The 72,089-nt window shown below is 35.9% G+C and overlaps 4 protein-coding genes across 5 annotated transcripts; 2 read left to right on the forward strand and 2 right to left on the reverse strand.

Moving 5' to 3' along the window:
* The first annotated feature begins 20,626 nt into the window (after window positions 1-20,626).
* On the forward strand, window positions 20,627-29,103 carry LOC130997478 (topless-related protein 3-like). The gene is made up of 25 exons (XM_057922792.1): window positions 20,627-20,993; window positions 21,663-21,842; window positions 21,966-22,079; window positions 22,658-22,816; window positions 22,994-23,168; window positions 23,283-23,421; window positions 23,582-23,697; window positions 23,864-23,999; window positions 24,101-24,210; window positions 24,418-24,487; window positions 24,570-24,643; window positions 24,721-24,816; window positions 24,906-24,998; window positions 25,791-25,918; window positions 26,070-26,304; window positions 26,431-26,598; window positions 26,684-26,758; window positions 26,907-27,059; window positions 27,133-27,243; window positions 27,352-27,531; window positions 27,610-27,738; window positions 27,825-27,920; window positions 28,123-28,305; window positions 28,379-28,554; window positions 28,685-29,103. Exons 1-25 carry the CDS (start codon window positions 20,914-20,916, stop codon window positions 28,899-28,901), a joined length of 3,393 nt encoding a protein of 1,130 aa, XP_057778775.1. The 5' UTR covers window positions 20,627-20,913; the 3' UTR covers window positions 28,902-29,103.
* Window positions 29,104-29,958: 855 nt separating this feature from the next.
* Window positions 29,959-33,080, reverse strand: LOC130997479 (probable protein phosphatase 2C 5). Of its 2 annotated transcripts, none has more exons than XM_057922795.1 (8): window positions 32,874-33,080; window positions 32,118-32,379; window positions 31,851-32,025; window positions 31,533-31,750; window positions 31,323-31,430; window positions 31,102-31,227; window positions 30,805-31,034; window positions 29,959-30,441 (listed from the first exon to the last, which is right to left on the reverse strand). In XM_057922795.1, exons 2-8 carry the CDS (start codon window positions 32,331-32,333, stop codon window positions 30,219-30,221), a joined length of 1,296 nt encoding a protein of 431 aa, XP_057778778.1. In that variant the 5' UTR covers window positions 32,334-32,379; window positions 32,874-33,080; the 3' UTR covers window positions 29,959-30,218. The 2 variants fall into 2 exon arrangements, with proteins under 2 accessions (XP_057778778.1, XP_057778779.1); XM_057922796.1 differs by lacking the exon at window positions 32,874-33,080 and adding an exon at window positions 32,717-32,822.
* Window positions 33,081-44,968: 11,888 nt separating this feature from the next.
* Window positions 44,969-49,518, reverse strand: LOC130998281 (kinesin-like protein KIN-14I). Its single transcript, XM_057923713.1, has 15 exons — window positions 49,327-49,518; window positions 49,114-49,231; window positions 48,783-48,949; window positions 48,560-48,703; window positions 48,235-48,477; window positions 48,086-48,157; window positions 47,943-48,011; window positions 47,830-47,907; window positions 47,694-47,753; window positions 47,524-47,619; window positions 47,262-47,439; window positions 47,002-47,175; window positions 46,815-46,921; window positions 45,986-46,753; window positions 44,969-45,913 (listed from the first exon to the last, which is right to left on the reverse strand). Exons 2-15 carry the CDS (start codon window positions 49,226-49,228, stop codon window positions 45,362-45,364), a joined length of 2,823 nt encoding a protein of 940 aa, XP_057779696.1. The 5' UTR covers window positions 49,229-49,231; window positions 49,327-49,518; the 3' UTR covers window positions 44,969-45,361.
* A 4,622-nt stretch (window positions 49,519-54,140) lies between these two features.
* LOC130998282 (uncharacterized) lies at window positions 54,141-55,598 on the forward strand. Its single transcript, XM_057923714.1, has one exon. The coding sequence runs from the start codon at window positions 54,141-54,143 to the stop codon at window positions 55,596-55,598; it is 1,458 nt and encodes a 485-aa protein (XP_057779697.1).
* The last annotated feature ends 16,491 nt before the right edge of the window (window positions 55,599-72,089 follow it).

Below are 72,089 nucleotides of genomic sequence, written 5' to 3' on the forward strand. Positions count from 1 at the left end.
ATATTATGTGAATATATACAATTGTACATGAATTTATAAATACCATCAAATGATACAAAAACAAATAAAATATAGTATATAGGTCACACAATAAAATAAAATTATTTATTTTGATATTATAGTATAGTTATAATATATAACTAAAATTATTGTTTTACAATAGAATACATCTAACTTATAATAGTTACATATATAATAGCATAGTTATAATATTAGTATTATATTATAAATAATATTACGTCTAACATATAAATTATATGTAACTTATAACATCTATATAATTTACTATATATTACATGAATGCATACTATATGCGAATATAAATATCATCAAATGATATAAAAGTGAATAAAATATAATATAGTATGTAAGTTATATAATTTCATATAACTAAATTATTTATATTGATATCATAACATGTACAGTTATAATATAATATTCTATATTATATAACTAAGATTATTGTTCTACAATAAATTATACATCTGATGTGTAACATCTATGTATATAATAGCATAGTTATAATTAATATTGATATTATATTATAACTTAGATTACATCTAACTTATAAATCTCATATAACTTATAACATCTATATAGTATATAGTATATAATTGAATTATTTATATTGATATTGTAACACAATTATAATATAATATTTGAATTTGCTTTTGTTGAAGTTTAATTGATGAGACTTGAGATGTAGACAATGTTAAATTTGTTATTTTGTATAGTATATGAATAATTTTCTTAAACAAATTACATCTAACTTACAACATTAATACAACTTATTATATAATATATGAATATGTAAGTACGAGATTATTGATATAATCAAATAATATAAGTATCTTATAATTATATGATAGTGTTGTTTATATATATATATATATATATATATATATATATAATAACATAGTTTTATTATCATAATCATGTGACGTGAGTTACATAGTTATATTGTACAGTATATATAATTATGATTATTTTTTTAAACTAAATTATACCCAACTTATAACATAAATATAATTTATGAATATATAAGTATGAGACTATAAATATGATAAAATTATATACTTCTATGAGTTATACAATTTGATATAACTATTATGTCATTATTATATTTGTTAAATATTAGTATTCATTATCTAAACATGTTTTAAATAAATAAGTTATCAATTTTTTACCGTATTGAATTTTTTCGATTTCGGTAATATCGATTATTTTTGTATACCGTTAAAGTGCGGTATACCGTGAAAGTACAGTATACCGAAATTCGGTAAGGTATACCGAAATAAAGGTACGGTAAATGTTTTGTATGTTCTCCATATCGTACTTAAGGTATACCGTATGTAAAGGTAAGGTAAATGTATGAATTTTCTCCATACCGGAGGTAAGGTAAGGTATAAGGTATGATCGATTTAATAAGGTATATCGTACCGTCCCACCCCTACATATCATCAATATATCAACTTATTTACATATTCTTTTTTTTTTTTTGAGGAAAAACTTATTTACATATTCTATCACACAGTGAACCATCTTTTCCACTCACAATATAATTAATTGTCATTATAACACTATCCTTAATAGAGATCTTTTATCAATCATAATATACTCAACCATTTTTATTAAAACTCGTTTTAATTACTATCTCTTAATTAGAACTATTTTTCTAAGACGAAGGAAGTAATATTACACAAAAATTTGTTAAAATTTATCTTTTCATTTTTATTATATTAAAATGGATAATTTCATAAATATATAGACATACATCAGTACATGCGTGATTAAATACTGCTAATGGTAAATCAATATATGCTGGATTTTTTTTTGAAAATAATATCTTCTGTAATTCACCAAAGATAGCATGCATGATATCAAATTTTATGGCGCATTAAAAAGTTGTATTATCCACTATATATGCATTCAATCTCTGGTGACTACTGACTACGACGGGTCAGATTATTTATACTATTTGTTAAGTCCGTGTTGGTAGTTTCCATAATAAAGTGATGCATGTTAATAATTAGTAATTTTAATTAGGGTTAATGGCGCCTAAATTACTTAACTATAGTCAAATTCTGATTTGGATACCAAACTTCAAAGTGTGTCATAGAAATTACTACACTATCAATTTAATTTGATTTAGGGATTTCGGCCAATTTCCGTTGAAGGTAATTTGGGAATTTTGCATACCTGTTAAATTAATGTTGCGTTGGCATTCATGTGTCGTCCAAGAATTACACGCAGCACACACGTGTCAAATTAATATCCCCTTTCTTCTTCAACATTACACACACACTCACACACACCACCCCCTCTCTCTCCCTTCTCATCTGGCGGCAGTAGCAGACGCCGGACACCGACCGCCGATCGCTACCGGTTCTCCCTCTGACCTCCCTTATCTATCTCTCTCTCTCTGTATATCATCTCTTCCCTGCTCCAGATGAAAAGACGATAGAGCCGCCGTCGAGCCCTAGATCCCCAATCAATCACCACAGCCTCGAGTCGCGTCATTCCGCCTCCAATCGCCTTTGTCTGCGCCACCTTGCTCCGATTCCATCTGCATTGACCGTGAGTGGTCAGCGGTTGCGGGCACACATAGAGTGTCGGCAGCAGCGGCCTCGTCAGCCCGAGTCGAAGCTCCGACAACCTTTCCCTCCCCCAATTATTTCCTCGACCCTCACACTCACCGAAGGCAACATAAAGAATTTCACAGATGTAAAAAGATTTTTGATTTGGGTGTTCTGTGTTTCTGAAATTTTTAATCAAAGCTATGCGATTGTTTTTGTTTTGAACTGTTCTTTCTTCCATCATTCTTTGGTTTAAAAAAGAATTGGTCTGTTAGTTATCATTTGGGGCAATGACTTGTGGACAGTTGGAGAGACGGCGGGGCGGAGTTGTCTGATAAAGTCGTCGGGCGCTACTGCGCCACGACGGCCAACGGAGAGAGGGCGACAACATCACCAGATCTGGAGAAAGGGAAAAGCAGCACCAGCAGTGGTCGTTAGGCTGCTTTCCGACCGAAGGAGGAGAGAGGCTGATTTTGTTCAAAACGACTACGTATCACAATTAACGAAACGACTGTGTTTCATTTAAGCGCCGGCGAGTCCACATCGGATTTTCTGTCATCCACGTAATCATTTAAGTCCCCGAAAATTGGACGGAGTTGCTCTTGCAGATTAAATTGAAAGTTTAGTATTTTCCTTTACAGAAATTGAAGTATGGTATCCAAACCAGAATTTGGAAATAGTTGAGTAATTTAGGTGCCATTAACCCTTTTAATTATGTATGGATTATTTAGGTATTTTGTTTGTTCGATTTATTCGTTCGAAAAAACTTCCTATTGTATTAGTCCCTTCGTTTCTAAAACTTCTTTGTAAGAAAGATCGACTCATATTTTACCAAAAAGTTAATTGTATATTTAATGAGGGGAGAATGAATCCTACAAAGTAATATAAAAAGTGGTGATAGTGATTATCTAATGAGCCAATTAAAATTTCATAAAATCTCTTGTGCACTGGTTTCAAAAAAAAAAATCTCTTGTGCACCCGGTTGACCCGTACCCAGATCCTGACCTGCATGTTAATCCAAACTCACATCTTAATTCAAATCGTGTAAATGACAGTATTCGATTATACAAATGATACTATTTATAAATGACACTATTCAATTATATAAATGTCACTATAAAAATGTTATAGTGTCATTTACAATCTTATAGTGTCAATTACAGAAAGTGCCATTTATATTTGGGTTAATAGCCGAAAAGTACACGAACTTTCACGAAATTTGCAAATTGCACATGACCTTCAAAAATAGCCTCAGAATACATCAGCTTTTAATTTTGCTGCAAATTGCACATGGCGAGATTTCCGGCGAGGAATAAGTTTGACCGGTGATTACGTGGACATTACATGGCATATTGCGTGGCTTTTTTACATGCTGGCAAGCCACGTGGGCAAAACGACGTCGTTTTGATAATTTGAAGAATTTTGCTAAAAAAAAAAATTGCCTCCCTGCTTCTCCGGCGAGGAGCAGCTACTCCTCCGGCGAGGAGCAGCTACGCCGTTCAACCGCTGCTTCCTCTCTTCCACCTCCACTCAACTACCACCTCCACCACCCATTCCTCATCGACGCTGCCACCTCCTGCTGCCTCACCTTCCTCTGCCAAACCCCGCTTCTCTGGATCTCGAGGCCGCAAGTGTCGAGGATCTCGTCCTCGGTGATGGAGAGGGTGAGCGGATCCAGGCGAACGAGGGGAGGAGGCGGCGGACGGTGAGGCGGGGGTGGAGGGAGACGAAATTGCTTCTGGAGGATGGAGAATGAGGAGAGCAAAGCCGATGTTGATGGAGGCGGAAGCCAGCAAGCTCTCTGCATTCATGTCAACATCAGTTTTTGTGGGTTTGGATTTAGGGAAAGAGAGATAGTGGAAATTGGGGAAGAAATTCGCCATGGCTCCCTAAATAGATGTTCTCCCACCCACACACACCACGCAACAACAAACACCAAACCCCCCCAGATCCTCTTCCACCTCGCCGCCGGCCCCAGATCTGGGATTTCCCCCTTGTTTTACATATTTGCGGCGGCCTACAAATTTACAGATTTCAGCCGCCTCCGGTCCATCAAAGCGTCGTTTGAGCAGCCGATTTCCTTGACGCGCTAGTCGTCGGAGCATTGTTTGAGGAAATCGGAGGAAGAAGGTGCGGCGGGAAGAAGGTGCAGACGGGAAGAGATGGAAATCGGAGGAAGAAGGTGCGGCGGGAAGAAGGTGCAGACGAGAAGAGATGGAAATCGGAGGAAGAAGATGGGGATTTTTCCTTTTTTTTAATTTATACTCATTCAAAACGACGTCGTTTTGAACTCCGGTGCGTCCACGTCTGAAAACTCTGGTGCCACGTCAACACCGATCAAGGTGATGGTCAACGCGTGTGCAATTTGCAACAAAATTAAAAGGTTATGTATCCTAAGGCTATTTTTAAAGGTCATGTGCAATTTGCAAATTTCGTGAAAGTTCGTGTATTTTTCGGCTATTAACCCTTTATATTTCTAAATAGTGTCAATTATACACAATGTCATTTACAATGTTATAGTGTCATTTATACGCAGTATCATTTGTACAATAGAATAGTGTCACTACAGGCAGTGTCATTTGTATAACCGAATAGTGTCATTTACACGATTTGAATCAGGATGCGGGTTTGGATCAGGATGCGAGTCAAGATCTGGGTACGGGTCAATATATCCTGGTGTACAGTACACCCGGGTGTACCCAAGACCATGTCTTAAAATTTAAAGATATTGGTCCATTAGTGGCAATGTGTATAAATATGTCAAAATTGTTAGGGTAATAGTTAGTGAAATTATTTTCAAAAATATATTAGGAAGGTGTTTTGGAAACGAACGAAAAAAGAAATAAAAGAAGATGTTTCCGGAATAGAGAGAGTACAAATTACTCTCTCCGTCCCTCAAACATGTTCCTCTCTTTCTATTTTGGGCCGTTCCCAAAACATCTTTCTAACCTATTTTTGGAAATAATTGCATTCACTATTACTCTTATAATCTTCATTTTGTGTGACTCAATTCTCCACTCATCAAATAAACAATTAATTTTTATTAAAACTCGTGTCATCCTTTCTTAGGAAGATGTTTGTGGGACGAGGATAATAATATTTATGTTTATACAAAATTTCTTTCTAAGTTCCTTTTTTTTCTTTTTTTTCTTTCAATATAACCACAATTTAAAAGATGTTTATGCAAAATTTCAATATGTAATGCTCCAGCAACTAGAGATAATCCTCTCTAACTTGAAAAGGCTATAATTTTAGATTTTGTTTTACTTTTTACTTCGGAAAGAAAGGAATGGAATTTAAACCATAAACTTTGCTGCTTACAATTTATTTTAAAAACAACTTGTTTCAACACCAGTAGCTTGAGCGAACAGAGGCCTTCATGCTGCACCAAGAAATCATACTAGTTCTTAAAGAAACAAACAAGAAGGAAATGCCTAAATAAATTCACCACTTAATATTGCTATTGTCGAATGGACTATAATTAATATCAATATCATTTTAATAATTGAAATTTTATTGAAAAATTTTAAAAAGAAAATCTCAATAAACATTGATAATAAAGAGATGTTAATCAAGAGGGTGTTTGGCTAAGCTTATTTTAAAAAGCTTATAAGCTCTTGAAGCTTATAAGATGTTTCAAAAACTTATAAGTTGTCAAAATGTTTGGATAATTTAGCTTATAGGTTAGAGAGAGAAATTTTAGCTAGAGAAATAAAATATTTGTTAGAGAGTGAAAATCGAAAAGAGATGAAATTAGAATGATATATGATCAAAATAAAAAATTAGAATCGAGTTATTTTTGGCAAATGAGTGTTGCTTATAAGATAATGTGAAAATAAGTTGGGGTAGATGAACTTATTTTTTTGGAAGCCAATTAGCTCTTAGAGCTTATTTTTACAACTTATAAGCTCATCAGGAGTTTATTTTGCCAAACATTGAGCTTATAAACTTCTAAATAGTTTATAAGTTGTTTTAAAAAGCTTATAATCTCAGTCAAACAGTTTTTAAAGGTCGAGTCTCATCAAAATCTTTTCGACAAAAATTTAATGAAAAAATTATCTGCAAAGAAAAAAGAATATCTACCTATTACAGGCATAAAATAGAAAAAAAAAAAAAAGTAACCGACGAAGACGAGAATGAGTAGCTGCAAAAAATTAATACCAATATCATAATGAACCTATACCAGTATATTAAGCAGTACATGGCTACACCGCATAAGTCATTAATGTCAATTTAATATGTAAATAATTACAAAAATAAAATAAAATCAAATAATACCATTTAATTTAGTTTACGAAACGAGTTACTTATTTATCGCCTTCGCCTACAGATTGAATATATCGTCCAGAAAATAAAGCATATAAAATTTAAGTACGTGAGGTGAGTCAAGGACGTGTATGTATTATAGCTACGAATTCGAATATTTCGTCTCTGGCCGTTCCCAGCTCCCACTTTGAATTTCCAACCACACATATTTTGAAATAATTTTTTTTTGACAATATTTTGAAATAATTAATTATTGTAGAATGCCCCTTTTTCCTTTTGTTGAATTTTATCTTACCTTTTCCGTCCCTAAAAATTGACTTTATTATTATATTTGGACGTTCCTGAAAATTATGATCTTTCCTTATTTAAAAATAATCCCATAAATTTTTCTTCTCATTATTTATAAAAAGATGTGAAACCTAATATTTACTTAAACACAACTATCACATTTTTTCTTAAAACTCGTGTCATCTCTTTTGATCCATAATTTTTAGGAACGAAGGGAGTACTTAGTAATAGAAACCCGTCACCATACCTGATGTTGCGTTAAAATAACCTACATGCTGACAATATAGGAGATTTAATCTCATCCCAATAACTAGTGCTACAAGTTTGATTTATAAGACGTTGATTAATAAAATAATTATTGGACATAAATACATTAATTTTGGATTAATTTTAATTTTTAACACAACTTTAAATAGTATCAAAATATACAGTAAGTCGTTGATCGAAGCAGTTTTAACATGAATTCTATTTTTGACCAAATTAAAGTTAACTTAGATGAATTAACTCTGAAACTTGAATGAATTAACTCTAAAATTAATTTCGGAATTACCGACATGAATTAAATTCAAACATAATTCTAAAATTTCATCTTTCGATTGACTTTAGCAATAAATAGAACGAAATTTCATGCCTTTCATATTGGACAATAATAATAGCGTCGTCCAGAATTCACAAATGACCTCAACGTCGACATCTTGGCTTGATATTTTTCCAATTTGAACAGAGATTTTTATTTTGGAAAAAAAGAATGATGACGTTGAGATGATGTGTCCACGATATTGTTTTTTTATAAACGTTTGATTTGTCCATAATCTGCATTCCATCGTGCCATGTCAATTTAATTTGAGTGAAAATCAAATCCATGCTAAAATTACTAAAATCAATAAATTATTAGATTTTTAATAATTTTTAAAATTCGTGCGAAAAATCAAAATTAATACGAAGTAATGCATTTGCGCCAATAAACTTTAAGGATGCGTAAATTTATCATGAGAAAATGAGGGATAATCAAAATTTCACCATTTAAATTCTTCCTTTCATTTCCCTCATTTTCTACTTGTCCCTTACCCATTCATTCTTTACACTACGAATGAGGGATAATATTATCACACTATTTTTGGAGGGATAATATTATTCCTCATTTGTAGTGAAAAATGAGGAATGAGTAAGGGTCAAGTAGGAAATGAGGGAAAATAAAAAATAAAAAATAAAAAATTAAAGAATAAAATTTTATTTATCTCTTTTTTTCTATGATAAATTTAAAATAAAAAAGAACACGGCACCCTAATAAAATTCAAATTCAGGACATTTTGATCAGATACAACTTCATTCCAGCAATAACTCATTCCCAGCAAAATTAGCTTTATCATACCACTACAGAAAAATGTTGCCGATGAATTTAGCGACATAAAATGTTTTCCATCACGTAAAATAGTGTGGTGTATTTTTGTATTACGCGTAAATACTATTCCCATCGTTCTATCAATATTCAATAATGTCTTCTTTTTTTTTTTTTGAGTTGAGGGAGTTGGGGAGGGGGAGCAGTGGGGTTTGAATCCGGAATCTCATTGTTCACACACAGGAGATCGCACCGCTTGGTGTCCCCTTAGGGACAATATTCAATAATGTCTTAATTACTATATTAGGATATTTCATTAGTAATATTTTTATATTTTTTAATAAAAAAATAATTATTTAAAATACTATTAACAGTGGACCTAATTTACTTTATACACCAACTCACTTAAAATAATTTTTAAATATCTTTCATAAATTTACTTTGTACACTAATTAGTAAATATAAATATAGTAAATTTTGGGTTGAGTCATAGAGCGAAGATTGATTGAAATATTCATGATATTGCATTGAAATTTCCCCCCCTTAAGTTGGATAGAGAGAGGATTAGATATCATACACCCACTTGTACAAAATTAGAACGTCCATTCGTGCGAGGCACGACGAACATCGAAATAAATGATATATTTAAATAATAAAAATATTAAATAAAATTAAAATATAAATAAATGAAAAATATGTTTTAATAACAAAATAACATAAAATAATTCACATCAATTACTCAATAAAATCTTGAATTTGAAACCAATATTTTTAACTTTGTATAAAGTATAATGATAATTATAGTTATTAAATAAATTTAAAATTACTTGATAATGAAAATTGACATTACACATTATTATTATCATTATTACTATTATTATAGAGTATTAAGCGTCATAATAAATGAATTAATATTTTCATACACAAATATAAATAAAAAGTTGTAAAATGTTAATGAAGAGAGAAAAAATAAAATATTTTTATTTTTAATTTTAAAGTCATTTTTGACGATTAGTTTAGATCTATTCACGAACTTAAATTTATTAAGTATTTTTTCATGAATTAAATTTGATGATGTTTAGAAAAAATATTAAAGAAAAAAAATAGAGAGAAAAATAGTGGAAAAATTAGGAAAGAAGAGAGAGAAAAATGGAGGGAAAAACCTCCTCTTTTATACTCCATCTTCCGAACTTAAATGGTGCACTTCTTTTCGCCACGAGATTTAAGAAGAATAATATTGTAGTGTAAAAGTGTGTGTGGGGCCACATTGTTTATAATGTAAAATTATTATAAAAAAATAGAAACGCATCATTTTAATTGTAATGGCTCAAAAAAGAATACACTCTATTTAAGTTGGGACGGGGAGAGAGTATATTATATAGATTGAGCAATTCAATGAATTATAAGGCTCGTGGAATGGACAAAAAAAATACTATGTCTTTACAAAAAAATTAACTTCCACATTATTTGACTTCTCAATTCTTGTGATTTTGATTGTTTTTTATTTTTTATTTATTTTGTAAATGCAAAACAAAGTCGTATTGATTAATTGGTGTCACGCCAACTTTAATTTTAACTAATGTTTAATTGTGAGAAAATTGCAATAAATATTATGTTTATGTAATTTTTGACAACTTTAATTTTAAAATTGTTGGAAAAAAACAAAATGACCCAAAATGATCGGGTTTAAAAATATGAAGTAATTTCACCTAATATTTCTTATTTCAGCATAGTTATTTGCAATTTATATTTTTTGGACCAGACTCGTGCGAAGTACTTGCAAGTTGCAACGTGGGCATCAAAAATCAAATTTATATTTTTTTTATGACAATAAATAATCTAACAAACGAGCATCTAAGTGGAGCCACCTATGACGTGATGTCAAATTCTAAATTAGTCCATATATAGGTTTAGTGTACGTCAATAGCATTCGTCTTTAATTTTATTCAATTTGGTGAGCCACATTATAGACCATTATTATTGTTAGAGTTATTTTAACTCTAATAATTATTTATTTATTTATTTTAAAATAAATTTTTGATTTTATTTTTTTATTTTAAATAAGAAATTCATATATATATATATATATATAGGGAAGGGCTAAAATAAGAGCATTTGTTAAGATATAAAATAAGAATAATTTTCAGCCCTTAGATCATCAAGATCTACGGTTGATTCGTAATCCTGTTAGATGGATTTATGGTCCAGAGTTCGAATCCCAAAGGCAATAAAAATTTATTTTTCACAATTCATACCTTTATACATCGAATTCATACGTGTTCTACATAAAATTCATACATTCAAAATTGCTCTTATTTCTTATTTTAAGATTTGCTCTCACGGTAGCCCACCCCTATATATATATATATATATATATATATATATATATATATATATATATATATATATTTTTCGGTGATATCAAAAAATAGAGGAGAAGATTTAAATCCACCAAAGACTTCATCAAAATACTCAAGGATGGCACAAGAGAAGAGAGAAGAAGAATTAAAGACTATTTTCGCTTCAAGAAAATCATAGAAGCTACGTCTGTTTTCAACGACTCCAGCCACGTTTTTCTTGTCCACCAAGGATAGATTGTATCTATAAATAGAGGCAAAACATCCTGCATTGGACACCAATTCATTCACGAAGAAACACAAGTGTAGGTGCTTGAAGCTATTGTTCCAACATCTTACTCAACATTTAGTTCAAATCACACCTTGAGTGGGAGACTCGTGTGTTTAACATACCTTGAGTGAGAGACTCGTATATTAAGGCTAGTTTGTAGGTTTGCATGTTTGTGATTCATAGAATAGCTTCATTAAAAGTCTAGTGCTAGCATTGTAAGATATTTCTTACAAAGGTGAGAAAACTATACCCACGCAGATAAAATTGAATCTAAGACCTCTTATAAAGGATAATCGTTCACGATCTCAGCTTTGTTATTTGAACTAGGCCTCATTGGCCACGTGGGATTGTGCTTTTACTATTTTTTTTTTTTAATCTCCTTAACCAGATCTGGCACGCCTTCTCTATTGATGTATAGATGTATATATGTTTTGGGAATCAAGAATAATCACAAGCTACTCTATGATTTTAAATTTATTGTTATACATATCAAAGTTTGGACCAATTCAGCAACTTACATTTTTTATTTGACATTAATATATTCTGTTTTTATTAATTAATTTAACTGCTTGCAACATTTTGTGCATATAGTGAATGAAAAATGCTAGCTGTGTTGGGACCGGAAGCTATGGCAGGATAATGGAAGATATTTTTGTTAAGTGTTAATAGTAAAAATGTCCACATTTATAATTTCTATTTAAAAATGTTTATTTTTATATATATAAAAAAAACTTAATCGTATGCTCAAATTAAAATGAAGGGTCTAAATTGCCTTTGAATGTTGATGACTTTATATCATTTTTGTAAAGTGTTACATTTTTCTTACACAAGTACAATTAAGAAAAAGTAAGTTGTCGGTCGGAAAAGTAGGTTGTTGTTCGGGCGGCAACCTCGTCAAAGACTGTTTTTTTTACCGACAACTTACTTTTTCGATTGAAAATTTTAATTTATTACAGGAACAAGTAGGTTGTTGGTCGAAAAAGTAGTCCCTAACGATGTTATTATCTACTTTTATTTTGCAAGTACATTGATTGAGACATTAAATACCATACTTTAGTTAATTTGAGCATAAATACAATAATTTTATAAAGTGAACATTTTTCATTACAACTTTAAAAAGTGGGCATTTTTAGTTTTACTGATTTTACTCAAAAGTTGTTGCACACTTCTTTGTATTGGTGTCCTTTTCTTATTTCACTTTTTTCCCCCTTGTTAAATTACATAAACAATAAAATGAGACAATTATATCAAAGACGACATCACATATTTAGAAACGATGACTTATATAGGATTAAGTAGTTTAATTAACTCCTTTTGATATTGATCATCATAGCCAATAAAGAGAAACTTTTTTGACTTTTCTTCTAGAACTTTTCACGGTTGAGGTTAAATAAGTATTGCATTGCTCCCAAAACAGGCAAAATCTTTCAAGTAGGGATTTGTTTCTAACATTTAATCTTATCCCATCATACAAGTGAGATCCTCTAATTTTGTGTGTCCCACTATCAATTTTAGTATTTCTTACCTATTTTTTTCAATCTTAGCATCAAATAAGCCCCTATCATAGTAGCCCTTATCACGTTTAGATCCTTATAGTTGAAATTGGGCCAACAAAACCCTCAAAGTGCCTATTTTTTAACAATCGGGTCCTCCGTCCTCACGGCGGTTTAACACCGTTAATATATATATTTTTAATTTCACCAGCTATGCTTGCAACCCATTCGACGAAATGCCGATGAAGTTCCTCACCGGAATTCTCCTGATCGCAATCCTCTCTGCCGCCGCCGATGCCAGCTGCCGCCGTGGCTACGACACGGCGTTGGCCTCCTACTACATGTGGTAGGAATCGACGCTGACCTAGCATTGCTCTTTATAAACCTCCTGCGGTCCAACGGGCTCAATAACCTGCAGATGGTGTCAGCCATGGCCTTGGAGAATCTATCCCAAGAATCCAAGAACTTGACACAGCTGCTCGAGTTCCCTGCACCGGGGCTATGCGCCTCGTTCTTCCCTTGCCTGAGCAAGCAGCCGATCATAACCAGGTTGTGCCCTATTCATCGCGGGATATGATCGTTAAAAGAGACGTTCTGCCTCTTGGAAAGGCAAGCTGTGGACAAGCTGGTGGCTCTGTTGGACCACACCAACGACAAGGTGGTGGAGGCGTCGCTTGCTGCACTGGCCATGTTGCTGGACGACAGTGTTGACATAGAACAGAGGGTTCAGGTGTTGCTGGACGCGGAAGGGGTGAAGCCCATACTCGACCTGTTGCTCGGGAAACGAATGGAGACGCTGAGAAGCTGGGCGGTTTGGGCAGTGGAGAGGTTGCTGAGATGTGAGGAGATTGCCTATGAAGTTGTAGGTGATCCTAATATAAGCACAACTTTGGTTGAAACCTTTCAGCATGGAGAATACAGAACAAGGCAGATTGTTGAGTAGGGGTGTGCATCGGTTCAAAACCGAACCGACCCGACCCAAAATATAAAAACCGAACCGAACCGACCTCTTAAGAATTGAAACCGAACCGAACCGCTAAAATGCTAAAAACCGATCAAAACCGAACCGGCCAAAACCGATCGGTTTCGGTTCAAAACCGAACCGAACCGCCTGTACCATTTTTTTTTATTTTTTTTTTCAAAAAACAGATTTTATCACTAAATTCAACCACAAAATACACTAATTCAGCCATATAATCTGAAAATATAGCAAACAAAAATTAGATAACAGTCTGAAACCCCTAAATTCATCCAACTAAAATCATACAACAAAAATCAAAGATCAGTGTGAACCTATATTCAAAGTCGAGCTTACCCCCAAAATTCATCCAACTAAATCAAGCAAAAGTGATTCAGATTTTAGAGCGAAGAGTGAAAGTGATTCAAATTGGAAGATTTCAGAATGAAGTGCAGCGGCGGGGGTTTACTTTAGAGTTTTGGGGTTTTCAAAATCAGCGAACAAGAACTCGTTGGTGGTGAAGGGTGGTCTGCTCGTGCTCGGAGGAGGGGAGAAGGGTGCTCCACCGCCCGGTCTGCTGCTGCTGCCGCGGCGAGAAAAGCGGCGTCGGCGGAAGAGAAGTGTTAGGGCAGAAGAGCGGCATCGTCGGGGACCTCGGGACGCAGCGTCGTGCTGCGTCGTGGGGGCGCGGCGTCGTGCTGCGTCGTCCGGAGTCCGGTGCGGCGTCACCGGGGGGAGCCTGGGTGGAGGCGGCGGGTGTGGTTAGAAGTGTTAGGGCAGAAACTTGAAAATCAGGTTTTATCTTAGGTGTAGGTTTCGAATTTTAAGTTTTTAACTAATAAAAATATATATAGTAAATAATATATTTATTAAAATATATATGTATCGGTTCGGTTCGGTTTTCGACCGAACCATGGCCGAAAAACCGAAACCGAACCGATTCCTGGTCGGTTTTTACTTTTCAAAACCGAACCGAAAACCGAACCAGAAAATCTAAAACCGAACCGAACAAAAAATGATCGGTTCGGTCGGTTTTTTCGGTTCGGTCGGTTCCATGCTCAGCCCTATTGTTGAGCGCGCCTTGAAACATTGCTGAGCGGCGGAGAGGATTGCGATCAGGAGAATTCCGGTGAGGAACTTCATCGGCATTACGTCGAATGGGTTGCGAGCATAGCTAGCGAGATTAAAAAAAATATACATTAACGGTGTTAAACTGCCGTTATGGCGGAGGGCCCGATTGTTAAAAATTAGGCACTTTGAGGGTTTAGTTGGTCCAACTTCGACTATAGGGATCTAAACGTGATAAGGGCCACTATGATAGGGGCTTATTTGATACTTTTCTCTTTAATCAATTACTAATTCGGTTCCTTATAATCAAATAGAGTTTATAGTTATCTTTAGTATTTATTTGTTAATAATTGTTGTTAGATTTTCGAACTGTTTTATTAAAGTTGTAATTCGATATAAGAATTGTTATTTTAATTTAATCAACACTAATTTTAACCAGGTGCATGTTTTTGCGAATCTAGTTAAATATACATTTTCACATATTTAATTAAACGGTGCGCTGCAATGAGGCCTAATTTAAGTGAAAAAATTGAGATACTCAAAGACCCTCTTTATATAATAGATACCTCTTGTAATTTAAAAAGAAAAAAATTAAAAAATAAAAATTAAACGGTGCGTTTTCGTTCACCTCATTTTTCAGAAAATTAAAATAAATAAGAGAGAAATGTGTGGGGGACAGAGAAAATGCTTATGTGAAAAAAGTTAGTTGACTCCCTTTTTTTGTCTTTTAAGTTTAAAATCTAGATACAAAATTCCTGCTTGACTACGAACAGTGAGAATGTGAGATCCCAAGGTTTGTTGATGTGTGCTTCAAAAAAAAAAAAATAGCTGATGTGGATAAACAGATTTACTACATATAGATAGCTAGTTGAGTACAATAATACTTACTACTATGGTGCGTTCTCTTTGATTTTAAATTTATTATGAAAAAAAGATGGATAAACAAAATTTCACTATTTAAATCCTTTTTTTCTTTTCCCTCATTTTCTACAAAATAGAATTTGACCCTTACTTATTTCTCTTTTTCAATACAAATGAGGGATAATATCATCACACCAAAAATGGAGGTGATGAATTCAGAAAAGTATGCCTAAATTCTATGGTGTATGATGGATTTAATCACATGTTCGTTGAAAACCGAGAGAGAGAGAGAGAGCAAAATATGAAAAGAGATAATTGTTGTATTAATTTCAAATCGCGTAACCGATGAATACAAATGGGGGAACTATATATAAAAGACTAAATCAAGGGTATTTCGGTCTTTTCCTCTACAAAGCATGTGTTTCCCATGTACTAGCTAACAACCCCTAGGTATATAGACGGCGATAAATGTCGAACTCTTGTCGTTTTCCTCCAGCGGTGGCGTGATCCACGGGTGACAATAAACAACGCTATCAATTATGGGTGCTCCAAGAACCATCTGGCGGATCTTAAAGGTATGTCATTCACAGAACCATCTGGCGGATCTTATCTTTGCGGATCATTTCTCCACCTCCAGCGCTGTGATGTTGATACCAAGGGACACAACTTTGTGTTGGTGCACGTGTCGCGATCATAGGACTTTCATAATCTGCTCCTCATCAACTACTCCTCCCCAATCTGATTGAGCACATCGTTGTTGGTGGTCAATCAATGCCCCATACTTGTTATCCCACAGGGCTGCAACCATCCTGCTGGCATCACTTGCATTAATTATTTGTCAGATTTTGACTTTCTGACTCGGATCCCTACGTCCCATCAGTTACTTTTCGAAGCGGCGGTTGTTCATATCCGTAATAATCTTTCCCATCGAATTCAAATTCTATGCCACATGGCATCATTTCATTCTTCCCGTGTCTCCTCGCTTTCGAGATTACTTAACATATATAAGGTTCATCTCATTCATCTTCTCCACTTTCCGCCATTCCTGTTCTCCAAATTTCTCCGACCTCTCTCGCTAACTCCGATTTCTCAAAGTGTTGTCCATGATTATCAACGTTATCTTTCCAGTTCCTCGACTTTGCACCTCTCCGTAGGTATTACCTATTTCCCTTATTTCTCTCTGTTTTTCGATTTGTGGACCTTATAGGCTATAACCATTAGTATAAATCACAAGACTTGGAAAAATATCTTCGCATGAGGTGTTATGTTCCATCATGATTATAAAGGAGATGGAGAAATTAGAAAAATGGCTTAAAGGTCCTATCCGCAATTTGAAATTTCACCTTCCCGATAATAAATCACAGGAGACTCCTAAAAACCTTAGGGAAAATAGTATTTCCCTTTGGGAGCAACAGGTAGTTGCTAGCCTACGCATTCCCCCTCCCGATTTTTTATTAGACGTTTGCAACTATTTCCGTATTCCGTTTTATCAAATAGCCCCGTCAGCCCTGCAGCGGCCTTTGCTTTCCACATCCTTCTCAAATATAACGGGGTTGGGGACATAACCCTATTATTTTTCCAGACTCGGATCCTCAGAAAGATCAATACTCACTACAGCTTATCTTCACACCCTAACTACAAAACACATTTCCTTTCTAGTCTCACCTCTCACGACAAAGGATTTGTAAATATATATTGTGTGGTATCCACTGTAAAGGGGACATGGTATGCCTTTTGTAAAGCAGCCATGATCTTATGGCACGGTGAAAGGCTTGAGAGAACCCCTCATCCCCCCACTTCCCCTTCTGACCATGATCTAGCCATAATAGCTAAGTTAAACACTGCCCAAGCTTTCAAAAAAATTGATTGCAAGAAGCTTGTTGAGAGCAGCTCTTCCTTGGCTACTAACGGGCTATTCTCCTGTTACCCTCCTTCTAACATATGTAATAATATGATGTTATTTGTCTTTTACCTATTGCATTATTCACTGTTTGGCTTATTGTTCATGATTTATGTCTTACAGTCATGTCTTGGATGGATGATTGCGAGGCCCTACTGCCTCCAGCAGGAGACGAATGAGCAGGGGTGGAAGCCATCGCTTCCACCGAGGTCGACACCTCCAGGACTGTCAGTGACAATCCTAACCATGGGGGCCCTGCGAAAGTGGCCGCCCTACAAAGCCCCCAACCTTTTGTGGGTACATCAGCCACTTCTGCTCTCACAATCTCTTTCAGTTTGGGACCACGTAGAGTCCCTGTGAATCTTGCTGACGTTCTCGAGACTCGTCCCTTCGATCTGCAATTAAGGGACGAGGAGGAACCAGTGGACGAGGAGATTAAGATTTTAAATATAATAATATAATTTCATTCGGCCATTTATAAATCCTTAGCTCCGCCCCTACAAATAATATGTTTAATTTTGAATCAAAATATATATTTGATTTATTATTCCAATCATCCGAAATTATAATCCAAATAATTACCCATTCGATTGGTTTATTTTGTAATTAATAATAGCATCGCCTACCTACTAAAAGCAAGAAAGCAACATGTAATTAATAATACGAAGGAAGTTTTATGTCTCCTTATAGATGAACAAATAAGTATTGATAAGGTCAAATATCTCATATTTAAATTTTATTAATATTTTTAAAGATTTTAGTTCATTAGATTTAAATTTTCAAGTGTTACTTGCCCGACTTGTATGATTTATGCACCGAAAATAACAAATAGTTGGGTTAGCTATTAAGAGAATCATCAACTTTCCATCGATTTTTAATTATAACACAAACTTGTAATTTCGATTAATGTATATAGTTATTCTATAAATCATAAGGTTAATAGTGTTTTATATTCCAAATTTACAGTGTTTTTTATGTAATGTTCCGATCTTTCATTTTTTCATAAAAAAAGTACTGAACTTTCAGCATTTTTCATAAAACATTCCACTATACAAAGTTTGGTAACTTGAATTTTCAACTTGATGGTGTATGATTAACAACTTGACTGGAATCAATTTGAGAATAGTCAATCTATTCTATATCACTCAAATTAAATACACATCCCCTAAATGGAATAAGAGTAAGGTGCTATTTTAAAAGACGTGACGGTTCATAAAGATCCACGCACCTTTAAAAGTCTCTACCACAAGACGACAAGAAAGTTAACATCATTTGTAACACGTGGAGATGTGGAACCTCGTACGTATTTGCCCTCGAAAGAATATGCTAACTCAATTTCGTTACAAAAATATCTTGAAGATACGATGTTAGTTGACGTCACCATCCGACGCAATACGCATGAAGTCTAGATTGACGAAACTACCCCTCAATACAAAATGTGACAGACTTCAATAGATGAATTTGTCCTTTCACCCGCTGAGTTGAAAAAACTATTATACCTTTAACTTGCAGATAATTTTATATCATTTTGAATACTTACTAAAATGCTGGCATTTTGTTCACAATTCAAATTCTTAGTTCAGTTGGAGTTCTTGTTATGTTTCCCTTTACTCACACTATTTCATCTTCCTTCAACACTTAAATTAATCTTTCATCTGCGTTCATAGGCGTGGAGTTCATCGAAATTCATCCCGGGAAACTTGGACATCTGTAGCTTTAGTGGCTCATAGATTTTATACATATATTTTGAGTTTGAGATATAAAAAAACACAATTTTCTTATGACTTAATTTAATAATGAGGTTTATTGTACAATAATTCATCCAAAATAACAATAATTTAATGATTTTTAATAAATAAAATATTATTTGATTTGGTGAGGGCTTAAGCCCCGGGCTATTATTCAGTTCGCCAACAATAGTTTTTTGATAATAGACTATATACTAGTGGAATGAGAATGTTTATGATTAAAAATCTTCAAATCGAATTTCACAATATTTAATATACTTATAATGCTTGTCTACAAAGTTTTCCTAATTGAGGTATTTGCACTACAATATTTTTTATTGTAATTTAGAAATTAAAATGTATCGTAATTATTATTTTTAGTTAAAGTACAACTTACATAAAGAGAAAAGTGCTCGGCCCTTAGCTAGTATCGTGTGCTTTCATGGATTTCTAAGTTCTTTTTCTTCTTTTTTCTCCATCAATAAATTTTTTATTTTAGTAGTATATAAAGAGAAGCGCAAAATATAATCCATGGTCGAAGAATCAAATTGCTGAAAAACCTAATTGAAATTAAGAGTTATTGGCGCTTAACTACATAAATTAACTTTGAGTTCATTTTGGTTTTTCCCATAAACTTTAAAAGTTGTTAAAACATATAGTATGAACTTTGACTCATTTTGTTTTTTCTCACAAACTTTGAGAATTATCAAAAAATTACACAAATTTTTGCTCATTTTTTTTTTCACGAAATATATTGTTATAAAATATTATCCAAATATTTCTTTCATTTTTTTTTCAAAGCAACGTCGTTTTAATTACAGAATATATATATTTATATTTTTTAAATCATGTCACTCATGAATAATTATCATCTATCATTAATTAAGCTAGCTAGTTAATTATACAATAATTATTTAAATATTTTTTTTATAATAATATATTTCGTGAAAAAAAATAAAATGAGTCAAAGTTCGTGTATTTTTTGACAGTTTTTAAAGTTCGTGAGAAAAAACAAAATAAGTCAAAATTGACGTGTTTTTTGATAATTTTCAAAGTTTATGAAAAAACTCAAAATAGACCCAAATTTCATATACCTTGAAATAAATACTACGATAATTACAGTGGACGAAATAAAAATACATTTTGATGACTCGATAATTCGATTTGTTAGACTTAGATAAAGTAAATAATCTCTTACACAAACCTTGTCCATGTTCAAAGCAGATCTAACGAGAAGAGTTGTCCGAATAAATCGCGATAACCGCGCGATGTCATTAAATAGGACAGCGACATCAGTACCGCCTGTAACCCAACCCGAATATTCAACTAGATTTGAACGCCCATTTCAAATCCGCCAACCCCTACAACTTTCCCCTCCACCTCACGCAATGATAACCTAGAAGATACGTACAATGAGATATCACATATAAGTACGTGAAGCTCTGATAAGTAAAATGGCTTATCGATGATAGGTCAGTGGAAAAAGATAGACTCCTGCCAAACGCATCGAAGATAGCGAGACCAAGTCTTTTTTTCCCCACCACCACCTCTAATTCTACTTTCTCTTTCTCTCTCTATATATACATCTCTCTCTCTCTCTCTCTCTTCATATACTTGTATATATATAACAAGTTCTATCTCTTTCTCTCTCTCTATACCTTTCTTTCTCGTCGCAGCCTGTGTTTTTAGAGAAACCCTAGAAAGAGGAAAATATCGGGAGGAGTTGTAGTGGTGAGCCATCAGAATTTGTTTTTCGGGGGTTCGATCTGGGGATTTTGGCTCTAGATTTTGCGAAATCTGAGGTCGGAAATGTCGTCTCTTAGCAGAGAATTGGTTTTCTTAATTCTTCAGTTCCTCGAGGAGGAGAAATTCAAGGAGTCCGTTCACAAGTATATTTCTGCAGCTTTTCACTCTCTGTTTCTATCGTTTCTTTGCTTTTCTAATTTAGTATTTATTTCCTGTTTTGAGTTATTTCTGGCTTATCCGTTGGATTGTTTTCTGTCGTTATGTGCGTGTGGTCGGTCGTATATTTGGGTTAAACGTGATTGAGAGCTGTTAATGGTGAATTGGATAGGAAAGTTTTGACCTTTTGGCTTGGTTATGTTTTCAGTTGGAAGAGTAGAGGAAAATGAAGGTTGCAATTGGCTAATTGATACGATTTAGTTTATTGAGGTTTTATTTTAGTGGTGAATTTGTTGATTGGGTTTTCGGGATTTTGGAAATGAGACTGCTAGCCTAGTATCTGATCGCTGCTATGCAATGATTTCTGGAAAAATCTCTGTTCTTACTGGATCTAAGAAGGTCACAGCTGCAGATTTTGGAAAAAGGAAAAATTAACCACTACATAAAACCAAGTTGACTTGAAGTTATGGGTTTTGCCATCTGTTTTAAAATCAGTTCAACTAAATATCGCATTGGCATCTTTTAAGGGTCCTCGCAGTCCACTCTCAGATGATTTTCGGTTTTGTCATACTTGAAGTGGGGCCACATTATTGGTCTTAACTGCTTTTCGCAGAGATGTTCTGCCTTGATCATCATGTTAAATTGTCTTTTTGTAGGCTTGAACAAGAATCAGGCTTTTTCTTTAACATGAAATACTTTGAGGAGAAGGTGCATGCTGGTGAATGGGATGAAGTCGAGAAGTACTTGTCTGGATTTACTAAAGTTGACGACAACAGATACTCAATGAAGATATTTTTTGAAATCCGAAAGCAGAAGTATCTTGAAGCTCTTGATCGGTATCTTATGACTTACCATTGTTGGAAAATTATGAATTCATTTCTACATGCTTGAAATGCATCGTCATTTGTTTGCTTCCCCCCCCCCTCTGCTTCTTACTTAGTCTTGACTGGTATCATCAGGCAAGACAAAGCAAAGGCCGTTGAGATTCTGGTGAATGACTTGAAGGTCTTCTCAACATTTAATGAAGATCTATACAAGGAAATTACTCAACTACTGACACTCGGCAATTTCAGGTACTAGGTATTCCATTCGTTCTGTTGAGGTTCTATATACTCATTGCATAGCTGTTCTTATTCATTGATAAATAGGATTACTCACCTGACCAATATTCTGCAATAATGAGCAAAAGGTCCATTTCAATGTTGATCACAGATTACTTGGGGTTGAGTTCATTCATTAACATATTAAATCTGGTTACGTTTTGATTGATTAGAATTGTGAAAAATCCACAGTGCCGTGTTATATCATAAATTGAAAAGTTCCCTACATTTGGTGGTTTTCTGTCTTTAGAAGATATCGACTTTGGTACTTAATATCTTGTTTCAAGAGCACGGGGCTACTTACTATTGCTTTTCTGAGTTTTTTTTTTGGATGTCTAATTGTCTGGATGTTTCTTGTGTTGTGCACTTTATATTTTGAGTTATATCTTGGATCCTTCCAACACTAAGTCATATCACAAAGGACTTTTCCTTCTTCTTCTTCTTCTTCTTCTTTTTTTTTTTTTTTTTTTTACTGCAGTTTACTTTTTCTTGGCATTTGTAGTGAAGATTTTTTGTATTCTTTAAATCTTATCCATGTGAATCATTGACAGGGAGAATGAGCAGCTCTCTAAATATGGTGACACTAAGACTGCCCGCAGCATAATGTTAATAGAGCTCAAAAAGCTAATTGAAGCGAATCCGCTTTTCCGTGAAAAGCTTGTTTTTCCTACTTTGAAGTCATCTAGATTGAGAACACTTATTAACCAAAGGTATAGTTCTTTGATTCGACATGCTTGCTGCTTTAGAATGTAATTTATTGATATACCAATAGTCTTCAGTATAATTCGTTTGGTTGTGCCAATCCCTTACTTTTACTTTTTACATTGTTCAAGCTTGTAAACTAGTTGTGCTGTTGACATTTTATTGGTCGCCTGTCATTCATGCAGTTTGAATTGGCAGCACCAACTCTGTAAGAATCCTAGGCCAAACCCAGATATTAAGACTTTATTCAATGACCATACATGCAGCCCCCCAAATGGGGCTCTTGCACCTACTCCTGTTAACCTTCCCACAGCTGCAGTTGCAAAGCCTGCTGCGTACACATCTCTTGGAGCACATGGGGTATAAGTGGTTACCTCTTTATAATACTCATTATCTGACCTTGTATTAGTATTTGATTAAGTATGTCTGCTATAGGGTATCTTAAATTGTAACATCTCTGTTTTTTGTTGGCAGCCGTTCCCACCTACTGCAGCTGCAGCTGCAGCCAATGCTAATGCCTTAGCTGGTTGGATGGTAAATGCAGCTGCTGCATCTTCATCTGTTCAAGCAGCTGTTGTTACAGCTTCTTCATTGCCTGTCCCACCCAATCAAGGTAATGATGCAGGATGCTTACCTTGATAATGATTTTCAAGAAGCTGAACTTCGCTGAGATGTTAGTCGAAGAATATGTTTTTGTCTTATGACTTTATTTCCTAAATGTGAGTTGTTTTCTGCAATATGCTGATATCCTTTGCAATTTTAATTTTAAATAGTTTCAATCTTAAAGCGCCCAATCACTCCCCCGGCGACCCTTGGTATGGTTGAGTATCCAAATGCTGATCACGAGCAACTTATGAAGCGTTTGCGTCCTGCACAGTCAGTTGAAGAGGTGATATTGCTAATTGATGGATGGAACTGATTCGATAAAATTAAGTCATGTTTTCGTCACATGCTAATTATTCTTTTATGTTAACATTGCTATTATGAATACTATCAATTTGACAAGAATAAGCCGTTTTCTTTCTATCACATGCTGATTGTTCTTTTATGTTCAGGTTACGTATCCTACAGTTCGTCAACAGGCATCTTGGTCCCTTGAGGACTTGCCAAGAACTGTGGCTTTTACGCTGCATCAAGGGTCTGGTGTAACCAGCATGGACTTTCATCCATCACATCAAACTTTACTTCTTGGTACTGCTTCTCTTCTGTTAGAATCTAAGCCATTTCCGATCTACCATCATATGTCAATGTCGCTGCTTATAATGTTCAATATGGGGGTTTTCTTTCAACAGTGGGCTGCAATAATGGTGAAATAACTCTTTGGGAAGCTGGAATAAGAGAAAAGTTATGTTCAAAGCCATTCAAGATTTGGGATATGCAAGCTTGTACATTAACTTTCCAGGTTTATATTTATCTTCCAGAGTTTTATTTACTGTTTTCATGTAGTGGTTCTTCGCCTTGCTTGTAGTTATTCACGTTATTTATCATGCAAACAGATTATACGGTAGAAATTGAAATACAAGTTTTCTAGTTTGTTAGAATTAGTCGATATTTGCTTTATGCTCTGTGAAGTTATTACTGTTCTCTTACATGCTGAACTTCTGAAAAGGCTTCTGCTGCCAAGGATGCACCATTTTCTGTTAGCCGTGTTACTTGGAGTCCAGATGGAACATTCTGTGGTATAATCTTGTGGATTATTATGTTCAGGTTCATGTTTGTAATTTTCATATCAAATCAAGTAAAATATATCTCATGTTTCAGGAGCTGCATTTTCCAAGCACTTGATCCATTTGTATGCATATGCGGGGCCAAATGATTTACGCCAGCATCTGGAGGTATGACGTGCTTTTGTACTTGGTAATTAGAGGTGAAAGTTGAAAAAGAAGGTCCTCATATTCAATTTGTTATGTAGATTGATGCTCATTCAGGAGGAGTCAATGACATTGCTTTTGCTCATCCAAATAAGCAACTCTGTGTAGTGACTTGTGGGGATGACAAGCTTATAAAGGTGAGTAGGGGAACTTCATTTTTTTCTTTTTCTGAAAGATATTTTTAGATGCTTGCTGCAGAATAACTGAAGGAGAGACACTGTTGCAGGTTTGGGATTTGACAGGAAGAAAGCTTTTCAACTTTGAGGGCCATGAAGCACCTGTTTATTCAATTTGTCCTCATCAGAAAGAGAACATTCAGGTACAATTGCAAATTGTGTATAAATGATGCTTATTTGGTGTAATGTACCTGCAAAAAATTTAGATAAATTGTAATTCTTAAAGCTCTTTAAGTTAGTATCTTAAGTACCTGCAAGGATAAATTGTGTATAAATTTATACAAATTGTGTATAAATTGTAATGCTTATTTGGTGTAATGTACCTGCAAGGATCTTCTTGAGAATTGGCGCTTGTTGGAACTCTGTACTTTACTACACTTCTTTTCCCCTGATTAGTCCAGAATGGGTGATCCTTGCAGCAGTTCCTGCTGATCTTTCCCCTCCTAATATTGGGGATCTGAAGGATTCAAACATATTCTTGCTATTGTTTTGTGCCCATCTTTTCTAGCAATACTTATCCTTCTGGTCTGGTTCAGTTTTCACGAGACTGTTAACATAATAAATTTCAACTGTACCCTATAAATTAAATTACTTTTTCTGCTCAAACTTGTTTTCTGCAGTATGTATCTCGTAATTCATACGGTTCTTTTCACTTGCATTTTGCTTTCAGTTTTGTCCCTCCATTGTCTCCTTCAGCTTTATTTTATGTCATGAGAACTTTTGGAAGACTCTTACCACTATGATGTTCTTTCACACTACCAAGAAGATCTTGTTGGGAAACAGCATAATTATGTCGCACAATAGTTATGTCGCACATAATAGCTATTTTTGCAATTATTCCGTGTCACTGGATCAGAGCACGACTTCTCTGATTTTACCAATTCTTAATGAGATGACATTCTTAAGTATCAACTATTTCTTCTCTATTCTTTCAGTTTATTTTCTCAACTGCTGTTGATGGGAAAATCAAAGCTTGGCTTTATGATAACATGGGATCTAGAGTTGACTATGATGCTCCTGGGCTTTGGTGTACCACTATGCTATATAGTGCAGATGGAAGCAGGTAATATTTAGTACCTCGTGCTGCTCAGCTATGCTCTGTTAAGTTATTCTAGGAGAGGGTTTTATAGATGCCATTTGTCACCAGGAAGTGTTTAGAGTTTTTGCTTTTCACTTTTTCTCAGTGAATTTAATGGAACATTACTCCTTTTCAGGTTGTTTTCTTGTGGAACCGGCAAAGATGGGGATGCTCATCTGGTGGAGTGGAATGAAAGTGAAGGGGCGATAAAAAGAACTTATACTGGATTTAGAAAGAAGTGTGCTGGTGTTCTGCAGTTTGATACTACACAAAATCATTTTCTCGCTGTAGGTGAAGATTGCCAGATAAAGTTCTGGGACATGGATAACATCAACGTACTTACAACTACAGATGCAGATGGTGGTATTCCGGTGAGTCTTTATGTGTTACCATGTCACTTGAATGCTGAAATTGTGTAGATTGCATATATTCACCTGGAAGTGCAATATTATTTGATAAGCCCATTAGTAATGTTGAAATAATTTTGATTCATGCAGAGTCTTCCACGCTTGAGATTTAATAAGGAAGGCAATCTGCTTGCTGTTACTACGGCTGACAACGGAATAAAAATACTAGCAAATGCTACTGGCATGAGATCCTTGAGAACAGTTGAAGCCCCACCTTTTGAAGCATTAAGGTCTCCACTGGAAGCTGCAGCTATTAAGGTGTTGTTCATGTGAATCCATATTCTTCCTGATCTCTGGCTCGGTGATGGGATTGTGTGACATATTCTTCCATTGAATTCTGCAGGCTTCAGGATCTGCTGTTCCAAATGTTGCTCCTAAAGTGGAAAGAAGCTCTCCTGCTAGGCCATCTCCCATCCTTGTATGTCATCTTCCTATTAAATTCTTGAATTCAATGCAGAATAAGATCAACTCCTTCATTTCAAAAGACATTACTATTATATATTCACTGCTGTGTATGGCTTATGCTCTATGGTTTTAATATTGCAACTTTTGGGCTTTTGTTTCAGAACGGTGTAGATTCCATGGCTAGAAGCATGGAAAAGCCTAGAGCTTTGGATGATGTTAATGATAAGATGAAACCCTGTCAGTTAACTGAAATCATGGATCCTGCTCATTGCCGCATGGTGACAATGCCGGATAGCGCTGATGCTACCAACAAGGTATCCTAGTAGACCCATACCTCTTCTTGTTTATTGTTCCAGCACATGATGCATTGACTGTATTTTTTTCTAGGTTGCTCGTCTCCTTTATACAAATTCTGGTGTTGGCATATTGGCCCTTGGGTCAAATGGCATCCAAAAGCTGTGGAAGTGGGTCCGCAATGAGCAAAACCCGAGTGGAAAGGTAACTTTATACAAATTCTTAAAACTTTGTTTTATTTTTTTCTATTTCATACTTATGCCTCTCGAACTATTTCATAGAATGATATCTGATTTTTTTTTTTGGTTTAAGGCCACAGCCAGTGTTGTCCCTCAACATTGGCAACCAAACAGTGGTCTTCTTATGACTAATGATATCTCAGGCGTTAACCTTGAGGAAGCTGTTCCATGCATTGCTCTCTCGAAGAATGACTCCTATGTAATGTCAGCTGCGGGTGGAAAAGTTTCATTGTTCAATATGATGACATTCAAAGTAAGTGATATTCATCCAGACCTGTTTATTTTGTGTAGGTCTCTAGTTGTGTGATAAACAATAAATATTCCTCAACAGGTGATGACAACATTTATGCCACCACCACCTGCTTCTACTTTCTTGGCGTTCCACCCACAAGATAACAACATTATAGCGATTGGAATGGAGGACTCAACTATCCACATCTACAATGTGAGGGTTGATGAGGTAATTATCCAACCCTCTTTAATCAAACTTTTAGGTCTACACTCCTAATTTACTATAACTAATTACATTGACTGTAAACTTAACAGGTGAAATCAAAATTGAAAGGCCACCAGAAGCGCATTACTGGATTAGCTTTTTCTACCACCCTAAACATATTGGTGTCGTCTGGTGCTGATGCTCAAGTAAGCCACCTTTTTATCATTTTGGATTCAATGGCTGGTAACATGTAAATGCTGAACGTGTTCTTAACAACCATTCTTTTTTCTAGAAATATTGATATTTGTGTTGTTATTGCAAGAGAGGAACATAAACATCTTTTGCTCGATTGGAGGGGGATTAAGTTGAGTTTCTGTCTTCTCTGATAAATCCCCTTGTTGTTTGCAGCTTTGCATATGGAGCATTGATACGTGGGAGAAGAGAAAGTCAGTTCCAATACAACTTCCTGCAGGTAAAGCACCTACTGGTGACACTCGAGTGCAGTTCCACAGCGACCAAGTTCGCTTGCTTGTAGCCCATGAAACTCAGTTAGCAATATATGATGCTTCCAAGATGGAACGCATACGCCAGGTAAATACCATGTCAGCTCGTTTATCTTTTTGATCACTCCTGATATGTAGCTGATGGCTTCTTTCTATTGTAGTGGGTCCCACAAGATGCCCTTCTGGCTCCTATATCATGTGCAGCATACTCATGTAACAGTCAGCTTGTTTTTGCTTCCTTTTGTGATGGGAATGTCGGAGTATTTGACGCCGATACACTGAGATTAAGATGCCGAGTTGCTCCCTCCGCATATATGTCCCAATCCGTAATAAATGGGTGAGAAGACCATATATTCCTTTACTCTGATTCTCATCATTTTGTTATTTGCAGTTGTCTATTCTGGTGTTACATTTCATATATTCTTGAGAAAAGTCGGTTGCTGACTATGTTTATTTCACGTTCCCAGAAGCCAAGCCGTATCTCCGGTGGTTGTTGCAGCACATCCTCAGGAAGCAAACCAGTTTGCAGTTGGATTGTCGGATGGGTCTGTAAAAGTGATAGAACCCACAGAATCCGATGGCAAGTGGGGAGTATCGCCTCCTGCTGACAATGGACTATTAAACGGCAGGACTGGTTCATCGTCCACAGCTAGCAACCATGCAGCCGATCAGGTCCAAAGATGATCATTTTTTTTTCTTTCTTTTTCCCCTTGTTCTCTACATTCATCATGTGTATGTTATTAGTGTAGTGTGTAGGTATTCAGTCACCCTTGTATCCCTCACTAAGGTAAAGAATTGACATGGTTAGAGATGATCATATTGTGTGCAATATCCGTGTATTCAGCATTATCAAATTAATTTATGTAATCAATTTTCATTACAAAAATTGTCATGTAAAAGAGCCACATTGCATTCAGTTGGGCCGAAGATGATTCAAGGGAACGTTGAAGCATAGGCCTATTCTCCCAAAGCCAGTTTATTGCCTTGAGCCTTTGGTGAGTGATTGAAACATTTCATTTCTAGTTTACTACACTTTAGAAGCTAACATTTTCAGCCTTGTAAGATTTTTACCAACATGTATTACAGTCTCTTCCTTGTTGGATCTTGCTTCTTTCAACCACCACGGCAACAAGATATTTACTTTATGTGATGGGATAAATAGAGTTAAATAAAATTTATTATTTATTTAGATGAATTGATTAAATTAAAATATTTCACATATTTAATCGTATGTTTTATAATCTATCTATGATGCGAAGTAAACTACGTACCCAAGCTGGACGACAGAAGAATTTTAATTAACTGACGTTATAATTCGTGATTCATTCATTCATATGTTGTTGCAATTTCACTACAATTTTCAATAACCTATCAGATTTCAAGTGTCCATAACTTGCCTTTAAATGAAGCAAAAATCAACTAGGAAAAGAAAATGACAGTGATAATTAATTGGACTCCAAATGAGCAGGATTGGGAAATTTGTAATTAAGATATGAATAGCAGTTGGAAATTTATATAGTCTTTTATGTAGTTGAGATGTTAAGGAGCTTTTTAGTGTGGACAGGTATTTAGAGTGTGAATTGAAGAAGCAGTTGAAAGTTGAGTAGCAGAAGACTAACAATATAAGAGAAGAGGAAACACCTATTTATAGGGTGTAAATATTAACACAGAATCTGCTTTATACGGATGTTTATTGCACAACTAACATTAATTCATCGCCTTTTTTTTCACAAGGAAGTCTAGCGATCAATAAAATCCATAGGTTAGAGAGAGAGAGAGTGGTGAAATATACATGAATCATCCTTTAATTACAATACTCAACCTGTGATGCTAATATATTAGTAGCATGTTTTGGGGGGTTTGATACAGATACGAAACACCACAACAAAAAATATTACTCCCTAAACTAAATTACTTCACACACACACCTATCAATATCACTACAGAGACGAAAATCAAGCGCGCTCACACACATAAAACAAGTATACATATATTTACTATCTAGTTTACTAGATTATGCAGTCTAGTTGGGTTTTTCCCTTCCATAGCATCTTTCTTCCTACGACAATTTGCGCAGAGGAAAGGACCTTCCCACGGCTTTGATGCAGGTGAGAAAAACAGGCCTGAGTTCACCGATAAACCCTCCCCAGCCGGCTGATTCACTTGGCAGATTGCACATCTAAATAGCCCACAATTTGAGTCTAGAGGGAACTCCTTACCCAGCCTGCATCCAGTCAAATCCTTACTATCCATAATTCGAGTTTTCTTTTCCCATTTTATAAGCACACCCCAAACCCAAAGTGAAAGGAAATGCCTAGATGCTACCTGAATTTCAAGAAAAGGGACTTCTACTTTGAGGAACATATGTAACGCCATATATTTACTCGATGCAAGGAAATTTAGTAATTCAAATCCAAAAGAAATTTGTAATCTATACAATTTTCTACATTAAGGTGGAACTATAGAAGTTTGACAGGAGTGCAATTTGATAATGTCGATTTTGAGAACATACCCCGTTGGATATTTCATCTTCATATTTAACTCTCAATAAAAAATAAAGAATAAAAAATATAGAAGGTAAGGGTACCTCTCAGCAAGCATTGCAGAACCCTCCTCAAATAATTCCTCCACAACTCCAACTGCAGATAGCCTATTAGTTCCTTTGGAAGAGTTGCGATACCTTTTCCCAAAGATAAGTGAACTCAACAAGTTTTGCTTCTTTTTGGGCGTTGGGGGCAAAACAAGATGCTCATAAGGAATAATATCAACAACCAAGCAGGTCGTATCATCCTTCAAACCTCGTGACCTAAGAGCCTCCTGCAATTAGAACAGGTGAGAATCAACACAATTTTGGGGCACCAGTTAGCTAAAGGGACGTAAATACCTTGACAACCAACTTTGCAGCAAGATCAGCAGGTAACCCCCGGCAAGATTGAGCGGCCATATCTGATGACAAAGCATCCCATATACCATCGGAGGCTATTATGAGCCTTCCTCCAGCATTTGAAAGCTAGCACAAGAAAAGAAGTTCATGAAATTTAACTTTTTGTAATGCAAATTTTGAGACACTTTTATGCCTTTTTATATTAATGTCATGTTAAAAACCTTGACTTGCTTCACATGAGGAACCGGGACAATATACTCGCCAACGTCAGTATCACCAATGGACCTAGAAAGACATAATCCACCAGGCCAGCAACGTAGTGGACCAACCTGTACATCCAAACCACGGACCACCTCATAATAAGCAGATGGATGGGAAATTTATAACATTAGGAGCTCTACTTAAAATGAAAATCAAAGTTAACAAATTACCTCGCTTCCTCCACAAAGATTGAGCCTCCCTACTTCCCCACCACTAGCAGTTACACGCTCACGTTCCTCAACATTCTCTTCCAGCCGATGGTCGACTGTCAAGAGTGAGACAACCCCACCTTGTGCGTCCAATATGCACCGAGAATCTCCAACAGATGCAACCGTCACAGTCCAGCCATCAATCACAACAAATGTAACTGTTGTTCCAGAAGTTTCACCTGTTATCAGCAACGAGCAGCCATATTAGATAATTGCCAAACAAGTAAGACAGCCAAAAAAGGGTAAAAGGGTAAAACTGCAACTGAAATCCGAACATGCCTCGCTGCTGAAACTCAATGTCGGTTTTCACAAACCCTGCTACTAACGCTCTCGGAAGGGCTTGAAGCCACTCTTCTCTACCAAGTGACTGATCAGGAATAGCACTAAGAACATTGTTCAGCAGATTCTCCTTAGCAAAGATAGCAGCTGATATACCATTATGTCCATCAAAAATCTGCCATTAAAACCAAAACCAGCCAGCATATGTGTAACCGCCAGAATTATAAATCAGACACCAACTTCATAAGTAGAGTTCAGCATGTATACCGCAAAAACTGAAAAGGACGTGGACGGGTTACCCGGAACTCTGTGAAATTCCGGCTTGATCAAAAAGTAGTCCTCTCCTTTCTTGGCCAGAGCAGCTTGCCCGTATTTCAGCGTGGGCTTCTCCACCTTCTCGTTTCTCAACTGGCGACCAATCAAAGTCCCGAGTGGCACAGGCTGTTGTTCCTGCCCCATTGTGGATACCTCAGCTTCGCTCATTCTACACTTTCCTTTTTCACCATTTCCGTCACCTCATTTCCAGCTCCTGATCCCCACGCAGAAACAAAATTAGCAACCCCCCTCGTTCACATTCAATTTGGAGCAATCGATCCAAAAGACTCGATCCCTTTTTTCAAAATTCCAGATAATCTCTACTTGAAGAAAAATAGAAGTAAAAGATTTTGTCCAAAACTCAATTGTTGAAGCGCAAGTCAAATTAGTTACAACCACTCCAATCGCAACACGGAATAGAAAAATGCAATCTGCCCCAATTATATCCCATAATTAACTTAAGATAATGCACATGAGATCAAGAAAACGCACACACACTCACACAGACCACTGTGTGTGTGTTTCCGCGCGTAAGTTCAGTTTCCACTAACCAAAAAAACACTGCATGTTTCTGCACTAAACTCAAAATTGAAGATAAATTTGCACATTCACTGACCAGAACCTACTAAAAACATGTATAAAAGAAGTGCATTGAGAGGGGGCAAAAAAAAACAAAATCTCGATTGAGGAAGAAATGCAGAAACTTACAGCAAAGACATTGAGGGAGAACTGAAAGCAGATCGAGAGGGCTAAGAGCTGGAAACGCTGAGAAGTTTTGGAGCTTTGTGTAGTTTTCTGAGTGGAATTTGATTGGGAGAGGAAATTCTTGAGCTTGAGGAGGAAGACGCGGAGAGAGAGAGAGAGAGAGAGAGAGAGAGAGAGAATAAAAACGGGGTTAGGGACAAAATGCCTACCGTTTGGGGTTGATTAAGACATGTATTTGTACAGTAATATTTAATCAATTTCCTTTTTGTCTGAAACCATATTTAATTAATTTCCTAAACTAAAGAGTTTCTTGTATAATCCCCCCGTTTTGGATAATGGTTTTTTCTTTATCTACAATTACCATAAAGCCCCCTTTATAATTGCCTCCCCAACTTTTATTTTTCAATCATTTCATTCCCAACAATTAGGAATTTAGGACAAAAATCTATTAAGCTCAATTGACAAATAATTGAATTCGAAACAAAAGTTTTCTTAGAGGCATTGTCGAGTGGGTTTTTTAAGACCAATAATCTCGAGTTTAAATTTTATCGATATTTTTATAAATTCGAGTTTATCACATTTTATTTTTTTCATGTATAATTTACAGTTTGTAGATTAGTTGTGAGTTTGCATAAACACACACACATATATATACTCTTTCCGTTTTTTTATAAGTGTCCCATTTAGTTCATTTTTTTGTTTCTCAATAAGTGTCCCATTTCAAAATTTGAGAGTATATTTATGACATTTTTCTTATTTTATCCTTATTTAATATCTGTATGAATGTAATAATTAGTTGTATATATACATTTATTATGACAATTATTAAAGTTACTAATATTGACACTTAATAAAAAAGGGAGAGAGTATATTCGAAACAAATATCTTACTAATATTGATTTGTTGGTTTAAATTTACACTTGAATTGGGATTGCCAAGATTCATTTTTCCAAGGTGCTATTTGAGATGATAGTAATAACTCCGACAAAATTAGACAATAACGTCAGCAAATAGACAAATAGACAATGCAATAACGAAATTCAATAACATTTTCTCCAAATAGTCATGTTTGTCTTATTAAAGAAAAAAGAAAAAGAAAAGAGCATGACTGAAATATTGATTTACTTAATTGAAATTGTATATATTTTAAGTAATCGTCGTTCAGGACATAACTCAATTCTATAAATTAAGAAGGTATTTCATTTCCATTTTATTTTTCCTTGAAGTTTTATTTTTGAAATTTTAAATAAATGGAATCGTGCAAATCAAGTATATATATTCATTTCATTTGGCAATCTTAATTGAGGGGGTTACCTATTTGCTCGAAAAGAAAAGGACATTTTAGTGAAGGATCGTTTATTAGTTGGTGATGTGTAGCGATGAGGCATATAAATATACAATCAAAGAGAATTTATAGTTCAGATTCTAATATTTGTACCCACCCACAAGATATCTTAATACATTAATTAAAAAAAGAAAACGATGAATCTGGTTGGATGCTACTGGCTTTTACAATTGAAAACTGTATTTTTGTGTATTTTAATTTAAAATGCTACGAATGATATACGTCCATAAAACTTTTGGTAATTATCGATTTATGTTTTAAATGTATTCTCCATAAAACTTTTGGGCAGTATCGATTTATTTTTTTAATTTATGACTATTTTTCAAAAATATTACTCCCTCCGTCCCGGCTTTTGGTATCCAGTTAAGAACGGCACGGGTTTTAATAAAGTGATTGATGTGTTGTGAGTGGAATAAAGGTCCCACATTTTATATGAGAGTTAAAATAATTAAAGTGGAATAAGGGCCCCACCTATTTTTACTAAAAATAGAAGTGGATACAAAAATGTGGGACAGCCAAGAAAGGAAAGTTGGATACTAAAAGCTGGGACGGAGGGAGTATGATCTTCAAAAATATATATAGACTATTATTGTGGATGGACATATAGTGGCCTGGTTTTCAACAAATTAAATCGAACTAGTAATTTGGTTTAAAGCAAATCAAATAGTAGTAATACTTATTATTCGTTTCGAATCTTTGATATACATCAATACATGGGAAGGATTAAATAGAGTTAAGTTCTATTGAGAATTTTTTTTGTGAGAAATGTGAACAATTAATAAATCAATAAATCTATATAATATATAAAAGAGGAGTTTTTCCCTCCATCTTTTTCCTCTCTTTTTCTCTCTCTTCTTCCATCAATTTTTTCATTCTTTTTTCTTTTAGTTTTTCATAATTTAATTCTTTTTTAAATATTGTCAAATTTAATTCATGATTTTTTTTAATATGCATCTTAAATTTAATACTATTGTATAAAAACATCAAAAATAAATTTAAAATGAATAAGTCATGAAAATTTTAAAATATTTTATTTTCTCTCTTTTCATTAAAATTTTATATCTTTTTATTTATGTTGTATATGATAATATTTATTATGACGTGTAACTCTATAATAATAATGTGTAAATGCTAATTTTTGTTATTGAATAATTTTTATTACACTTTATACAAAGTTGTTAATATAATTTTTAAATTCAAGATTTTATTGAATAATTGACGTGAATTATTTTATTTTATTTTTAAAATATATTTTATATTTATTTATATTTATTTAAATATATCGTTAATTTTGATTTTCGTCGTGCATCGCACGAATGGACGTTCTAGTTCTACATAATAAACTAATATAATTGATTAATAGACGTATTTATTTAATATGTTAAAAATTTCGGACCATTCAGAATTCGAACCCCAAACCAACATCTTTATTCATAAAAACGATTGACTTATTCATAATAATTATTGATCTGTTTAGGCCTTCTCAATTTTACAAAAATATTTGCTTTCAAAACTGATCCTTTATCGAATCAAATATATTTATTTATATTCATGTGTACATATTGAAAACTTTTTCGTCTTTTACAAATCAGACGTGTCGATGATGTCCTACGCCGATTTGAAAGAAACTAGATAGAAGCTATGATGCACGGATTCTTCAAAAATTAGCATGTACGGCGAATCAGATTCTTTTAGGGTGCGATTCTCTCGGAATCTCGTCGGATTCACACCCGATTCGCCACATGGTGTATCTTTTAAAACAATTTATAAAAATAAATCGGATTCGCAAATTCCACAGGCGAGATTCACGTATCTCATGCACGAAAGGCTTACACAAAGTTATTTTGATAATTTTATTTTCAATTATGACTTATATATTGGACTAATAATATTTGAATCGTTATATTGTTGCTCAATTAACTTATATAATTGAAAATGCTTAACTTTTGGGTAAAATAAAATGTAAATTACATATAATTAATTTAAGAAAATTTAAATTGTATATATTTTATAAGCATTATATATCATAAAATTTTAATAATTAGATGTATCCTTGCCGAATCGCACCCTATAATTTTTAAAAACTCGTATCCCCGTACTCGTATCGTATCGCCCCCGCATCCGCACCTCCGTACTTATGCAGCATAGGAGAGAAGCCAAAGCAAACAATCTTATCTGGAAAACATACAACAGATAAGGATATTGGCGTCATCATTGCTATTTAAAAAGAATAAGATTTATCACTATTTATAAAATATAAAATCCTAATTATTCGTATAGTATATCAAAGGTGCGATTATCTGGCAAAAATGAAATTCTCAAAGCTAATCTGGTCATTTATTTAATGGGTTGAACTAATTAAAGTTAGAAACTTGGAAAGGGAGATGCCTAGATAAACTTATGTATGAACCACGTACCTAATTACCTAAGAGAGATTTGTAATTTAAATCCTAATTTTCGGACGTTGTTGCAAATTATAGTAAAATTGTAAATGTTTTAATAATGTTTCACTCTTTTGATTTTGTTGCAAATTCTCTCATATATTGTTTTGCACAAATTTGAAATTCAAATTTAAACATTTAGCTAGCTAACATCAAAATTCAATATTAATTAAAGGCTTAAGTATCAAATAAGTCCATATCATAGTGGCCCTTATCACGTTTAGCTCCCTATAGTCAAAGTTGGGCCAACTAAACCCTCATACTACCTAAAATTAAATAATCGGGCCCTCTACCCTAACGGGAAGTTAACACCGTCTGTTTAAAAAAAAAAAACTTTAATTTTAATCCTGTCTCCCTACTGACCCTAACTAGCAGCTTCAGCACCCAAAACAGCCCCTGCACGAGAATGCACAATCCGGCGAACGCCGACCCTCTCCTCCAGCGTGGTCGCCGCCTTGGGCTGGAGTTCCTCTATCCCATCTCAGTCTTTCGCGGAGCACCCAATCGAGCCCTAATTTCTCTCTCCCTTATTCCCTTTCTCAATTTCAGATTTCAGGGAACATGCATTTTAAACCGAGCCCTAGCCCCATTTTTGGAATCGTCGCAGCCGCCGCTGAGCTTTGGGTCTCAGTTGTCGCCGTTCTTATGACTCAGCGGCGAGACGCCGTCTAACCTTTTTGATTCGACAGAGGAATCATCTTGCATCTGCTAGGGGCTTGGCCGTCAGAGGACAGAGGGAGCGGCGACAACGGCTAGGGTTTTTCAGGTGTGACCTAGGCTGTTGGGCGAACGGTGGTCGGAGGCCATGCCTTTCGCCGGTTATTCGAGGGAGGAGAAGTAGGGGTTGGTCTGATTTGGGTTTTGTTCGAGAGATCTGAGCAAGTATGGCGATGGCTTCGCCGCCACCACGGAAGGGGACGGCGCTGCGTGGGGCAGCGGCACAACCTAGAACTGAGAAATGAGGCGATTTGGGAGATATGGCTTTGCAGAGGGCCGCGCCGCTGCTTGAGAAGCGGTCGGCGGTTGGCTGCAGAAGTGGGAGTTCTACTTCATCCCCACGCATTATTGAAGGTTGCTGGCGAGTTTCTGGCGAAAAATTAACTGTGTTAAAACCCACGGTGTGTTTCCGGCGAAAAATTAACTATGTTAAAAAAAAAAATAGAGTCGCCATTAGAGCAGAGGGCCTGATTGTTCGATTTTAGGTAGTATGAGGGTTTAGTTGGTCCAACTTCAACTATAGGGAGCTAAACGTGATAAGGACCACTATAATAGGGGCTTATTTGATAGTACTTAATTCTTAATTAAAAAAAAATTAAATCTCATTGTCTAATTTATTTTTCATATTATCATTTTTTATCGTTGAACGTTCGAAATCGCGACTTGAACCATCAATAAGTTAACTATTGAATTGTTTAGGAAAACTTAATTCATGTATGTTTATTTTAGGGTGTAATACAAAAGTTAGATAATTGTGTAGGATACGGATTTAGCATTAATGCTTCCGAATCTATGGTGCGTGAATTAATGCAACAAATCATCAAGATTTAACACTTTTCAACACGCTTAAAAGATCCCCTAATACAATGTCATATAATTATAGTATATACTATATTAGTTACCAACTCTACTATATTTAACGTCAGCTCCTTTACAGATATTGAAGCCATCAAACGAAATTGGAAAAACGCATTTTCGATTATTAAATTCTTTCTTGACTTTTGGATTATCTATTTGATTCCATGTCCATCGGTGTTCTTTTCTTTCTTATTTTTCACTTTGTTTTATTTTATGTTTTTATATAGATTACTAGGACAAATAAAACTTAGAGGAAACATTCCAACGAAGATTAAAAAGTCGTATATTTTATAATATTAGAATAATTGTATTAATATAAATATACCTATATTAATAAACAGTAATATAGTAAGGCCGAAGAACATAGTAGTACTTGGTGAAGAAAATTTGTTAATTAATTGATTTTTGATATAATAGAATTAGTATAAATATCATTTTATAAAAGAATATAGTATAAATACACGGTTGCTATATAGTATCAATTTTCGAATACAGTAATGTGTTTTTGGCAGAAAAATATATATCTTCTATAATATTAGAATAATTGTATTAATATAAAAAGTAAAATAGTTATAAATTGCATAAAATTTGTTATAAAAAAATATTTTGATAATAATTTAGATATAGAAAAGGATGAGGTTCGACAAGACACGCTCTCGTCCATCCATAGTGAATTAGGGAACTTTTGAGAAATATATGAAGTACTCCCTCCGTCCCATAATAAGTGGCCACATTTCCTTTTTCGTCTGTCCCACTATAAGTGGCTGCTTTCTAAAAATGGCAAAAGTTTACTTTAATTAAGTCAACAATTACTCACTAATTTGGTCAACAATTGTAGGCCACTTTCTAAAAATGCCAAAATTACTTTAATTAAGTCAATAATTACTCACTAATTTGGTCAACAATTGTAAGCCACACTTTATTAAAACATATAACACTCAATTTCTTAATCTCCGTGCCGAAAAGAATGTGGCCACTTATTATGGGACGGAGGGAGTAGTATTTATTTAAATTGTTGACTGAGATTGTTGTTTGTATGAAATGGTAGTTAATACAGAATTTATGTATTCGTCCTTTTGTCCTTTAAAACATATTCGTATAGTTATAGCCGCTAGCCCATCACATAATACACTACATCCGTCCATTAAAAGTGTAACATAATTATTCGTTTGGTCATTCACAAAAAATATTTCACTTTTCTTTTTGGGACATGACCCACTATCTCTCTTTTACTACAATTATTCATTTTAAACTTTTAATATAACCACACATTCAATTCAACCACAATCGTTCATTGATACTAATTAGCACATATCTACTAACTATTTTCTTAAAACTTATGTCCATCAAAAGTGATACACTCTTGATGAACAAAGATAATAAATACTTCTTCTATCACCTTGATAATGATTCAAAACTATTCATCACATTTATTAAGAATAGTGATTAAAAGATAAATGTGATAAAAAGTAGTAAATTTTATAAATTTTGACGAGAAAATGTAATACTATTTTTTCTTTGAAACGTGTCATTATTAATGGAACATATTAAAAAGAAAAATGATTCATTATCAAAGTGAGGTGGAAATAATATGCACTGGACAAAAAGAAGTGGAAAATATTTCAAATTCATTTCCGAAATTAAAGGATTGGAATAAAGATGCGCACAAACTAGTAGTACCATACAAGTACACTTTTTTCTTTTGAGCACACCAACAGCTTAATGGGTCACAACTAGACAATTTGATTAAAATTGAGAGAGAAATATACTACTAGTCGAGCACAAATTTTATCAAATAATAATATATTTTCACATTATTTAATTTCCAGAGAGAAAGCCATACCAAACTCATTTTTATTGAAATATCGAAATGTCAAAACTTAAAATGAACTTGAACAACCACAAAGTGTCATGCTTGAAGAAAATTGAAAAAGAAGACGAAGGAGAAGAAGCTAAAACTATAGGGGATATAAAACATAAACTGATACTAATAGGTAGGGGTGTAAACAAACCAAGCCGCTCGCGAACTATTCGGAGCTGGGCTCGAAAAAAGCTCGTTCAAGTTCGTTTAGAGAAGCTCGATAAATAAACAAACCAAACTTGAGCTTAGTAGTATTCGGCTCGTTAGCTCGTGAACATGTTCGTCAAGTGATTCACCTTGAAAAATATAAATTATTAGTATATACTCCCTCCGTCCCACTCCAATAGGCTCACTTCTTTTGAGCACGGAGATTAAGAAAACTTACTTTTTAGTAGGAAAGTGGTAGTACAGTAGTGTGGCCCACACCAATTAAGTACAACTTTTTTACCCAAAAAGGAAAATGAGCCTATTGGAGTGGGACGGAGGGAGTACAACTTATATTTATCCACTAAAATTAATAATAATTGTATTAAATCTCTAATTAATATTATTTGTCATAAGAAAAAAATTAATATATTTATTATTTTAAATAAAATAATTTATTTTTAAAATAAAATAATCAATATTTTGAATATAAATATAAATTTAGAAAGTTCGTATAGGCTCGATTAGGCTCGTGAGCTGCTCGCGAGCCTCAAAGTATTCACTAAGTAAAGTTCGGGATTTGATTCGATACTAAACAAATCAAACTTGAGCACACCACTATTCGGTTCGATTCGATTCGACTACCTCCCTACTAATAGGCAAGATAGTCCTTTTAGATAATATATACTACTCTGTTTTATATCCATTTTGATAAAGTCATGCTTTATTGCCATTTTTTACCCTTTTGATTTAAAATAAAAATGCATGGTTCACATTGAAAATGATATGTTCAATCGTAAAATATATTTTTATAAATAAATTTAAAATTGTAGGTACGATTGAGCTTCATTACATAGTTGGAACTGTAGGCACATATAATCTAGAGTGCATTCGTGCACAAAGTGCAACTGTATCAACCACATATACCGTGCATCCATATTAATCATATCTACAAAATAATCGTTTTCACAGTGCAATCATATCTGCAGTGCCTACAAAATAACTGCATTAACAACTATACCTATAAGTCACTATACCAACAACGCATTCATGTTAACTGTAACTATAAAGTAATCGTGTTTACAATATAACCGTGCTAACTGTTCAATAGTACTTTATTCATGTGCATGTCAGTATTTGTTAATTTATATATATTTTAAAACAAATAATGGCTACAAAATATATATTTTTATAAAATGCGACTCTAAAACATGTAGAATTATGAAAAATGGCTATTTATGAATTTGCGCCTAACATAAATTGTTGACTGCATACACTGGCGGAGCTAGGGGTGGGGCAGGGGGTCACTGGGCCCCCCTGAGATTTTAAAAAATATTAGGATATTTTTGTAATTTTATATTAAAAATAAAAAATATATAATTTTATCAATATCATTATCTTGTTGAGCTATTTTATAATGTAATTGATATGTAAGCTTTCGAGTTAAGACATTTAGAATAAGTAAACATATAATTAATTTATACATATCATGTTTGGATTGGATTCTAAAGATTTATTTTTTGAATTTTATATTGAAAGTTACTTTGCCTTACAAAGTTTCATGGAATTTTGGAAAATAAAATCACGGACTATTTTGAATTTATAATTTTAATGTCTTTTTAGTTTGGCGAATTAAATCATTATTTTTTTCAAGTTTTGCAATTTTGTCCCCCAATTTTTTTCGATCGCTAGAGCGTCGAATTGGAGCTTACATGGATTAGTAAAGACGATGACATTTTTGTGAGGCCTAAACGACATCGTTTCGTACCATTTCAATTAAAAATTTCTCCAAATTAGAAAGAGATTGTATCTTGTATTTGCACTCTATATAATATTCAATATTTAGTAATTTTATTGCAAAATACATCGTAAAATGAATATGAGCTTGAAAATCTGTTAAAATGTGTTTTTTGTAATTTAAATAATATTATAATTGTGTTATTGATTCATTTATTTTTAATTTAATTTAATTTAATTTTTATTTTTTAATTTAATTATTAATTTTCTTTTAAAAAAATTTTTGGACCCCCCTGAATCGAAAGTCTGGCTCCGCCCCTGACTGCATATATAGAATAATGAATAAATATAAATAAAAATAAGATGGCAAATTGTGAGTCAACTATGGATTTCGCAACGTGGCCATGTGGTCGTGATTAGGTTAGCCACTCATATTCCTCTTGCAAGCTGGAGAGCTCACCATAAATTAATGGATCATCCAATTTTCAAACTTTATCCATTATTTCTAATTCTTTTACATTGCTTATCGAGGGTGTTTGACTGAGCTTATAAGCTCTTTAAAACAACTTATAAGTGTTTGACAAAATAAATTCTTAAAAAGCTTATAAGCTGTAAAATTAAGTTATAAGCTCCCCAAAAAATAAATTCTTCTACTCCAACTTATTTTCTCATTTTCTTATAAGCAATACTTATTTTACAAAAATAATTCAATTATAATTTTTTATTTTCATCATATATCATTCTAATTTCATTTTTTTTTAATTTTCTCTCTCTAACAAAGATTTTCTCTCACTAACTAAAAATTCTCTCTCTAGCTTATAAGCTCAATTACCTAAACACTTTGACAACTTATAATTACATCTTATAAGCTCCAAGAGTTTATAAGCTCTTTGAAATAAGTTTAGCCAAACACCCACTAAGGAAAAAGTGTAATCTCCTCTCAGAATCTCTCTCTTTCTCGAATAAAAATATATTTATGTCAACTTAAATAGTTTAGTGAGAAGTAATACAAAAGCCAAGTCTGAGGAAATTCTGGCTGAAAAATAGGACGAAAGAAAAAAAAAAAAGATCACAAAATATATGACCTTTTATCATTTTAATAAAATAGTAATTAATACTCCTCCGACCACAAAATATATGACCTTTTATCATTTTAAACTGTCTTTATTGTAGTATTTTTATTTTGATACACATATCTTTATATTTTCAATTCCATCCACACTAAATATCTTTAAAAATTTAATCTTACAAATCATTTAATTATCAAACAAATCAATTTTGATAAATTTATTTTTCTATTTTATACATATTCTCAATCATTTATTAAAACTTTTACACTTTAAATCATATCCTATATACTTTTAATGGAGAGGAAATAATAGGTGAATAACTAGGAAAGCAAAAGCAAGTTATCACATAGGAGAGGAATGGGTCCAAAATACATGCAAATATGCAAAAGTGAAAAGCAAGCTAAAGTTTAAACAATATAATAATACCCCGTCAATCAAGCACCTAAATTTTCTATTGATATACATGGACATTTTTCTCTCCATATTTTATGTTCAATTAACAAGAAATTTTGATAATCTAAATACACAGTAATAGCACAGAGACGCTAACTAAGATCCGAATCTTCTTTCTGATAAAAATTCAGTGAGAAAAATACCGATAAAAGAAAAAGAATACTCATCTTACATGTATGAAATAAGAAAAGAAATCTAAAATCGGCATAAAATATTATAGAGTTCATCATCATAGGGCCTCATGCAATAAAGATCATTATAAATAGGCATAAACTCAAAGCTTTCTCAAGTTAGGGAAAGCCACTCATTTGAGATATTAATACGAGAATGATGACTTCTTTCAATACGTCTATTTTTGGACATTTGATTTTACTTTCTTTTTTTGAAAACAGATTTGATTTTACTTTTAGATCTAGGATTCTAGATACATTATTTTCGACAAAAGATTGTGACTAATTAACCCTAAGTTTATGTGGTAGTGTCTTGCATAGATCATTCTAGTCACATCGTAGTCTATAACTTTTTCCCTTTAGTTGATCGGACCTTACGTAGTTGTTAATTTTGGTCAATTGCCTTTTATTATGCAAAGATTGAAATTATAAGCTCGAAATGATTGAAATAATTAGTTGTATGGTGGAGCTAGGCCTATCAAGGTGAGGGGCAGGATTTAGTTTTATCTTTACCTTTATTTTTAGTGAAAAAATATTTAAAATATATAGCTCAAGAAAATCAAGGGGGTATTCGATCAACGTGACTCCGCCACTGGTATCAACCAACAAAACTCGAAATGCAAAGAAGAAACAAAACTCCCCTTCTGCTGACTGCTTCTTCGACCACCCACTATCTTAGCTTCGGTTGTGAAGCAAACGACCACATTGGCCGGAGGAGCCTCTGAGCCGAGGGACTGCCCAGCGACCATCTCAACCATTGACGGGGTCTGGTAGGCTTGAACCATCCATTGGATCGCCTCTAGTTGTCGCTCTGAAAGGAACTTCCTAAAAGGAAAAGGTCAGCTTGTCGGCGGCGACATCGCTGGTCGGCGGAGGGGCTATGAAAGCAAATGGCAAATGGGGGCTACCAAGTATGAACCCAAATGGGGGGCTATCAATATAAAGATAGAAAATATACTTGAAGTGATGAATTAATATAAAATTTAATAAAATTTGGGGCTATACAACATAGGGTAAATTAGTAAATTTTTAATTAATTATTATTAATATTTTAAAAGAAGGACTATAAGGAGTAAAATAGGGGCTATGAATATAATCACCCAAAAAAATACTAAGCCTATCTGGCTCGACCCATACAGCCCGTTAGGTCAAGTGGGCCTCGGGCTGGCATGTTTAATTAAAATTAAAGTTTAGGGAGGCCAACTGCACCTTTAATTAAAATTAATTAGGATTTTAATTAGAGTTGATGAATTCACAATTAAAGTTGTAAACACACGCCACACACCAATGCAAAATAAGAAATAGTATTCAAAATTGTTGTGTATTATTATTACATTAGCATATATAAAAGTATACATATAGTGCACAATAAACAGTAGTTACAAGAAAAGTTTAATCAGTTATGTGCAACAACATTGATATATAATCATCAGCTATATTCTCACTATGAAAATCTCCTAATCAAAGTTTTACAAGCTGAAAATGGGCGTGGAAGTATAGATTTGTTGATGCCCCGCCTTTTTCCCAAAATGTAAAAAGGAATAGAAAACTTCATCTTCTTCGCCTCTCGGATCGTATATATATGTATTCTAGACAACTAAATGCATGTATAGTGAAAATGAGAAGATCCAAAAACGGCCATAATTAACGATAGCAAGAAAGCGTTGACACATCATAACGCCTCTTCAATTCCTCTCACTTCCCACTGCCAGTCTTTCGCCTCACCAGAGACGAAGCAGTTGCTGCTATTGGTCGCGCACCTTTGTTCACCGGAATCTGACTCCTCGTGTCCTGGCTCTTGACCGCTGGCTTGGCGGCAGCGGTGGGGCGTTTGAGCTTTGACGCGGCTGTGGCGGATTTCTGAATGTTGTTGAGGCATTGGTAATCTTGCTCGGAAGATTCACTAGTTTCATCCGAGTCATCGTTCTTGTCTAGGCTGTGCCTTCTGACGTTGCTTGGGGCTTTACTAATCTTGGGGCTGCGCTTGTTGTCGAAGAACACCTCCGGCGACTGCCTGCGGCTACTGCGACCACTCAAGCTACTGCTCGACACCACTTTCACCGCCTCCTGAATTGTCGGCCACGAGTCCTGGCTATCCAAGCTTTGCCTTCTCGACGAACAGTTGCTCTGGTCCTCCGTCTTGCACGAGTGGGACGGAGAAGACGCGCTCGACGTAGGGCTCTCCAAACTGGAATGATGGAGCCCGCCCCCTTCCTTCCGCGCCAACGCCGCTTTCAGCGACGCAATCTGCATGCATGCATGGGATTAGATCAGATCAGATGAGTAAATGTGGAAATTCAGTTAGGACGAGACACGAACTTGCTCCTTAAGCTCTTTGACGTCAGGACCAAAAGCCGCCTCCCTATTGGTCTTGGCAGCACCGAGCTCGACGGTGGAGACGCGCTCGGCGAACTTGAGAGTGCTGAGCGTCTCCCCGAGAGCGTCGGGCTCGGGGCTAATGTGGACGAACATGAGCGTCTTGGCTTGGCCTCCGAGTGAGTCCTGTAGCAGCTGGGTGAGCTTGCTGTTGCGGTAGGGGACGTGAGCATTCTTCTGAGCCAGAGCAGCGATCACGTCTCCTAGAGCAGACAGGGAGCGGTTGATGTGCTGAGCCTCCTTCAACCTGTCGCCGACGGCGTCTGTCTTGTCGCATCGCTCGCTCCCGGCGAGGTCCACCAGATGCATGCAGCCGCGTAGGGTAGCCCCAGACGTCAAGTCCTTGCCTAGGACGTGAACCGTGAGGCAACTGTGGGAGCGGCTGGAGCGGTCGTTCATGGAAGTGGAGCCGACTGCGCGGTTCTTGTGGCCAAGGTTCATGAGGTCGATGACGTCGGAAGTTGAGGTTACGTTAACAAGATTGGCGTTGGGGACGTTGATGCCGTTGGAGGAGTTGTTGCGGATTTCCAATCTCTTGTTGCCGCCGTCGGTGACGAGGAGATCTCGGACCTGCTCGTTGTAGATTTCCATCATTTGAACAGAGATGTTGTAAGCAATGGTGTCTTTTCTCTGCTCTGAGATTTCGAACAAGTCGCTCAGTGCTCTGTAGTTCACACCTAGGCTTTCTTTTGTTAGCTCTTTCGGCCCCGTCTGCAGATAAACAGAGTTAGACAAAAATATGGGCACAGATGAGTTGACTCGAGTTTCTCACCATTGTGTACGTCTTTCCTGATCCGGTTTGGCCATAGGCGAATATGCAGACGTTGTATCCATCGAGGACTGATCGGATCAATGGCTGAGTATCTGCAAATACTTCATCTGCAGAGATAGATGGACAGACAAACTTGTTCAACATGTTTTCGTTGTAAGAAAAGATATTATTACATTACATTACACACCTTGAGTTGAATTAGGACCAAAGGCCTTGTTGAAAGTGAATGTTTTCTTCCCTTTTCCATGCTTCGCACTTGTTTGGATTGTGAGCGAGTTGTCAACTATTTCGTCCAGCACGTTCAAGCCATTGGCCTGCCCCGGCAGGAAAGGGCGCACACGGCAGTACACTCTGATGTTTCCTGTTACACTCATGCCTCATCAACACAACACCTATATTCAATGAAGAAATGAACAATGAAGATATGGGTTTGCTTCAATTCTTCACCTTTGAGGTCTTGCACTTGATTGTACAGTTTTCGGTTCTCTTCTAGAACCTTCTGGTATCCAGAAGCTTGGCTAGCTAGGCGCACGACTTGTTTACCTAGAGTGTCAACATCTTCTTCATACTTGAGCTGCATCACGTGCATGCCTTGTTTTGTCGAGTTGAGGAGGTTCTTGAGTTCCTACGAGGTGTTGAGATAGGTTTCGTGTGAGCTATTAATCCGGAGATGATGATGATGAATACTAGTTTTTGAGAGATGAGCTACCTCTACAGTCCTGTTCTGGAGATGAATGAATTCTTGGTGCTTCAAGGGAAGGATGCTCAAATCTTTTTCGTTTGCTTTTCTTATATTTGGCGTCGCCTGACATCAAGAAGTAGAACAAGTCATGAAGATGGATCACTATATAATCAGGTTTAAGCCAAATGCTATCATACCTCAATCTCCAAACTCATGCACGAGTTCGAGTCGCTCTCATCCTGTGAAGCTGTTCCAATCTGTCAAACCAACTAAAATCATTCAAATCTGAAATATGTAACATGATTTCAGAAGCTTGCTGAAAAGTAATGTAACCTCTGTCGTGTAGGCGCCCTTATCCTGCGATGTGCTAATCTGTTGTGCCATAAATGAACCCTTCAAAATTCTTTCAATCTGTGATGAACAAAGCATTAGGCTTAATTACTTACCAGTTTAGTCTGCCTTTCCAGCTTGCGCTCGAACTCTTCCTTAACCTTATTTATTATACTCTCCACAATCTGGAACACAACAACACATCAGAAAAAGAATATCGTAACACGCTGCAAAAGGATATCAAATTCTCATCACTCACAATAGGGATCTCTTCTGGACTCTTATCAGAAAGAAGGTCGCGCACAAGCCTTTGCAACGAGGGAGACGCGCACTGCAGTTTTTTAAAAATTGTGAAAAATATGTGATGTTGAAGCAAATGGTTTCACAAAGAGTAAGAGGAGAAGAAACCATTTCATGAAGATCATCAGTGATGCAACTATCAGGAGACTTGTCACCAGCTGAAGAAGAGGTCCTTGAGAGAAAATTGAGGAACAGATCAGAGCTTCTTCTGGCATGATGAGGCTTGGGTGCAGCAGTGCACGGCCTCGGGTTTCCACTGAACTTCCAGACCCCGTTCCCACCGGACTGCTTCCAGTCATGGTATGATTTGAGGGCCATGATGCAGTTCACGATCCGGGAAGACTTCCCTCCCTAACAATTTGATCACTACTCATTACCACCATCTATTCAAATTGAATTGTATAAGTTAAGGTTTGATGGAATCTTAACATACTTGTTCCAAATCAGAGACTTCAAAAGTGGGAATCCCCATTTCCTCTATGGCTACAAGGAAGTTCCTCACATTTTCAAAGTATTGGAATGCAGTGAGGGCAGCACCATCAGGAATGATGACAGTGTCAACAGGTGCTTCAACTACCTATATATATTCGAATTGATTAAATAGTGGAACATAAAAGATCATAGTAAAATAAAATGAAAAGAGAAATGAGGTATACTTTTGGAACAGAGCCAGGCTGAACCTTGTTAAGAACAGTGCAAAGAATAATGCCACTTCTCAATCCAATCCTGAAGTCTTCTTCAGAAGGCTCAGCAGGCAAATCTTTTCCCAAAACTACCCCTACCATCTTCCTTAGCCACCCCGCCACCTCATATCTTCTCAATGCTGCATTTGCATACAACAAAATGCCTATGTTATGCAAACAAAATTATGGTTTCAAGAGAAATTGAAGAAAAAAAAATGCATTTGATCATATCAAGAAATTCAAGATCAATCCTTTTTCAGAATGGAATCATAAAGAAAAGTCATGCAAGGTTAATGGATCGTACAAGTTTCCTGAGCTCTTCTTGAGGCGAAATCTGTTTCACCGAGTCTCTTTCCGTGCTGCTGGAGCACATCTTCCACCATTGACGCCACATTGAATTGCAGCACCCCTTCCGCCATTTGCTGTAAATATATGAAACTTGACTACATCAAAATTTGCATGGTTTTTTTTTCTTCATGCATTTGGCATTTGGAAAAATAAATTTAAATGTGCATACCGGTTGTAGATGAGATTAAAGTGTAACAATCTCAAAATGAATGTGAAAAAAGTGTGCTGCCTAATGTGACATATGGTGAGAGAGATATTATTGTGTGTGTTGAATGTGTATCTCTCTCTCTCTCTTTCTCTTGGAAAGGAGAAGAAAGGGAGAGAAAGATAGGGAATGCAGGGTGAGTTATATATATTACAGAAAGTTGAAGGAAAAGGTGTAGATATATGTTGGTAATGAAAATGAGAAAATGGATGACGATTGCAGAATATTTGTGGTCATCCATGGATTCTTCTTCTACTCCTCTCCTTTTTTCATTCAGTTATTACATGTCGCTCTTTCTAAGCCGAAAACCTCGCTTTCCTCGGCTTCCTCTTCTTTTTTTGTCTATATATATTCTCAGAGCCCACTATACATATACAACGTTATCATTCCAAAACTAGCCTTTTTTTAACACGTTATTTTATTATAAAAGATGAAAGTATTAGTTTGGCTTAACTATAGATGTACTATTTATTACTCCTGAAACAATGAATATCAGTTAAAAATAATATGACACCAGCAATAAATATGTTCTTAACAACAATGTCTATGTCGCTAGATACTTTATTATATAAAAAATGATTAATTTTCTATAAATATATACAAATTATATATACTCAAATTTTGGTTTTTAACCAAATTTAATTTTTAATAAAAATACACAAATTTTTATTTTTTTTAAAATTTGACTTAAATTCAAAAGTTCATTGGTCAATAACTTGATTATCTAAATTTTGATGGGCAATCCGAAGGTGCTGTTGAAAAGTTCTTGACGTTATTTTTTTAATGATACTTATGTTGTTGGGTTTTGGTCACTAAAAGCGGTCGAAAAAAAGAAAAAATATAGAATATCGTGAAATCAATTTTCATGCTAGTTTTTTTACCACTTTCAATGATCAAAATTCAACAATATAAATATAATTAGAAAAATCATGTGAAAATCTTTTCAATTGTACCTTCAGGTTGCACATCGGAATTCAAACAATCAAGTTATTAGCCGATGAATTTTCGACTCAAGTCAAATTCCCAAAAAATAAAAGTTTATGCATTTTTTGAACAAAAAAAAAATAGAATTGGCTAAATAACCAAAATTTGAGTATAGTTTATTTATGTATTTATAGGAAGTTAACCCTATAACAAGCATATACTTTCTGATATAAATATTAGTAATACTTTTCTATATAAATACTAATCTCTTCGTCCCGCGAAGTTTGAGCAATATTCCTTTTCGCGTTATCCGGCGAATCTTGAGCACTTTCCTTATATGGCAAAAGTTTTTTCTTTTATTTCACTTCTTCATTTACTACACTTGACACACAAAATACGAATTCCTTAAAACTAGTGTCGAAAAGAAATTGCTCAAGCTTCACGGGATGGAAGGAGTAAAATTTTCTAGATTAAAAAATTTGAAATAATAGGCAATGAGGCCTAACTCAAGTGACAAAGTTGAGACATCTAAAAACTCTCATTTGTGAGAGATCTTGAGTTCAATCCCGCTTGCGTGCGGTGTAGTTTTCCTACTTTTGTGTGGGTAGTGGTTCCGCTTGTGTGCGATTATTTTTCTACCTTTGTATGGTATAGAGGTCACGCCTACATGCGGGTTGTTTATTTGATTATATTTAGATGCCTCTTATAATTGTAATAATAATAATAATAATAATAATAATAATAATAATAATAATAATAATAATAATAATAATAATAATAATAGCTTTTATTTTTTTTTTAAATTTATTACAACTAAACTAAACAAAGGAAAAAACTCACTCACACTCTAGCTCTAGCTCCTAAGGTGACTCGAACCATCGACCTATTGATTGGAGGAGAAGCGTCTTACCAACAGACTGCACTTTATCGTCAATAATAATAATAGCTTTATTAAAATATTAACAGGGGGCAAAATGATCAAGAGAAAAGGGGGAAAAGGGGTGGAATGGGGCACTAATAAAATTAAGAGGGCGTCGTAATTAAGAACTAGTGTTTTACCCGTGCGATGCACGGGATTACATAAGTTGTTAAAGTTTTATTGTAACATATTCTCGAAGACATTTTTGTATAATCTCTAAAATAAATGAGTTTAAAAAATATTTTATTATACAATTGTTATACCAATTATATTACTACTAAAATATATTTAAGACTATCATTTTTAATTACATAAAAATCAATGTAAAAATAATAATACATGAAAAGACAATTGGAAACTTCTCATCTTATTATTATAAATTTTGGAAAATTTCTTTATATACAACATTTGTAGTAGACGAACATTCTACTTTGTCTTCATTATATATCAAGATTTCAGACCCCTTCAACTTGTCTTCCATCATTGCAAAGTACTCCCTCCGTCCCTGAAATGGCTTCCTCTTTGGGGACGACACGGGTTTTAATAAAAAGTTGTAAAGTGTATTGATAGTGGAGAAAAAGTGATATAATTATTATTGGAAGTTGTGAAAAGTGTTATAATTAGTATTGAGAGTGGTGAAAAGTGAAAAGTAAGAATAAATAAAGTATTATTAGTGGTGGGGTAGGTTTCCAAAAATGGAAAGAAAGAAAGAGGAAGTTATTTGGGGGACGTCCCAAAATGAAAAAAGAGGAAGTTATTTTAGGGACGGAGGGAGTACAGTTTAACTACTTTGTGATAAACCACACCAATTATATCTACATATATAAATGCATACCAATAATGTAGATATATCAAAATGTTGAGTTTATAAAAATATGAATTTTGAGTTTATCAATTGAATATGCATGTATAAGGAAATAATGAAATAAACACATTACCAAATAACATATTGTCATTGCAATGGAGGCCACTTCTTCAAAACTTTTAAAGTTAAATAGTTGGCGTGGAAAACCTTCTTCATAAATTTCAACTATATGACTACTATTAATAAATTTAATATAGTAGACATTTGTCGTTATTCTATACTTTTTGTTGGAATCATGCATCACTAAAAAAAAATTTATGGCATAAACACTATCTTCTTTCAAGATATGTTTGAACTTGGGGATCAACGTGCGATCAAGTGTAGCATGGATGTGGTCACCCTATATTAAAAAAATAACTAAATTAGAAAAACATAATAATGTTGCAAAAATGCTTAAATACGTAATAGTTTAGTGAATAGAGAATTTTTACCTCACGATCATGAAAAATACACTCATAGCTGATAACATTGTTGGTGCTTTGAGATGAGCGGTTGTATGCACGCACAAGTCTCATTTTAATTGTAGATCTGACATTATTTGGTTGCAAATTTTTTACTAAAGACCACATGGTCGGCATGCTTGTGATTAGAGAAATGATGAATATCAAAATGAGAAGGGAGTGTAAGTAAAATTTTAACACGAAAAGTTAGTTTATATAGGCCATGAGGATGCACATTTCATGGGAGATATATATGAAACTTATATATTTAATATATTATATTAAATGAGATGCTTTGACAATGGAGTTGATTTTGGTTTGATATAATAGAAAGTTGCTGCATTTTTGGAGATATATAAGGAATGTTGTCAAATTACACATTTCACTCTATCACCCTCTTTATCTCTCTCTCTCTCTCTCCCACAAATTTGACGTCATGCATACCTTGAAATAAGGCTTCTTCATCGTCTAGCTGTGAAGATCATACAGAAAATCCCATTGATCATGCATACCAATCCCTTTGTTTAGCGTGTAAATCAGTAAGAATTAATCTGAGATATTGCTAGAGTTCGTAAATAAGTTTTTATTCTCTTGAATTGAAAAACAATCTATAGTCAAAAATTGCGTGTAAATGAAAAATAATATTCACTTTTACAAATGACTTCAAGATCCCATGCAATTTATATGTATTTATATTATGAATTTTAAATATTAGATGTTTTTTCACAAAAGATTTAATTGAAATTGATAATTTTCCACAAAACTATAAATTTATATTGGATATTTCAATATAAATTTATCTAAAGATATATAAATTCACAAGAAAAGAATATTTTTCAAAAAATATAAATTCTAAGTATAAATTCATAAATTTACTATTGGTGATTTTAAATTTTAAATATTGGATATTTAAATTCACACGGGTAAATTCACACAATATATATATATATATTTCAAAATTTATATAAATTCACACTGAAAAATATTGGTGACTTTAAATTTTAAATATTGGATATTTATATAAATTTATCTAAAAAATATATAAATTCACAAAAATAAAGGATATTTTTCACAAAATTATAAATTACATGATATAAAAGAGCACTGTATAGATTGTAGCAAGTGGGCCCCGCAACTTATATATATCATCCTATGAATTAGTGAACTTTTTAAATATAAATCAACTTTCCAAAAATAGATTGAGTAAAAGAGCGGGAATTTTTTTTTGCTAGATGGACCAGCTTTTATATATGTATAGATTAGAAGATTATTAATGCCTATTAATTCGGCTCCCATCATGCAAGTATCATTAAAGAGGTACAGAAAAGAGGGCAACACTGAGATAATAAGCGCCTGAGGGCTTTGTTCTCTTTGGAGTTCCCTAGTTCCGTCTAGGGTTTAGGTTCTCTAGTTCCGTCTAGGGCTTTGTTCTCTTTGGAGTTTCTGGTTCAAGCTTTCGCCTTGATCTGTTGCTGTCTCAGTCCCCTTCCCCCCCCTCTTCCACCCCTTTTTTCTTTGTTTTTCCTTCTTCCCTCGTCTGCCTGCTTCCTTTGCTCTGTGATTTTTCTAACGTTTTGTTGGGTTTGGTGTGGTTTGTTTGTCCTCTTTTTTCTGTCACCGTTGCGCAGGTATGGAGCGCGGAGGTCCGTCCAGTGATTCAGATTTGGTGAACGGCCCGGAAGAACGCACTGATCGTGAAGCGACTTTGATTGACATCTCTTCGGATTTTGATAATCAATCGGACAAGGGGATCTGTCTGGTGGGAAGTCTGATTTCTATGAAAGCCCCTAATGGATTCCATCTAATGGAAATTATGAGGAAGTCGTGGAAAACAGAGCAGAACTTTGAAGCCAGGGAATGGCGGAAAAATCTTTTCCTCTTCACCTTTGAATCTGCAGCTGATCGGGAATGGGTTCTTCAGAGACAACCGTGGCATTTTGATAATCACCTTTTTGCGATTAAAGGTCTTGATGACACAGCACAGCCTTCAACTATCAGGGTGGACAGGGGAAGTTTTTGGATTAGGGCGTATAATCTTCCGATCAAATGCATGACCCCAGCCATCATTCGCAATATTGGCAAACAGATTGGTATCGTCGAGGAAGTAGATGAGAAGACAAACTACACCGGATGTTTCGCCCGTTTTAAGGTGAATCTGGATATCACTGTCCCTCTGCTACGAGGAATCACAATCTTTTTTGAGGCTCGACAGCTATGGATTCCCCTAAAATATGAAAGTTTGCCAATCTACTGTTACAAATGTGGTATAATGAACCACCATACGCGCGCCTGCGAGAAAGAAACTGAGGCGGAGGAGAGTGGAAAACACTTCGATGATATTGAGTACGGTCCCATACTCAAAGCCTCACCTTTGAAACGGCTGCGCACAAAGAAACAGCACCAGCCCATGGCCCCCAAACCCAACCCTCTACGAGACCTCCAAAGTCATGCCTCTACTCACCCACCCGTCCCATCTGCAAAACCCCAGCCACCACCTCTTGCGTACAACCCACCCCCACACACAACTGCTCACGCACTAACAAATACCCAGCCCATCTCTCATCAAACCCACTCTACCCCAAATGCCATCCACACCCCAAGTGAGGAAAACTCTATCCCCATACTCAAAAAGCAAATAAATAACCTGCAAACAAAACCTTTACCCCAAGCTTCCACCACATCATCCCCCATTATCACTCCCAAAACAGAGCCTGAAACAAAAAAAGTACCCTCCAACACAGCTCCCTTCAACCCAAACAAAGACATAACCCCAATTACCGACCTTGCAAAACTCCTGAATTTAAAGCTCCCTGACCATTCCACAAAAAAACCTCAGCCAAAAAAAGAAAAAACATGGACCCGCTTCAACCGATCCCCAACCCCAAAGACCCCAAAAGTGCACCACCTTACTGCAAATCACAAGAAGCGACATTTTATGGAGGAGGAAAATGTTGTTCTTGGACCCAGGAAAGATGAGGTCGAAGCTATGCAAAAGAGACTCAAAGGAACCAAACTGGATGATGATTCTTCTTCCACCACTGCGCTATCGGCGGAGATTGCTATGGAGCAATCCCGCCGGGCACAATGATTTGCCTTCTTTGGAATTGTCGGGGGCTTGGGAACCAACCGACAATTCGTCAATTTGCTTGGTTAGTCAAGCAGAAGAAACCCTCGTTGGTGTTCATCTCGGAATCCAAACTTTTAAATGAGGAATGGACACCAATTCTGTTGAAATCAGGTTTTGATAACTCTTTTGTAGTGGATTGTGATAATGAGGTGGGTGGAAGAAAAGGAGGTTTGGGTTTGTTTTGGGCTGATGATATCACAGTTACTATTAAATCTAGCTCACAACACCACATTCTGGCGAAGATTGATAATCAAACAGATCCGGTATGGGACTTTTGTGGTATTTACGGTTGGAGCAAGACGGAAGACCATCATCTTACGTGGGATCTCATGCTCTCCTTGCTTCCTCAGGTGAGCGAGAGATGGATTTGTGGGGGGGATTTCAACGAAACTTTATATCATTTTGAGAAGAAGGGAGGGAGCACAAAGGCTGATTCACGTTTATGTGCTTTTAGAGAAACGATAGATAGGTGCGGTCTCTTTGATCTGGGTTTTACGGGAGAACCTTACACATGGACCAACAACCAGAAGGGTGAAGATAACATCCTCGAGAGGATAGACCGGGTTCTTGGAAATGAGGCCTGGACAGATTCTTTCCCTGGGAATGAGGTTTCTCACTTATGTCGAAAGTCTAGTGATCACTGCCCTCTACTCCTAACTCTGGAGCAAAAGGAAGAGGACACTCGCCCCCGCCCGAGACCTTTTCATTTTGAAGCAATGTGGCTTAAGGACGAGAGGTGTAAGTCTTTTTGCAATAACCTCTGGGACAATGGGGGATACTCTACCTCGGCCAATGCCTTTAAAAATAAGATGACTGATATGGGGATTGAGCTTAAAAGATGGGAAAAACAGGAGTTCGGCCATTTAAAGCAAAGATGCAAAGAGCTTAGAGAGGAGTTGGAGCAGTTGCAAAAACCTAGCAATGACCCTTTCACCAAAGATGATCAGAGGAGGGTTGAGAATGAACTCGATGATCTCATGTCTAAAGAGGAAATTATGTGGAAGCAAAGATCTCGGGCTGATTGGTTGGCGGAAGGTGATCGGAATACAGGTTTCTTCCATAGAATGGCCGATGGTAGAAAGAAAAGAAACCATATTCGGAGAATTCAAAGTTCAGATGGCACGATCACCAGAAAGTTCGAAGAGATGGATATCATTTTCAGAAATCATTTTCAGGAGCTCTTCCTGGCCGGCCCTCATCAGAATCCGACGGACGTCCTGCGCATCATCGAGCCAATGGTGACGGATGAGATGAACAACATTCTCACTGCTCCTTACACTTCTGAGGAGATCACTGACGCATTGAAGCAGATGCCCCCTCTCAAAGCCCCGGGGCCAGACGGTATGCCTGTCATTTTTTACACCTCTAGCTGGTCTCATGCAAAGTTTGACATTATTCCTCTCGTTCTTAATATTTTGAATAACGGGGCTGACCCGGGTCCGATCAATTCAACATTCATTTGTCTTATCCCTAAAAAAAAAAATTGTGTCACCCCCTCAGATTTTAGGCCTATTAGCTTGTGTAATGTCATCTATAAGCTTATTTCTAAAGCCATCACAAATAGGCTCAAACGGATTCTCCCCTCTGTTATTCATGAGAGCCAATCGGCTTTTGTCCCTGGTCGACAAATTACCGACAATGCTCTGCTTGCTTTCGAAATTTTCCATATGATGAAACTAAACAAAGCTAAATCTAAAGGGTGTTTTGCTTTTAAGTTGGATATGGCGAAAGCTTATGATCGGGTTGAGTGGAACTTTTTAGATGCCATGATGCGAAAGCTTGGTTTTCATTTTTCTGTGGTTGATCTAATTATGAGGTGTGTTACCTCTGTTTCTTTTCGCGTGCTTGTCAACGGTTTTCCAGGTGAAGCTTTTGAACCAAGCCGCGGACTTAGGCAAGGGGATCCGCTCTCGCCCTTCTTATTCCTGTTTTGTGCGGAAGCTCTATCGGGTCTCTTACGCAAGGCAGAGACGAACCATCTTATCCACGGTGCGCGGCTCTGCAGAACTGCCCCCCGGATCAGCCACTTACTATTTGCTGACGACTGTATAATCTTTGGGCGTGCTTGTGCTGAGGAGATTGGTGAAGTCAAATCCATTCTAAGCCAATACGAAGCGGTGTCTGGTCAGAAAGTTAGTATGGACAAATCTGCCATTTCATTCAGTTTTGGAGTGGAAGAGACCCTCAAATCCGATTTGGCTGCACAACTTGGAGTGAGGCGTGAGAATTTTCAAGGCAAGTACTTGGGCATCCCTTGTGTTGTTGGAAAATCCAAAGTAGAGATATTCCAAATTCTGGTGGATCGCACACGGAAAAAGGCGAAGGATTGGAAGCGACGCTACCTCTCCGGTGCGGGAAAGGTGGTGTTAATTCAATCGGTACTCCAATCTATACCAACGTATTTGATGAGCTGTTTTTCCATACCTGAGCAAATCTGTCAGCAGATTAACAGTATCGCAGCGAGCTTTTTTTGGGGACAGAAGAAGGAAGAAAGGAGGATACATTGGAAGAGCTGGAGAAAACTTTGTGTTCCCAAAAATGAAGGTGGGCTGGGATTCAGAGACATAAGCTTGTTCAATCAAGCAATGCTCGCAAAACAAACATGGCGGATACTCCAAAATGGCTCGACTCTCCTGGCCCGATCTTTAAAAGCAAGATACTTCCCCCGGACGGACATCCTCTTGGCTAGTAAAGCCCATAATCCCTCCTTTGTTTGGAAAAGCTTACTAGCGGGACGAGATCTTCTGGTGAAAGGCATTGCGTGGAAAGTTGGTGATGGGGAAAGAATTCGCATTGGGAAAGATTGTTGGATTCCAGATGGGAAAGGAAATTTCAGTACAGCTTGTGTTCAAGACAGATGGAAAGATCTTAAAGTGGGAGAGCTCTTTTCGGAAGCTGAAGTGTCGTGGGATACAAATAAACTAGCGGAAATCATGCCGAGGAAGGAGACTTGGAAGTTTTCTGGCAGTTTGAGGATTAATATGGCTAATCCAGATAAACCTTTTTGGCCAAGCGGAAGATGCAACTCTTATTCGGTTAAGTCGGGATATCTCCTGGCGGTTTCTCTTCGCAGTCGTGAAGAAGCCTCCTCCTCTCATGTTCTTACAGGCCTTTGGAACTGGATATGGGGGCTTGAGGTCATTCCCAAAGTCAAGATCTTCATGTGGAAATGTTTGAGTGGTATTCTCCCGACGACCAGAGCCCTTATGGCGCGCTCTATCGAGGTTGATCCAGTTTGCTGTAGATGTGGAGAGGAGGTGGAATCTTCGGAGCACGCTTTACGTGACTGCCCATGGATGGTGTTTTTGTGGGAAATCTCGCCACTCAGGCTACGTCCTCTTAGTGCGGATGAAATCTGGAATGTAAAAGATTGGTTTGAACAGATTAGGTCGATACCAGATAAGGAGGTTCATGCTACTTTTGCTACTACTGCTTGGGCTTCATGGTATGCTCGAAACCTTTTGCTTTACCAAAACAAGAATCTCACCCACATTGAGTGCTCCATGGTGGCCCAGAAAGCTAGGTGGAAAAGATCGGCTAGCTCTTCACCGATCAGTTCCCAACCCAGAAGCATTTCTTGCAGCCGAGACTCGCAGGTTAGGATCCAATGTGACGCTGCTGTTGGAGAGGGAGTTGGGATTGGTTTCGGCGCTGCAATGTTTGATGTTGATAATGGTCTGCTGGGAGTGAGGTGGGGTTTCACACCGGGTGTTTTCACGGCAGAGGAGGGTGAAGCTCGGGCCATTCTTGAAGGTTTACAGCTGTGCGAAGAAAAGGGTCGTGGAGATGCTATTCTTGAAACGGACTGTCAAACGCTGTATTGGAAACTCATCAATCGGGATGAGGATTTATCTGCTCTTGGAGACACCCTAAACGAAATCTTCTTGCGAACTGACAGCATGCAGCATATCAGTTGGAGCTGGACGTCGAGAGCAAATACTTTTGTAGTTGATCGACTTGCTAAGCATGCTCTTTGTCTTCAATCTCGTTTTACTTCTTCTGATGGTTTTCCCTCTGTTTTGAACTCTTCTGAGTTGGTTGAATGAAGTTCTTGTTTCCTCTCAAAAAAAAAAAAAAAAAAATCATTAAAGAGGACTCCATTAGTTTTTTGCAAATGACATTTGGATTTATTAATTGTATACTCAAATCCTTTTCAAACCAAACAAAAAATAAAATATACTTTTAAATTTAATGCTAATATAATTATATTCAGGCTTCATTAACTGGATGCTATAATTATGATTCCTCGTCTCTTTTTTCACATGCCCCCTTTCCGGGAACATTGTCCATTGTGGCGCCTAAAATAGTATCTATACATTAATTTAAAGTTTAATCTAACTAAAATAAGTTGAGATTTTTTTTTTATCAGGCAAGAAAATCTTATTAAAAATCATGGTACCAGAAGTACCAAAGCAAGAGAACAAAGTCAGAGACTCAAACAAGAAAAGTAAAGAAACAGGAGGATGAAGAGTAGAAACTCCTCAAAAACCAAACACGCAGTAGAAGAGAATCCTAAACAGGAAAGCGTGCTGCCAAGAACCAACTTCTAAAATCCTGCTCCTGAAACAACCGATTTGAGGCAGCTCTCCAACTCCACAAACTGGACTTAATATCAGCCACAATTCTTTCCATATTCCAACCCCCGTTATTAAAAATGCAGTTGTTTCGACTCTTCCAAATACTCCAAGTAACGCATATCCACACATCAAGGAAAGAGATAACCTCCTTTTTGCTCCCAATATTCACAAAAGCGTTGAAATGAGCTTTGGTTTTATGATGAAAAACTGATTGCTTACCAATCCATCTCAGAATTTCCTTCCAAATTCCATCTGATTTCCGGCAAGAGAAGAAAAGATGCTCGATGGATTCTTCAACCTCTTGGCACAAGGCGCACAGATCCGCCGAATGCACCACCACTTGTCTCTTCCGGAGATTATCCAAAGATGGAAGTCTTCCTTTAAGAATTTTCCATGCCGTGGTGATGGCCTTGGCCGGAGCTTTCGCTTTCCAGATCAGGGCCAACTCTTCATCTTCTCGACGATCATTCAACAACCTTCCTTTCAGGCTGAAAATCTGGTATGCTGTCTTGACTGAAAAGATCCCATTAGAAGTAGCTTTCCATCTCCACCTATCAGTCGTACCTGCAGTCAAACACACTTTGCTGATACACGTCATTAACAATTGTAATTGTTCAAGTTCCCTTTCCCTCAAGTCCCTTTCCCAAACTAACTTCCATTCCTATTTTCCTTCAATCCACTCTCCCAAACAGTTAATAAAACCCTCTTTACAACTACTAAGGCGATAGAGCCTTGGGAACAACTCAGCCAACCTATTTTCTCCCGCCCATCTATGTTGCCAAAACCTCACTGAACTTCCTTCCCCGATATCTAACTCTAAATTATCTCTCAAACCTTTCCCTTCCTCCCCTCTGCTCAGACCCACCACTTTCCTCCACCACCCCGATTTAATAGATCTGTTTCCCTCTGCAATGAATCCCTCCCCGTCCCACCAAAGCTCCCCTTGACAAGATTTAACCACCTTAACCCACAGAAGATTTTTATCCGTTAAAAACCGCCAAATCCATTTGGCCATTAAAGCCGCATTGAACCAGCGTAAATCTTTGAAATTAAGCCCCCCAAATTCGTGACTAACACAAAGGTCTTCCCATTTTACCCAATGGATCTTCCTTTCCTCCACACCTCCCCCCCCCAAAGAAAATTACTCAAACAAGAACGGATCTCTGCTAACACACGTTTGGGGATGACTGAAAATAAGAGTTGGTAAACAGGAATTGAGAACAAGACAGATCGAATCAACACCATTCTGCCAGCAAAAGAGAACTTACGTTTATTCCACCCCTTGATTTTGCTCTTGATCTTTTCCACCAAATAGCTCCAATCTGACAACTTTGAAAGTTGCATTCCAATTTTGATTCCCAAATATTTAGTAGGCAGCGACCCCACTTTGCATTTGAGAATGTCTGCCAACTCCTCACATCTGCCAACTGGAACCCTCACTCCCATGAGACAGCTCTTGTCAAAATTCACTGTCAAACCCGAGAGGATTTCAAAAAGCTTAAGAATACACTTAAGAGCAGTAACATTTGATTCCTTATTTGGAAGAACAAACATCGTGTCGTCGGCATACTGAAGATGTGAGATCCTGATGTCGTCTTTACCAATCTTGACTGGTTTAAGCAAATCCTTCTGAACAGCTCTTTCCACTAAAAGGTTCAAACCTTCGGCCGTGACAAGGAAGAGGAACGGTGAAAGGGGATCCCCTTGTCTCAATCCTCTTCCAAGCCGAAACTCTCCTGAGGGACTTCCATTTACAAGAAAATTTGTTGTTGCAGACCTAAGGCACTCTTTGATCCAAGATCTCCACTTGTCGCTGAAATTCATCTTCTCGAGCATGATATCCAGAAATTCCCAATCCACGGTGTCATAAGCCTTAGCAAAGTCCGCTTTAAAGAGAACTGTTCCTTGCTTTTTTTCCTCTTGCTTTCATCAACAATTTCATTAAGAATGACAACTCCATCAAGTATAAAACGGCCTTCAATAAAAGCACTCTGACATTCCGAAATAATTTGATTCATTACCTTTTTCATCCTGGTAGCCAACACCTTCGCAATTACTTTGTAGCAACAGTTGATGAGAGAAATCGGTCTAAAATCCTTGAGTTCAGTTGCTCCTTCCTTCTTTGGAATCAAGACCACAAAAGAAGTATTGCAACCTCTCACCAGTTTTCCATGCGAATGGAATTCATTCATCATGATGAACAGATCACCTTTAATGATATCCCAGCATTTATTCATGAAATGGAAATTGAATCCATCTGGACCAGGGCTTTTGTCACTGTCACATTGCCACACCGCTGTTTTAATCTCGTCTTCAGAGAAGGGGGCGTCGAGATCGTCTCTGGTTGCATCCGAAAGTTTCTTTTGGACAAAGTCCTCTGGAAGGTCCGGCCTTCTTCTGCTTATTTCCTGAAACTGTGCTTAGAAATGATCTTTGATGATTCGTTTCACCTCTATCGGTTCATCGGACCAGACATCTTCAACCATGAGTCCCGAAATATCATTGTTGATTCTTCTTCCTTTGATTACTTTGTGAAAGAATTTGCTGTTAATATCTCCTTCCTTAACCCACCGACTTCTCGCTTTTTGAGCAAGCATGCTGTCCCTATCTTTAAGATGAAGCTTCAAAGAGGCTTCGGCCTCACTTCTTTTAATAACTTCTTCCTCGTTGAGCCCCATGGTATCGTCAATGGCATCCCACTGTTGAATTTCATCTCTCAACTTGGAGACTTTCTCATCAATCATTCCGAAGGAGTTTTTATTCCAGCACTTTAAATCCTCCTTCAATCTTTTCAGTTTCTCTTTAAACACGAAACTGCCCCATCCCCTAATACCACTCTTTTGCCAAGATTCTTTAACCACTTTCTCAAAATCGGGATGGTTTATCCACGCATTAACAAACCGAAAGGGCTTCGGACCCCAATCCACCACTTTTGTCTCTAGCATTATCGGGCAATGATCTGATACCGTTCTCTGTAATCCTCTCACTCTTGTTTGTCCCCAATTCCTCAACCATTGTTCGTTAACCAAGAAACGATCAAGTTTTGTTTTACACAAACCTTGAGGTTGGTACCATGTGAATGATCTCCCCTGCATCCGAATCTCCTCCAATTCATTTTCTCTGATGAAGTTGTCGAACGCCTGAATGTCTCTAGCCGAGAATTGCGTCCCTCTGCCGCACCTTTCAGAACTGATTCTAATTGAATTAAAATCACCTGCAATACAAATGCAGGTATCCATGTTCTGTCCAATCACCATCCCCACTTGATCCCAAAGTATCTCCCTCTCCCGGAGATTTTGTGGGGCATAGATATTAATGAAGCAGCATCTGCTGTTACCTGAATTCCAAAATCCATTCACAATCAGAGCTCCCGGTAAATCCTATTGACTAGACATCAAGAATTTCTTCCGGTTCCAGATGGTGAGAATTCCCCATGACCGTCCTTCAGCTTGGCGTTCTGCAAAGCCAAATTCATCACCGCCCCAAACTAATTTCAGATCCGTATCCCCCAAACTCGCTGTTTTTGTTTCTTGAATGAAGCAGAAATCAAAATCTTGTTTTCGAATCAAATCCCTCACTTCCCTTTTCTTGACTGAACTCCCAAGTCCTCTGATGTTGTATGAAAGAACTTTCATTGGGAACAATTTGACTGAATCTCCTCGCTTCCTGACTTCCCTGTTCTACCAGCAATCTGATGAGCCATTTCCAAATCAGTGAAGTTACTCGAGAGACCGATCTCCTTCCCAAAATCCCAAATTTTCTGACTTTCATCAAGGTCCTTGCGATTGTCTGCCATCGGTGCTTTATTGGGTTGTTCCGCCTTCTTCGCAGTGACTCCAGCCTCATCGCAATTACCTGAAGTTTTGTGAGTTCTGGTTCCTTCAGATTTCTTCCGATTTTGCGTCAATATGGGTTTTTTGGTTTTTTGATTTAAAAAACGATTCAGCCCTAGCTTAAGGATGGCCTCTCCCCCAATTTTCTTCTTATGAAGGATCCGTTTGTCGCCCACTTCCTTCTGAGATTCTAAAGAAATTTCCAATCCTGATTATCATCTGGAGATTGCGTATTTTGTGTATTTGGTTCCTTTTCCAAACTGGGCCCCACTTCAATTGCAACAGGGTGTAAGCTGGATGTCTCTTTTTGTTTGTCAGGCCCATCAAGTGAATGCAGGCTCCTATCCGGACTCAAGGTATTGGGCCTCTGATCAAATTTTGTGCTCGAAGCAGCTGGGCCCGACGATTGTCTCTCATTAGGGTTGACATAGCCAACCGGGGTAAATTGTTGTTGGGTCCCATTATCTTTTTGTCTCTCAAATGATTGTGAAACTCCCGCGTGCCCACAATCAGCCTTGGAAGTCGGAAAGGCGGCTGCCCTTTGTGCGGGATTCGAAGAGTCTACATGTGCCGGCTTTGAACCCACCTCTCCCTCTTCCTGGTAGTGAATCTGGACACCTTCGGCGATCTCTGCCTTCGCCGGCGAACCTGACAGCAACAAAGTTTCTTCCTCCTCAAAACTGAGCGGTTCCTCGTCTGATTCTGAATCCTCATTCGAAGACCTTGACATATCCGGGCACCATTGATCTTGAATTTCTTCCACTTTAATCTTAAATAACGCTCCATCAATCTTGCATTCAATGATTTTGTTGATCGAAACTAATCCCGTTGAAATCTGAATCATAGCCGAGTCAAGTCGACTTTTCTCCTTTGTAGCTTCGTGGATTTTCAATATCATTCCCAAACGTGCACCTGCCGTATGGAATAATCTAGGGTTCCAAGCTTGGAGTGGTACACCACTCCATTTTTTCCAAACTATTCTTTGCGTGTGGACATCCACGTATGACCACGGCCTCGTCCATTCAAACCAAAAGTTCGTCCATTCGTCCAGCTCTTTGAGTAACCCTTGTACCGATCTCTGATCAAGACTTTGGATGAGCACCAGATTTTCTCCCAACGACGACACTTTCAGCAACGTAGCGCATTCGCTATTGATTTCGTCTTCGAACTCCTCCAAAAGAAATTCTAATTTGACAAAACCTGTGAAAGATTTTCGCAGCCAATCTGTTTCTTCCTTTGTTGACCAAAATAAGTTGAGATGAAACTGTTCTCATCCTCGCCCACATAATATCACATAATATATTCTACACACCAAATTAGTCTATTTTCAGCCATTACTAACAAATCATCTGCTCCCTCATTTCACTAATAATAACTCATTACTATTCGACAAGTTTCATAAAAAAATAAGTAAAGAATAAAAATGATAGAAAATGATGGGACTCATAAATTTTTGTGAGAGAACATAATTTTATTTTCTGAAACAAATCATTATAAATGAAAAAAAAATTATTATCAATGAGACGGAAGGAGTACTTATTATAAGCAACATAATGACTTTCTGTTTATTACAAATTTTTCCAATCGCAATACATGTTTTGAATCTGATGCTGATTTTTGTCTAAATCACAATATTGCCTTTTCCCAACTTTCATTTTACATAAATTCGAATGAGTTTGATATAATATTGCCCTCCATCGGCTTTAATTTAATGTAAATTTAGTAATAATGTTATCATACATATCTTATGTGCACATATGTAACATTGATGTTATCATAATCATAATTCTGTAACATTGATGTTATCTTAATCATATTTAGAATTAAACGACATAACTAGATGCTCATGGAGTGTCAACGCTAAGCGTGTATAATACACTTACTCGTCATTAATTTTTATTAGAAATCGTGAACTAAAAATTACTAGTATATGTTTTTTTTAGCAGTAAAAAAAATATTTTCATTGGTTTTAAAAAGGGAATTGGTGGTTTCCTTCCAAAAGAAAATATGGTGCGAGTAGAATTGGATTTGCATAAAGTAGATGAATCAGACAGAATTTCTTTGGTTTTAGAAAAAGAATTTGTAGTCCAAATATTAGAGTACCAATAATATGGAAAATGCATGTGAATTTGGGCTTGAATTGGAAGTTACCTTCCTAAATATAATTAGAGCATCAATAATGGGGGCTGGAAAATTGGCTCGAGCCCCCAAATCTGCGCCCGCCTCCGTTGCCGCACCATGGGTTGCGAGCCCTCTTCGCTTCAGCGCTCCGGGCTCAAACAAGAGAGAGATTGGACGCGTGCTATGTGACTCAACTAGAAACACCTCTAAGTTGACTTGCAATAAAACAAGGACATCCTAGTGATGGTAAGTTGACCCAGTGTCATCTCTCAAGGAAAGTCTTTAAGGGCTTTTAGTAGTATCGTAGGAAAAAGCAATAAAAGAAAGCAGTAAAGAGTTTGATTTTAAAAACTGAAACTTAAACTTAAACTTAAACTTAAATTAAACTTGACTTGAATTTAAACTTAACCTAGGCAAGAATTTAAGCAACTCAAATTAAACCTAACTTAAGGAATTAAATACTTGTAAATTAAAAACCAACTAATCTAGGCGTGAAACTAAAGTGCATAATTTAAATTGCATAATTAAAAAGAAAGCATAAACATAAACGAAAAGCATAAACATGATTAAACAGAAATATATTGAATTTAAATACGAAATACCGTAAACGTCTTGAACGTGTAATTGTGTCACTCAATCACAATCCAAGAATAAAAACTAAATAAAACTAAATTGAAACCTAACTAGAACAATGAAAACTCGAAACTATGAAAGCAATTAAATCCTAAGCTTCGGATGCCAACAGATATCAAAGATGGCGTCTAAAACTAGGGCAATGGATGATTGTTACAATGAAAAGTATGACCCTATTTATAGACTTCGAATTCCTATGGATCACCATGGAAGTTGCCATGCAAAGCTGAACTCTTAAAGGAAATAGAATCGTGTAATACTTAGGTAAGTCCAGCTGGCGTACTCAGCAAGTAATCTCCACTCTGGCGGAAATCACGGCTCTCGCCAGAGAAATGGCTTCCGCTCTGGCTGTTGATTCTCTGCTCTGGGCTTTGATTCCTCTGGCTTTGATTTCGCTGCGATGACTTCGCTGCGATGACTTCGCTCCCCTCTGACTTGTGATTTCGCTGCTCTGGCGAATGACTTCTCTGGATCGTTTCTCTGCTCTGGAGATGTCGGCTTCGCTCCTCTGGCATTCCGCGGATTTCTCTGCTCTGCAGCGACAGAGCGCATTTCTCTGCTCTGACTTGGTTCCGCTGCTCTGAATCTGGAGCATTTCTCTGGCTTCCCATTTCGCTGCTCTGGCATGCGGGGCTTCGCTTCTCTGACATGCCAAAGTATGCACAAAAACGTAATTCTTAGCCCAAACTCTCCAAAATTTGCACTCTTCATCTCGAAAACCTAAATCTCCTGCAAAGCATAAAATACACCATAAAACGCACCAATTTCCAGAAGATTTAACTTAAAATATGCACATACAAACCCCAAAATTTAGAACAATTAAGCATAAATCACTATGCACCGCCCAATCAGGTAATTTCGACGGATTTTTTAAAAAACATATATTAAAAAATTCAAAAATCAAGCCGTTGCTGTGTTACTGTTTTTTTTTTGTCTGTTTCTTTTCGGCCGTTTGGCCCTTTTAATTTATTTTTTTTTTACTTTCTTTCTTCTATAAATTACTCCCTTTCATTGCTCCTCCAATCTTTTTCTTTCTTCATCTTCTTCTCATATCTTTCTTACAAAATCATGGAAGGAGATTGGAGAAAATATTGGAACCAACACCCCCCAAAATTCATCTCCCGGCAAATCAAATGCATCCGCTCAAGGATTCTCGCCATTCACTCAAGAATCAAAAGCCTTTCAAACGGCGGGCATTGAAGAAATCAATTTGAACGTCCATTTTGCGGCAGAGGCCGAGCCTGAGGTGGATGAGATAGCATCTATGCCTATGACCACCAAACAAAGAGGTCACTACACTCTAGCGAAAACGATACTCCTATATTGTTTGTATATCGAGCACACAAACGACTCTGTGATAGGGGTCGACCAAGAGGAGCTCAGTATTGGGGCGTCATTCTAAAAAAATACAATGCTCAATGGCCCGAAGACACCATTCCACGCGACATCAAGCAAATCAAGTCGCACTTTCAACGCGTCCAAAAGGACTTGAAGTTGTGGGAGGGCATCTACAAAAAGTGCAGGGAGAATTGGACATCCAACATGAGTGATGAGTAAATCATCGATCAAGCAGAAAAAATGTTCATTGTTGAGCATCGTCAATCATATAACTATCCATATGCATGGAAGATACTACGTGAATCTAGAAGATTCGCGAGCATTGGCAAGGATGTCCACTCCGATAAAAGCTCCAAGGGCTCGGACAGTCGCGGTACAACGACTTCTAGCGACCAAAGTATCTCCACAAGGCCCCAAGGCCAAAACGCGACGAAGAGAGACAAAAGCAAAGGCAAGAAGAAGGCCGAGGCATCCGACAACAATGCTCGAGCTCGCGGGTACATGGCGAAGATGGTCAAGGTCATGAGATAATTCTCCCAAACTCAACGCAACATCGCCGACAACATCTTGATGAGTAGGGACACCTCTCAAATGAATCCCGACGAGTTGGCGCTTCACTTGGCGAAGGTGGAAAAAATCAAGAAACGCAATAATCTCCCATAGATTCTTGGTTTATTTTATGTTTTTTTTTTAAATTTTAAGTAATTTAGGACTTTATTTAATTGAATTGCAATTTTAATTTTCAATCAATGTAGGGTTAGTTTTTAAATTTAATGAAATTTGAGTTGTTAGATTTAATGTTAATTTAATTAAAAAATATTAAAATTAAATACAAATTGAAAATACAATTTTAAGAGCCAAAGGTGGGCTCTTCCATTATGGAGAGTGAGCTCTTAAATGGTGGAGACCATATTTAAGAGCCCACATTAACTCTCTATTGTGGATGCTCCAAGGGCTGGTATAGTAAAATTAAAAATAATTACCGGGGGTATGTATATGAACATATTTAATATTCAATGCACATGAGAAAAAATATCTTAAAACAAATTAGATGAAACTAGTGGGTGTTTCGACGGGAAATTATTTTTAATCGTGATTTAAATTATAGTATAATACTATAATTTTTAAAGTTGTTTTATGAAATTATATCATCTGGAGCTTGTAAAATCACAACTAACTTCTAAACATCGTTTCATATGGATCTTAAAAAACCCTGACAAACTTTTGTATATCATTTCATTTGAAGATTGAAATATTATAACTAAGTTTCGAGCATCATCTTATTTGAAATTTGAAAGAACATAACTAGCTTGTGAGCATCATCTCATTTGAATTTTAAAAGACCATAGCTAATACTCCCTCCGTCCCACTAGAATAGACTCAATTCATTTGGGCACAGAGATTAAGAAATTTACTTTTGAAGGAAAAAGTGGTGTGATCCACACCAAATAAGCATTTTAAGTACTCCCTCCGTCCCAGCTGAAATGTCTTGTTTTCCTTTTTGGGTTGTCCCACTTGAAATGTCATGTTTCCTTTTTTTGGCAATACACTCTCTCTCTGTACTTAATATTTAAATAATTTCCACCAACCCACTTTATCTACTTTATACACATTTCTTAATCTCCGTGCCGAAAAGAAACAAGACATTTCAGCTGGGACGGAGGGAGTACAATTTTTTCACTCAAAATGGAAAATGAGCCCATTCTAGTGGGACATCCCAAAATGAAAAACGAGTCTATTCTAGTGGGACGAAGGAAGTATTTGAGAATCATATTGTGTGAAGTTTGAGAAAGTTGATATGGGATATCAAATTATATTAATTTATTTAATATTTCAATTAGTAAATTTTCATAAAATTAATGTTGAATCCGAATTTTATTTTAAAAATTTGTACAAAATATCTTATTTTATGGTAAATTAAATTTAAAAAGCAATTTATTTAATCACAACTATATATATTTATAATTAAATTAAATAATTTTTTATTTACCAAATAAATTTGATCAAATCAAATTGACAAAGAAATTCAAATTGTACTAATCTCAATCATTCCACTGATTAAATGTGGGATTTTTGTTTGGAAAATAAGAGCATATATGTTTTATTTTTGGTGAAATCTCATAAAAAAATAAATGTGGGATAATATGATTTAGATAAATAAGAATGGATGAATATGAAAATATTTGGAGAACTAAGATAAATAAAAATGCAATAATATATGCCGCATAGGACTATTCCATTTTCCTATTATTTATGTGATGATAAATAAATGCAATAATATATGCAATAATCTTAATAAAATTGCAAACAATAAGAACCTATTTATCTCAAATACATTTAAATATCATTTTATATATGCATATATTATTGCATTTATTTGTAGCTTCTTTATATCATAAAAATATACTGTGACGTTCAAATTTTATTTTTTTAAAAAATTGAAGCCAATATATTACTATCAACATATATATATATATATATATATATATATATATATATATATATATATATATATTGAATTGATATTTCATTGATTAATAGAGAAATGGAAATGAGCCACAAAGATTAATTCTGAAAAATAAAATTTGTCAATTCATTGTTCTGACATATGGATTTCTATTATTTGACAAACTTAATTAATTTATGTTTAATTATTAAATTAGTAAACTAAAAAAATAACATAATCAAAATTAAAATTTTTAATTCATTGTTCTAATATATAGACTTTGATAATTTGACAAACTTAATTATTGGTTGAATTATTATTAATCAAATTAAAAGAAACAAATTTGATGGAAAAATATAACTATTTATTTGGCAACTAATTAATTAATTAGCAAAATTAAATTCAATTCAAGGTGCAAAATATACGTGGGATGAGATACAACACATAACTATTTATATAGGTTTTATTGAATGTGAAGTAGTATGATTGAAAAGCAATGTGGGATAGGAGTTACGAGGAAAATAAGATTGAAGGAGTTTGAAGGATTTTGAAATGGTGGGATTTGGTGGTGCCACATGGGATAAATCTATAATCCTATTAGGGTGCGTTCTCTTTGGTTGTAAATTTATCATGGGAAAATGAAGGATAAACAAAATTTCACCCTTTAAATCATTCCTTTCTTTTCCCACATTTCCTACTTGACCCTTATTCATTCCTCATTTACACTACAAAGGAGGGATAATATTATCCCTCCGAAAATGGTGTGACAATATTATCCTTCCTTTGTAGTGAAAATGAGGAATGAGTAAGGGTCAAGTAGGAAATGTGGGAAAAGAAATGAAGGATTTAAAGGGTGAAATTTTGTTTATCCTTTTTTTTCTCATGATAAATTTACAACTAAAGAGAACGTACCCTTATATTATAAGATAATGGTAATGGAGAGTGCAGAAAACTGTTTCAAATGATGAGTAAATGAAGTGAAGTAGATGCAAATGCAATGCAATAATCCATCATTTTAATCTTCAGCATTAAAGTTCAGTGTCTGGCATCATTATATTTTAGGGGTTTAATTAGGAATGGGCGAAGACCTAAAGTATACTATCGATGTTAGGAATTCTAACCTTTTTTTCGTGAAAAAAATAAAAATAAAAATGAAAAACCATATATACTTTAGTAACTCCTCCACTGCAAGTCTGCAACTACAACTTGATAAATTATGTAGGAAACGCATGCAATTGAGAGAGAGAGTGAGAATGCATAATGGCAGGGCAATTCTCCTTTGGCAAAGAAAAAGTATGCATGTGCATGTCGTCCCTGCCCAAGGAGAACTGCCTTGTTATCATTTCCCACAAAATGTATATATAGTTGTTGAGTTGATGAATGATATATATATGTGTGATTTGGAGATGCTAGTTCAGAGAGGAGATGGCATATTCTTGGTACTATGCTTCTGCTCTTTCCATTTACTCACTACCTTTTTCTTTTTTCATATATGGATATGCCA

The sequence above is a fragment of the Salvia miltiorrhiza genome, chromosome 8 (assembly GCF_028751815.1).
Source record: "Salvia miltiorrhiza cultivar Shanhuang (shh) chromosome 8, IMPLAD_Smil_shh, whole genome shotgun sequence".
Classification (NCBI taxonomy): domain Eukaryota; kingdom Viridiplantae; phylum Streptophyta; class Magnoliopsida; order Lamiales; family Lamiaceae; genus Salvia; species Salvia miltiorrhiza.

Bases quoted from the DNA above. Each gene is read 5' to 3' on its own strand.
- LOC130998282 (XM_057923714.1), top strand. From the start codon at position 54,141: ATGGAGCGCGGAGGTCCGTCCAGTGATTCAGATTTGGTGAACGGCCCG.
- LOC130998281 (XM_057923713.1), bottom strand. From the start codon at position 49,228: ATGGCGGAAGGGGTGCTGCAATTCAATGTGGCGTCAATGGTGGAAGAT. The intron at 46,922-47,001 runs GTGTGTAATGTA...CTATCTCTGCAG, and splicing joins TGGTCCTAATTCAACTCAAG to ATGAAGTATTTGCAGATACT. The intron at 46,754-46,814 runs GTGAGAAACTCG...GTTTATCTGCAG, and splicing joins CAGGAAAGACGTACACAATG to ACGGGGCCGAAAGAGCTAAC.
- LOC130997479 (XM_057922795.1), bottom strand. From the start codon at position 32,333: ATGAGCGAAGCTGAGGTATCCACAATGGGGCAGGAACAACAGCCTGTG. The intron at 31,431-31,532 runs GTAATTTGTTAA...TTGGATGTACAG, and splicing joins ATCTTTGTGGAGGAAGCGAG to GTTGGTCCACTACGTTGCTG. The intron at 31,228-31,322 runs GTTTTTAACATG...TTCTTGTGCTAG, and splicing joins CTCATGTGAAGCAAGTCAAG to CTTTCAAATGCTGGAGGAAG.
- LOC130997478 (XM_057922792.1), top strand. From the start codon at position 20,914: ATGTCGTCTCTTAGCAGAGAATTGGTTTTCTTAATTCTTCAGTTCCTC. The intron at 27,532-27,609 runs GTAAGTGATATT...ATTCCTCAACAG, and splicing joins TCAATATGATGACATTCAAA to GTGATGACAACATTTATGCC. The intron at 28,306-28,378 runs GTAAATACCATG...TTTCTATTGTAG, and splicing joins AGATGGAACGCATACGCCAG to TGGGTCCCACAAGATGCCCT.